This window comes from Manacus candei, unplaced genomic scaffold (assembly GCF_025592945.1).
Source record: "Manacus candei isolate 608988 ecotype Guabito, Panama unplaced genomic scaffold, ASM2559294v1 h1tg000007l, whole genome shotgun sequence".
NCBI classification, from domain to species: domain Eukaryota; kingdom Metazoa; phylum Chordata; class Aves; order Passeriformes; family Pipridae; genus Manacus; species Manacus candei.
In genome coordinates this window covers 7,153,180-7,214,127 of record NW_026138055.1, presented here as the reverse complement: position 1 = coordinate 7,214,127, position 60,948 = coordinate 7,153,180, and the positions used below count along the sequence as shown (strand labels likewise).

The window sequence follows — 60,948 nt, the reverse complement described above, 5'->3', positions numbered from 1 at the left end:
CACTTTCTCATGATGCCTTGGGTGTATGATCACTTCCAAGGTCTCACCTTGGAGCAGGTTGAACTTGTGGCACATGGAAATCCTTTTCCTGCTCCAAAATACTGCCTTTCTTCTACACCTGCGTGGATAAAACCCCAGTCCAGGTCCTTATAATTTTCCATCCTGATTATTGTAACGTGTGATGTAACCCTGCCCAAAACACAGAAGGAAGTGGTGGAGGCACACCTGACATGGTGTTCCTTCAGAATCATTCCAGGTCTGAGACTTCTTCACTGTAGAAGAGCCTGTTGGGAATGTACTGATGGCTGAACTGTGCTCAGAGGAGGCCACAGAGATGCTCCGAGGGTTGGAGCCCCTCTGCTCTGGAGACAGGCTGTTCACCTGGAGAAGAGAAGGCTCCAGGGAGACCTGAGAGCCCCTTCCAGTGCCTAAAGGGGCTCCAGGAGAGCTGGAGAGGGACTTTGGACAAGGGCCTGGGTGCTCCTTTAGGTACTGGAAGGTGCTAAGGTCTCCCCAGAGCCTTCTCTTCTCTTCTCTAGGTTGAATAACTGTTGAGCTCAAAGGACAGTTCTAGGCACCTGGAGCAGAGCTGCCAGCTGCCTGCTTTGTGGTCAACTCACAGACACATCAGGGTACCACCCCTACAGAGCAAGTTTTCCCCATTTTGATGACCTGCAAGCTCTGAAGACAGAGAGAATCAAAGAGATGGTCAAGGAGCACCTGATCAAGGAAACAACTGGAGATGTCTCTGACCTCTGCCAGGCTGCCACCCTGCAGTCCAGGTGAACTGCTGGATGGTCAGGTTTGGAAGACCTTCTGAGGTTCTAGAGAAAACTCTTCACCTCTTCAGTTGCCTGGATGGTGAAAGAGCAATCTGGCAAAAAGTCTTCTGTTCTCAGAGCAGCACAACATTGACACGGATGCATTGTGCTTATGTACAGGTAAGGGAGGATTTCCTCAAAAATCCGAGGCACCTTCTCCTTCCTCAAGCTACCAGAGGATATTTCATAGAACCATAGACTGGTTTGTGCTAGAAGGGACATTTAAAGTTCATTTAGTCCATTCTCCCTACAATGGCTGGTGACACCTTCCACTATCCCAGGTTGCTCCAAGCCCTGTCCAACCTGGCCTTGAACACTTCCAGGGATGGGGCAGCCACAGCTTCTCTGGGCAACCTGTGCCAGGGCCTCACCACCCTCATTGCAAAAACTTCTTCTCGTATATAATTTAAATTGACTCTCCTTTAGTTTAAAAGCATCACCCCTTGTCCTATCACAACAGGCCCTGCTAAAAGGCCCCATATTTCTTGGCCTTACAGCACCACCCTCCTCCACAAACCTCATTTCTTGGCCTGAGGCTGACCACTGCTCTGATGAGAGAGTTACTGCTGCAGGCTAATCTGTGAGAAACCCATTTGTCTTTGTCCCATGCCCAAGTTACAGAAAGTCTCCATGTTTTTATCTCAGGATGATCCAGCTTGGAGACTGGCAGTGTCTGGTGGGATGATTCTGCCAGTCTCCGAAGGCATTTTTGAAGGCTTTCACCACGTGACTGGTGAGTGACAGGGCTGTTGTGGGGGTTGATAACTGGATTAGCTCGAGCCAAAATTGCTTCTGCCTACACTCAGCAGGACCTCGGTTCATCCCCCACTGTGTCAGTTCACAAAATCCAAGAGACCCTTTTCCAGCCTGTGCTTAACCCACCGCAGTCTGTCACCCCCCAGGGGACTCTGCTAACGAACTGTGCTTGAGGAACATCATCTACCAGCAGATAGCAGCTCCCAGAGGAACAGGCAGCCTGGGAGGGATGATGCTGATGGTGAAACCTCCCATTAATCACAGAAGCGCAGCTGCCACCTCCCCACCCCGGCTACCAGAACTAATCACACCACGGAGCAGACAAAACATCCACATTTTTCCCCTGCCTTGTGCTCCCATGTGTTTTCTCTCCATGTGCTCTCTGTCAGGAGATGTCTGGTGCTCAGATAGGGCTGCCCCTGGACTGTGGATCATATGCTGAAGGATTGTGTTGTCTTCCAGCCCCTTCCTTGGAAACATCAGCCTGGAGAGTCCATAATGCAAATCCTCAACTGTCCATGATGCAAAGAGTCCATCAGGCAAATCAATAACTGTCCTCCTTGGGGAGATAAACGTGTTCCCATGCCCTGCAAGGAGGCCCTCAGCTTCACCTTTGCTTTCAGAGATGTCTCCTTTGGGCAATCACCTCCCTGTGGTGATAACCTAAGACAGCATTGCCAAATTTCTTGCCTTGAAGTAAAACCAGGACAACATTGTCTTGGGCTTTCCTTGCAAGCAGCAGCTTGGAGGGAGAAGTTATTTAATCTCTTTTTTTTTTTTTAATCCCAGGAACTGTATTTTATTGAGGTGGCTGCTTCCAAGGGCTGCTGTGGGCCAAGCAGAACCTCAGAGCTTGGGAGAAAAGGGGCTAATTGCAAACATGGGATATGCCTGAATTTGGAATAAACATAGTGATTTCCAGAGCAAATGTACAGACTCAATGAAATTAGGAAGAAATTCTTTAAAGGCAATGAGGCCCTGGCACAGGTTGCCCAGAGAAACTGTGGACTTCCCATCCCTGGAAGAGTTCAAGGCCAGACTGGACTGGGCTTTGAGCAACTTGGTCTAGTGGAAGGTTCCCTGCTCATGGCAGGGGAATTGGAATTAGCTGATCTTTAAGATCCCTTCCAGCCCAAACCATTCCATGGTTCTATGAAATCACACCTGTATCCTCAGCTCCTTGTCCTGCATTCCTCACAGGGATGTGTTGCCCTTGCAAGTGGTGCCAGCTCCAGACCTCTATCTGAATTCTCACCAAGTCTGGTAGTTCCCTAAAGCCTTCCCATCACCCAGCTGCCAGTTTGGGTTTGTCACTACAGCTCCTGTAGCACAGACTTTGCTGTTTCTTGGTGCTCCAGGACCATGGCATCAGGTCCCCCAGGCTGGGCAGGGACTTCCAGGCTTGAAGAACCATCCCTTATTTCTTCTCCTTCTGTCTTCTCCAGATGAGAACTGAGAAAGCCAGGTTTCAGGTTCTATTCTACAAAACAGGATAGTGGCCCAGGACTCCTCCTTCCCAGACCTTTTGGAGTTTTTGGAGTGACCACTGAAAAACCCCAGCGAGATGCAATCACTGTGATGGGATCTCAGTTGCTCTGTCGTGGTCTGATACAGCCAAGATTTTTGCTTTATTATTATTATTCCTGCTGGCTGGAGCTTCCCCCAGCCCTGGGAAGGATCTGTCTGACACCAAGGAGGGGTCATACCCCTTGGGGTCTCACTAGCCCAGCCAACATCCTTGCAGAAGGTCTCTCCACTTGTATATACACCCCTATGAATTAAGAGATGTGTGTTCAGGAAGAGAGTTTTAGGATCTTACCCAAGAAATTTAGGACTGGCTCTACTGGGCCAGGAGGCTTTAGGTCTGACACAACAGGTTGGACAACACATTCCTCCAAAAAACTGGTTTTTCCTCTCCTTCTTTCATAGATTTGGGGATCATGGGGTGGGTGGAGGATGGGGTGGGTAGGCATTCATGCCCATGAACCTCCCCTCCTTCCCTCATCCTCCCCATCACCCTCTCCAGTCCCTTCTCCTTTTCTCAGCAATGATAAGCTCCCTGATGGAAAAAATGTTGTCACACATATCTCACTTCCAGTGTGTGGGAGTTGCTGATAACGCCATGAAGATCTGGACAATAAGGCCTCCTGACAGCTTTTCTGTCCATCCCAAGCACAGGGAGATGATCCTGAAGGAAGAGCAGAGTGTTCACAGGGTTTAGAGAAGGGTCCTGAAAGTTGTGGCACTGGGGAGGAGAATGGAGAGGGGTAAAGAGTTCATTTACCCTCTCTCATCTGGGATGCAAAGCCATTCCCCTGCACATTCCTCCAAATTCCCCACTGCCCTGGGGCATCTCCAAACTGAGAGCCATGAGATTTTGGCTTCAGGTGGCTTTGCTGTCATGCTGGGGAGCAGCCTGGCAGCTGCTCACCACAGTGTTTGTTTTGGAGCATCCAGTGCTCCATCCCTGGGGAGAGGGGTCTGTGCTGCTCCAGCACTGCTGTCCTTCCACGTGGGGCTGCCAAAAGAGCCCAGAGCACCTTGCCAGAAGGGTGAAGTCATTTATTTATGCTTAGAAAAGAAATGCACTTTATTGCACAGCCTCTGAGCAGTCAGGGCTGACCCACTGCCAGGCTTTGGCTGGGATGTGAACAGCCAAGGTCAGCACGGGGCAGTGCCAGGGGCTGCATTGCTTCTTAGTCCCCTTGTCAGGGTCTACAAACAGGGCATCAATTTATTCGTGTATAAAAAAGTGCCAAGGTTTTGCTGGCAGAGGTTCATTTGACCAGCAGAATCACAGAATCATCCAGAATCACAGAATCATTTAGTCTGGGAAAGACCTCCAGGATCATCGAGTCCAACCTGCGCCCGATCCCCACCTTGTCCCCCAGCCCAGAGCACTGAGTGCCATGGCCAGTCATTCCTTGGACACCTCCAGGGATGGAGACTCCACCACCTCCCTGGGCAGCCCCTTCCAAAGACTGACAACCCTTTCCATGAAGAAATTCTTCCTAATGTCCAACCTGAAGCTCCCCTGCTGCAGTTTGAGGCTGTTTCCTCTTGTCCCACCCCTTGTTCCCTGGGAGCAGAGCCCAACCCTCCCCTGGCTCCCCCCTCCTGTCAGGGAGTTGCAGAGCCAGAAGGTCCCCCCTGAACCTCCTTTTCTCCAGGCTGAGCCCCCCCAGCTCCCTCAGCCTCTCCTGGTGCTCCAGCCCCTTCCCCAGCTCCGTTCCCTTCCCTGGACATGCTCCAGCCTCTCAGTGTCCTTCTTGTTGTGGAGGCCCCAAAACTGCCCCCAGGACTGGAGTTGCCTCACCAGTACCTGCACAGGGGAAGAATCACTGTCCTGGCTCTGCCGCCACACCAGTGCTGGTACAGTCCACATGCCATTGGCCTTTTTGGCCACCTGGGCACACCTGGCTCATGTTCAGCTGCTGTCAACCAGCACCCCCAGGGCCTTTTCCATCTTTCCAGCCACTCCTCCCCCAGCCTGGAGCTGCAGGGGGTTTTTGTCACCCAAGTGAAGGACATGGCACTTGGCCTTTTACAACCCTTTACAATTGTCCTCAGCCCATGGATCCAACCTGTCCAGACTCCTCTGCAGATCCTTCCTGCCCTCCAGCAGATCAACACTCCCACCCAGCCTGGTGTTGTCTGCCAGCTGACTGAGGATAAGAGTCTCCACGGTTGTGGCTTGCCCTGGACTCCCTTTACCATCCACAGAGATAAGAAAACCCTTGTAAGACACAATTCCTTGTTGCACAGAGCCTGTTCCTCTGGTTCCAAGGGAGCTGTAGAGGCCATGGGGATGGAAAACTGTGCTTTGTAGATATTCAGATTGCTTACCACACACAAGGGCTCAGCTCAGCCTGAGATGAAGGGGCTCTTCTGAAACAGGGCTGAGAGTCCCTGCAAGTGACCCTGATTTTATAGCACTCCTAGTTTTTCAGTATCTGTTTTCTCACTGCAATTGCAATACCTGAGAATGACTTTTGCAGAAAATCTTATTTATTCCAAGCAAAAGAAAATGAATTTTATAAATTTTCCAGACAGAGAACCACTCATTGTTTAGATTTCTGTCCTGTGCCCCAGGAGCTGTAGATCCTTTCCTCAAATTCTTCATTTTCCTCTAAATCGCCAGTCTCCAAACAGGATGATCCATCAGAATGGGGAAAATAAATATTCTTTCTAGTATTAATGCATAATACAAAATTAAATATATTAAAACACCATTGGTGTAGGGAAATCTCTCTCTCTCTCCTTGGGCTACAGCTCCTGTGTCCCACAAGGCTTTTCCCTCCTGTTGCAGGAGATAGGAAGCATAGTTTGCTCTGGATTTAGCCAAAAATATTTCATACTTTTCTGATCAAACCACATTTCTGGGGGAGAGAAGAAAAAAGGTGGGGGTGCTAGGGTTGTTGCTGTTTTAAGGGGAATGAAGGTTGGCCATTTGAAGTGTGAAAAAAAAAAAATGCCAAAATCTTCCAGAGAGGGACACAGTGCTCCATCTCAAAACTATTTCCATGGTAAACCTGTATCCAGCTCTGCTTGAGATCCTTCCTGAACCCAAGTTTTGGGTGTGGGACAGATGGATTCACCTCCCTCCCTCTGCCCCGACCTCCTCTTTTGATGGCAAGAAGGATCTTCTAACCCTTTTCAGATGGTGGCCCAGGATTTTCCAGGTTGTCTGCCTGGGATATGAAAGGTTAAACTTTCCCAGGCCTCAACAGGAGCGGAGCTGGGTGACAGCATCGCCCTTGACTCGGCTGGGCTCTGGCACAGAGTCGTTTTCTTCTTTGCTTCCCCGGCGGCTGATAGCCGGCTCCATCCTGCTGGGAGCGACTTCCCTGCTTCCAGTGAGCTCACACACTCACACACACACAGCCCTGTGCACACCCAGGCGTCCACGCCTCTCACAAGGCTCACATTCAGGGGCTCCCCGCCTCCTTTCCCTTTGCAGCCCCGGCATCCCGTCCCCGAGGTGTCATCCTGCCCCTGATAAGGCGCAGGGGCGGCTGCCAAGGGAAGGCTCCCAGTTGCTCCCGGCGCCAGGCTGGGTAGAGGCAGACGTGTCTAACCCCTGCCTCCTCCTGCGGCAGCGCCTGCTCCTCTGAAGGGCCAAAAACAGATGACATCACCCCCTCGTCGTGTCCACCCCCTCCAGCATCTCTATCAGCCCCATGGAGAGGGGTGTGCACGGAGGAGCGAGGAGGAAGAGGGAAGGCAGGGGGAGGAGGTCGGGGGAAAGGAGGGAAGGCAAAGGCTGGAGCTGGAAGTTGGTTACTTTGGCAAAGAGACAAGGTTCTGCAAAACTTCACCGGCTAGACTTCAAAAAGGTGGAAAAACTGGAGGCTCGTTTCTGGCAGGTCTTGTTATCAAGGGGAGCCTTATCTCCCGATGGGAATGATGGCTCCTGTGAGCCGGAGTGGCTGCTAACCTCTGGCTGAGCTCTCCTAGGGCCCCGTGGAGCAGGACCGTCCCTCAACGGAGAGGAGGAGCATCCAGGAGAGGGGACTGCAGGAAGGAATTGCCGCCGTATTTGCAACCTGCAGGTCTGGGAGCAAGGATGGGCTATTCCAGCACGGAGCCCACAGGAGCCCAGTCCCTCGCTGGTTCAGGAGGAGGAATCTTTCCTTGCTCACAGTCCAGGCAGAGATAGGATAGATCTCCACTGGCTGACAACTGTCAACTGGTTTTACTGGTTTCCCTGTTTCCTCCAGGACAAGACTGGTCCCCCTGGGTTAGATAGCAGAGTGGGTTTAGGCTGAAGCCACGTGTGCAGCTGGGCTGGGTGGGAATTAAGTCCACTTCATTGCTTGCATGTCCTAGATACCATATACTGGGTGTTTTCCAGAGAGGAATCTTCCAGCTTTTCTCTCTGGGAGACTTTCATATCCTGTCAAGCCATCTCTCTCCTCACACCTTCAAGACATCTCTATTGTTGCTCACCCAACACCACCTCATTGCCACCTCACCACCTCCAAGGTAAAGACTTGCTTCTGGGGTCCTGCTCCAGACCACATCACAACAGGTAATTCCTCTTCCTTCTTAGCTCCACAGCCAACAACATTTACTCCCTGGTGAGGAGCTGCTGTAAGTGAACTTGGCCTTGGCCCACTCCCACTCATAATTCCACTCAATAGATCAGCATATGCAGGAAAAGAGGCAGTGATGTCCCTCATGTGATGTGAGTGGCATCTATTTGGGTCAGAAGAGACCTTTAAAAGTCATTTAGTCCAAACCCCCTGCAACGAGCAGGAACATCTTCTGCTAGATCAGGTTGGATTATGTGAGTTATATACCCTGGTTCACCTTGTTGTTTCTGTGGGAGAGGAAGAGGCACTTCTGGAGAACAAATCATACCTCTGTCTTGGATTCATCTCCTTGAAAGTATGGATCCTGCCATGGCCTTTCCTGAAGAGAGCAAGAAACTGAGTTTGAGAAAGGCTGGGCCTGAGACAGGGGTAGAGGAATGGGCTAGAAGAGAGACTTGGACAAGCCCAGCAGACCCCTCTCTTGCTGCCACTCTGGAAAGACACCCCCTGGTCCTATATCACACCTGTCAGCCTTGTGCAGATGTTTTGGACACCCCAGTGCACCTCAAGCAGCATCAAACCCCAAGTGTAGGTCAGGATGGTCCATCCCAGAGGGAAACACGGCTGCACTCAGGACCCAGGAGGACATAAGAAACCAACAGGTTTATTGGTGATGGACAAACCAAGCGTGGAGGTGTCTGAGAGCAGGTCCTGTGTACAGTTGTGGTTGCAGGGTCAGCGGGCTGGTTCTCCTGGGGTGCTGGGCTCTGTCCTGGTGGGACCACCCTCACCGGCAGCAGCGCTGGCGGCCGTTCGCGCAGCTCCCTTCCCAGCGCTCCATGTGGAAGCAAAGCCTCCGGCAGCGGCCACGGTTGTTCCTGCACTGCTGGCTGTCTGAAAGGCCTCTGGCTGCTGGGGAAAGGGGGCAGGAGACCTGATTAGGAGACGTGAAACCCAGCCAGAGCCCCACTGTGTTGGTGGATGAGCAATGAGAGGCTTTCAGCTGGCAACAGGGAAATTCGGCTGGATCCACGGTGAAAGTCAGATGTGCTTGGGAGGAGCAACTCCCTCCTGCAAGCACTGGGAGTCTCCTAGCAGCTGGCCTAGGTGAGACACTCAGGTTTGCGTTGGCTAAGTCAGGTTAGATGAGTTAGGTGAGGTGCATCCTTTGGACAGCATCAAAAGATAGAGAAATGTCTTTTGGAACTGGTGTTTTATCTGTTGGTTTGTTTGATTTTTTTGTTTGTTTGTTTTTTGATGTTTTGGGTTATTGTTTGCTTGGACTTTCTAAATCTTCCTGTTTTGATAAGCAGGGTATGTGCTGCTTCTCTTTACACACAGCAGAAACACCAAGTTTGGGGGTTCTGAAGGGATGCAATGATACCTTTCCATCACCAGTGGAATGGGCAAACCCTTCTCTCTCCCCTCTTTATCCCTATGACTTAAATAAATGAGAGCATAAACAGCCTAAACAAGTAAATCTGCTCTTCCTTGTTATCAGGTTTGATGTCTGTTAAAGTGATACCACCATAGTCCTGGTAACATCATAGTGACCTTACACCTGAATGTAACCTGAATTCCTAACATATATATGCAAGCAACCAGTGAAAATACCAAGCTAAGGAATGTTTTTCTATTAAAACAAAATCTCAAAAGAAAGCAGACAGACAAAAAAGTAAACTAGCAGTCTTTCTCCCTGCTTTTTCCCCTGAAAGATGGCTTTGACTTCATAGAATCAAAGAAACACAGAATGGTTTGGGTTGGAAGGGACCTTAAAGATCATCTACTTCCAACATCCTGCCGTGGGTAGGGACACCTTCCACTAGACCAGGTTGCTTCAAGCTCTGTCCAGGGATGGAGAATCCACAATCTCTCTGGGCAACCTGTACCAGGGCCTCACCACCCTCACAGGGAAGAATTTTTTCTTAATATCTAATTTATACCTTCCCTCCTTCAGCTTAAGACCATTCCCCTTGTCCTGTCCCTCCAGGCCTTTGTCCAAAGTCCCTCTCCAGCTCTCTTGGAGCCCCTTTAGGCACTGGAAGGGGCTCCAAGGTCTCCCTGGATCCTTCTCTTCTCCAGATGAACACCCCCAGCTCTCCCAGCCTGGCTCCAGAGCAGAGGGGTTCCAGCCCTTGGACCATCTCTGTGGCCTCCTCTGGACTCACTCCAGCAGCTCCACATCTTTCTTGTGTTGGTGCCCCAGAGCTGGAGGTAGCTCTGCAGGTGGGGTCTCACCTGAGTGGGGCAGAGGAGGAAAATCATCTCCCTCAACCTGCTGGTCATGCTTTCATTTTCATGCATTTGCCACCTCTGTATTCTACTCAAGGAGAATTTCATGGGATTCTCCTTGTTTTGTGGAGAATGAGGTTTGCATCCTCTGTTCAGGAGCAGAGCTCAGGCCCCTGGCTTAGGCTCAGCATTTCTGGGTGAGTTTTGAGGCAGTGGGGAGGAGGGAATGTACAACCTGTGAACCTGGGACAGCTGCATCCAGGAACTTCACGGGGACCATCACGGAAGAAACTTGTTCCTTGGAAGCAAGAGTTAGGTCAGCCTTGACTTGAGGGCCCTGTCTTGTCCTTTTCTCCCTCAGGGTAGGAACCTGTCTTTGCTCTCTCCAATTCCTGCAGAAACCCCTGTGAGCATTTTGTCCTTACCCGGAATGTCCTGGAGGAGGAGAATGACAATGACTGCAAAGAGCAGCTGGAGGATCCGCATGGCTGGTGGGTGGAGGTCCCACCACGGGGAGGAGCGAAGGGAAATCCTGGATTTATAGTGCCCTGAGGGGTTGTGTAACGCTCCCAGAGTGGAGGGAACTTTGTCAGTCTCAGGTGCATTTCAACACAACAGCAAACAATTGCACGGGGCGTGCCCGCTCTTGGTCACACCACGTTACAGGCAAAAAAATTAAGAAAAAATAAACGAAAACGAGAAGAAAAAAAAACAAAAAGGGAAAAAATTAAAAAAGACAGGGTTCTGTCAACAAATAGCGCTGAGCACTGGGGAGTCTGCTACTGCTTGCTGCTGGAGACAGGATGTTGAGGCTGACCCAGTCTGGCTCTGTGTTTGTAGGCTCCAGCATGTGATGTTAAAATCCAATCCAAGTGTTTGCAGTATCAAAGTGTTGGGTTTTGGTTTTTTTTTTATTTCATGCTCCCAGTCTCTGTGTTTAGCACTGACAGAGTCAAGTGTGAAAAAATCCAGAGTCTCCTTCTCAGCACTCCCCAACACACAAAGTTGGCTTGAAAATAATGGGATCCTTAAAAAAAAAAAATCAAAGGTCTGCCTCTCCTTCCCAGCTTCCAGCTGAAAAGAGGATGATTTCCAAGGTTTTGTTTACAGCTGTCAAGAAAAATGGTAATTTAGTATTTTATTAATTTCTGCATTTATTAAATGGGAAAGCTGGGATTCCTGCAATACTCAGAAGCATTACGAAAGCTCGTGTATTCCAGCTGTCCCAAGAAAGCTGGCAGGCTCTCAGGTTTGTACTAGTTCTCCAGGTCAGTTCTAGGAAATCAGTAGAGGTGTGACCTGTGTTTCAACTTTAGAAAACAACACAAAGCAAACAACAAGCAGAAATCTCCCCCAACCAACAACAAACAGAGGAAGAGGAAATAAAAACTTTATGAAGGTTTCTTTTTACAGCAACGACAGAGCCCAGGCCATCACCAAGTCTTCTGTTTTCCCTTAATTAGTCACCTTGGTAGCTTTTAATTTGCAGACTGGATGCCAGGTGGTGCTGGAAAATGTAAAGCCCACGTCCTTCAGGCTGCTTGAACAGAACAAGGATCACCTTCATCAAACAGAGCAGATAAGGGACCTTCACCAGCTGGACTTTGGCTCACAGGACACCGAGCACTGAAACAGGGCGTCGTGTAAACTGGCCGTGCACGATCTGGGGATGGAAAATGGTTCTGGAAAACCATCTGTGGGAGGGTTGGCTGCAAGGATGTGTGTAGAACCTCTCTACAAGTGTTGGTGTTCTGCCTATTTGGTGGTACTGCTGGGTGCAGTGCCTGGAAGACCATAACCCACGTCTGAGGATCAGCATCTCCAATGTGAGAGATGGTGCAGTGGGATTTCTTAGAATCACAGAATCATAGAATGGTTTGGCTTGAAGGAGACCTTAAAGACCATCCAGTTCCAACCCCCTGCCATGGGTAGGGACACCTCCCACTAGACCAGGTTGCTCCAAGCCCAGCCCAGCCTGGTCCTGAACACCTCCAGGCATGGGGAGTCCACAACCTCGCTGGGCAACCTGTGCCAGGACCTCACCACCCTCACAGCAAAGAACTTCCCAAGGAAAGAATTTAGGCAGAGTTTATCTAACAGAAAAGAGATTGCAACTCTTGAGCTGCAGCCCAGGCAGGGAGGAGTGTGTGGATGCTCATCTGAGTGTCCTGCTCTGAGTGTGTGACCTGAACATGTGTGTGCAGGCGGCTTGATGTGCTCCAGGGATGATGTTTAGAGCAGAGCCAGAGGGCCACGTGGCCGTGATGTTCCCAGTGATGGATGGCAAAATGCCATGTTTTATCTCCAACTCAGCTGCTCTCGTGTGGTGGGAGCAGCACCATCGCAGAGGGTGAGCTGTGCCTGGAGATGTTTGGATGCTGCAGGCTCCACAGGACCAGGATGTGTCCTCCCCACCACCAGAAGCCCCTGCTCTGCAGCTCTGGTACATGGTTGAGTTGCAGAATGTGCCTTGGGAAAAAAAGCCAGAACTAGACAGTACCAACAAAAACCAGATTTCCTTCAGAAATCAGGGGCAGGAAATTTCTGTCCCCTGGGCAACTGCTTGAACAACAGCTGGTCTTGCTCCCTCTGGCATGGTCCCGATGCTGTGTTGGCCTCAGCCTCTGCTGAGCCTACTGGGGCTGGCCCAGCAGCCTCCTGCCTTTTCCTGCTTCCCAACCTGCCACCAGATGTCTTGTTTCAGAGCCCACCATGCACAAAGGCTCATCTGTGCTCAGAGACACGTGGCACAGAAATCGTCTCCTGGGCACTTGAGAGGTTCAGAGGCTGGGGAGGAGTCAAATCAATCTGCATCCACCCTTAGCCCCAAGCTGGAAGGATGTCTCCACTGACTTCATCTGCCTTTGGGTCAGGATCTCAGCAGCATTATTTTAAATGAATCCTGGTATAAATTGATGCCAGCGGTAGCAAATCCTTTGGTGAATGAACCCTTGCCAGCTTGTGACGCCACCTCCACCTCCACATCCCACCTGTGGCTTTTTACCAAACCCCAAGCCAAGCAGGCACTGATAGAGCCTTGCAATTTAGCCAGTGAAAAAATGACCATGGGCTCAGCCCTGGACTCAGCCCTGGCCCAGAAATCCCCCATGGCCTTGGGCAGGCTCTCGTTACAGACCACTCTTCTTGGCTTCCTCAGAACTCGCTCCAACAGGTCCGTGTCTGTCTCACGTTGAGGAGTCCAGAGCCAGACACAGAAAATGTTGTTCTTTGCCCCAGAGTACATGGACAGAGCATACCTTGTGTTCTCACAGCTGAATTCTCCCCACCAGCTGCATGACCACATTCAGATGCCAGTTGTCTATTACAGATGATTCCTGGAATGTGCCCACCTCCAAACTGTGCCAAGGAACAGCTTGGCCAAGGGCTCCTTTTGCTGACAGCACATGAGAGTATGCGCTGATGTCTGAGCCTGAGCCTCATGTGATTCCATTTACTCGTGCAGATACAGTCTCTGAATGCCAGAGTATTTTATCTCCCTAGCACACCCCTGGAGCTGGCTGTGAGATCTTTCACTCCACAGGAGTTGGAGGAGCAGCCACGTGAGCAGGTGGAATGTGACCCCCTTTCTCCTGCATGGGGATGAAAGAAAAGCTGGGCATGTAGGTGGTTGCATTGGTTTGTGTGGGATTGCCAGGGATGTAAGAGACAACCTGGGTCTAAGGGGTTGCCCACAGCTATGGAACCTCAGCTCCTCCAAGCAGGAGCTCATCCAACCACCGTCCTGCTCCTGATTCCAGAGCTCCAGCCACAATGATGTTCTTAGGGCAGAAGTGGAGGATTTCACCTCTGTCTCACTCCCTCTGCCAAACAAACCCTGGCCTGTTGCCTGGGAACAGCAAACAAATTCCAGAGAGGGAATTCATGCCATGCCTTGATGAACTAACACCCCCAGCTATCCATGAGGCTTGTGCTGGTCGACAGACCAGGCAGGAGGGTGGGGATCTATCCTGGCTGCCTGTATGGCTGCAGAGACCCCAAATATATGCCTCAAGATGCCTGGATGGGTTTTGCATCTCCCTTAGGAGCTGGTGTAGGTCTGATAGGGTAGTACTAAAGAATCCCTATTTTGTAGCCTTCTGAGTTCTATCAGGTACAGACAGCTGGAATTGAAAGCTCAGCAAAGCCATTCCCACAGAAATCCTCCCCTCCATTTGGCTTTCTCCCATGAGGACAAATCCTCAATGTGTTTTCAGAGCTGACTTCTAGCCTTGTTTAAATTCTCACCAGCCTGCATCTCTCAAGGGATCATAGACTTCACCTTCTCATTATTTCTGCCACCCTGTCTTGCCCCTTAGCTTGTCTGACTGTGCCATCTACTCCTATGTGCAATCCTGCAGGTGAAGGGTTGGATTCAGCTGAATCCACTGACTACATGTGAGTCTACACTCTGGGAAATGGTCCCTGTTGACCAGGACTGGTGGTCCTGCATGGAAATCCTCTGGCAAAGGTTCACACTAGGGATGCATTTTATTGAGTGCTTCAATAATGAATATTTTTTGGCTTTTGGGTTTAAAGGATTGGAAAACAGCGTTTGAGTAGGAGTGTGGTGTCATGAACAGCTCTGTGCTGAGGGGATGAAAATCGTCACTCAGAGGAGTTTAGTAATGCCCTGCCCCTTCTGACCCAAATCATTCTATGAAAATTCTGTGATTTTTTGGGGGGGTTATTTCCAGCCAGATCAGCAAGGAATGGAACACGCAGACTCGGAAGAGTGGGACCATGCTAAAGAGATTATGCCTTTTGTCAGCAGCCTACATTTTCATTGTTGCTAGAGGGATAATTTTGCCTATAAACTGAGCATTTCTACCTTTCCTGATTGAAAACTGACTGGCCAGCAGGTCCAAAACATATCAGAGGCAGAAGGCCCAGTGACCATCAGGGAGATGTGCAAGGTGAGCTGCATGAGCCCACATTTCACTTCCTTAGGAAACCAGGCTGAACCATGATGGGTGAACATTCCCAGACAAGGGGCACAAATAATGAACTCTGTGGATGAATGTGAGAAATAAACAGTTTAATTTGGAAGAGTGCCTTGATTTAAAACCCTCCCTGTGCTGTCCTCGTACATCAGTGTGCGTCAGAGACAAGGGTTGGATCTGGGGAGGAATTTGGATCTGGGCTCAGCCCAACACTGTTTCCAGCACTGGCTCCCAAGCCAATAGCCAGGTCTGGGTAATCTGGCTCTCCTGAGGGTTCATCCAACTGCAGGGGATCTCCAGGGGAGTGCTGGAGAACAGTTGGGCTGCTCATGGGTGAATGGAGACACTGGAATGAATGAATTGTTGGATCTCTGGCGATGGGTCCTGACCCTGCTGAGGGCAATGGGAATTTTCCTGTTTGATTCATCAGAGCAAGAATTTCATCTCCCAAGGAGGACTTTTCCCTGGCTCTGACCAGTGCCTCAGCAAACTGGCATAGCTCTCTCATTACATCATTGTTTTCTTACTTTCACAGAAATGATTGACCCAGAGAGAAATATTTTACCTAGAAAGGGAGACCAGGAGCTGACAAAGGAAGGGGAGTGTCAAAATTTCATGCTGAAAAGACACAGAAGGGCTGAGAGTGGATTTGGACAGCTAATGGATTTAGGCTGATGGAGCTCATAGGAAGAAAGCTGCTAGGGATAAAGAGGCTAATTTCTTTGGGACTGTTGCTGGGTGACCACAGAGGAAAGAAGGAGCACCAGAAATGCAGTCCACTGCTGGATAGGGCAGCCTGTCAGGGGCAGTGGGACACAGCTTTCAGATCCCCTCCCCTCCATGTTTAAAACAAGTAAATCTGTGCTCTCGGGAAAAATATCATTCCCTATGAGGGTGGTGAGGCCCTGGCACAGGTTGCCCAGAGAAGCTGTGGCTGCCCCATCCCTGGAAGTGTCCAAGGCCAGGTTGGATGGGGCTTGGAGCAGCCTGGGCTAGTGGAAGGTGTCCCTGCCCATGGCAGGGGTTTGGAATGAGATGATCTTTAAAGTCCTTTCCAATCCAAACCATTCTCTGGTTCTATGATTGCCTGTAAGATCCTGGCACAGCCCAGAAAGGAAAAGTGGATATGGGGGGTCTTGCCCAAGAAACACAGACCACACTTGATTTTATGTCAAACCAGGTTGCTTTTGCACCAAAAGTGATGACAAAATCGCTGTCCCAATTACAACTGTTTTGTCTGGGAAGGGAAATACAGAGTCACCCTGCTCTGCTGGGAAGGTGAGGGCTGCTGTGTTCACTCTTGGTCAGTGGGAGAGGGAGGGGGTCTTACCTCCAGCAACTTTGCCAGGTCACAGACAGGCACTTGCTGCTCTCTTAAACTTCAAGTTTATTATTTTCAGGTAAGGAGAAAGGCAATTTCTCATCTGACTGTGACAGGTAACAACCGCAGTCCCAAAGGGGTGATAAACAGTTTGGGTGGCCCCAATTTCTTCTTGTCACAGTGTTTCCTTGGAAGCCACAGCAAAAGCGAAGTGTTCAGGAGTTCACGAGCGAATCCACAGCCACGTTCTCCCAGGGGAGCAACAGTCACAGCAACCACAAGATCTCCTTCCCAACAGCTGCTCCTGCCTTGTCAGTGGAGCCTGCAGCTCTCTGGCTCCTTCGGAAACCTTCAGCTCTTGGTGGTGGGGGGTGGCAAAGTTTTGCAGCAGAGAATGATGGGCTCAAAGCAGAACTGAGCCAGGTATTCACCAGAAATGCAGTTTCCAACTCTGCACAAACCCCCTGCGTGGTTACAGTCCTCTGGTCCATGAGCATCTCCTGTACAAAGAAGCAGCAAGTAAAATCAGTGAGTAAAACTCATGGGGCTCCCTGTGGCACTTTGTGCCCAGCCAGCAAAGCCAGCACATGGAGCCTGGGCATCCCCATCCCACAGGACAGCTTCAGACATCCATGTTAAAAATCCCAAGTTGCAGAACCCTCAAGGAACATTTTATCATGAATTTTTTTTCAGGATGCTGGCAAAGACTGTGCATAGGAGGTCGGGGTGGTTGTCCTCACCCTGCCAAGGAGGCAGCTGCAGCCTGAGGAAAGGTAGGAATATTCTCCCAGAGCACAGAGCATCTCCTCTAGGGCTTCTCCTGCAAAGGCAGTGAGCTGCCCCATTTTCACAGCTTCTTTCTTAGGGGGGATGGAATTAGATGACCTTTAAGGTCTCTTCCAACACCAATCATTCTGTGATTCTATGAATCCCTGCTCATTTTTGCGCTACCCCAAGAGATTAAATCATGCATTTTGCCACCCAGAAAACTGAGGACACCTTTCCTCAGTACCTATAATATTATACAGTGAGGAAAGATTATTCCTGTTCCAGATCCCTCTGTTTACCACCCTTGGCCTTCCTGGTCTTACCGTGCTGGGTCAGGGAGATGAAGATGAAAATGAACATAAGAATCCTCATCACTTTGGCTCTGCTGGAAGACTGCAGGGCTGAGTGTGAGATTGTGCAGAAGCCTCTGTGTGCTGCTGGCATGCTGGGTGGCATCCGTGGAGAGGGAAAGAACAGGCAGCAGTTAATTATATTCCAGTCTCAGAAGTAACATTTGCTGCTGAGCAACCCTTTGTGTCGTTCTGACCCAGTGCTGTGGCTCCAAACAATGTTGACTTCCTTCACATTCACTGGTTATCGGCTTCCCTGATTCCCCTCTCCCTGGAAGCTGGCATTTTGGACTGGTAGGTTGCCAGCTGGGAAAAGAGGCTCAGAGGGATCCTCTGCCCTTCACCTGCAGCCAGCAAAGTCCTGGGAAGTGATGAGTGGGAGGGAGGCAACCTGCAAGGGAAGACTCTTGAGGAGCTGCAAAGAGAACGGTGCGGGCTGGGAGTGATTTGTTTTTCATCTGAGCTCGTGTGAATATTTTGTCCAGCTGAAACCTGGGTGTGATTTTTTTTCCAGCTTTGGCTTCTGAGGAATTTGGGAGGCTTCATTCCTGAGTGTGATGGTGGAGGAGGTGGCTCAGCAATGCACCCTGCGGTGGTAAATCTGTGATAGATGTGCAGCTCTTGCTGTGAAATGTGATATTCCTGCTGCCCTGCCTGGCCCTGCTGTTTGCTGTCCCTTCATCTGTGGTAATGTCACTGCTGTGTGAACACATCCTAAACTGGATGGCTGAAAGAGCAAGGTTAAGATTTCCCTTCTCTCTATAAAAAAAAACCAAATTAAACAACATACCTGGAATCATAGAATCATTTAAATTGGAAAAGACCTCTAGGATAATCAAGACCAATCATTCCCCAGCACTGCCAAGCCCACCACTAAACTATATCCCCAGGTGCCCACTTACACATCTTTTAAATCCCTCCAGGGATGGTGACTCCACCACTGCTCTGGACAGCCCATTCCAACACTTAACCACTCTTTCCATGAAGAAATTCCTCTTAATGTCCAACCTGAACCTCTCCTGGTACAGCTTGAGACCATTTCCTCTTGTTCCTGGCTGCCTGGGAGAAGAGGCCAACTCCCACCTGGCTACAGTCTCCTGTCAGGTAGTTTTAGAGAGCAATAAGGTCTCTCCTGAGCCTCCTTTTCTCCAGGCCAAACAGCCCCAGTTCCCTCAGCCACTCCCTGGAAGTGTTCAGTGTTCAAGAAACATCTGGACGTGGTACTCAGTGCTCTGGTCTGGTTGACAAGGTGGGGATTCGTCAAAGGTTGAACTCAATGATCTTGGAGGTGTTTTCCAGCCTAAATGGTTCTGTGATTCCCTGACTAATTGTCCCCAATCCTGTAAAACATGCAAGCATAACATCAGCCTGGTAAGTAAGATTAGGCTGGTAAATAGGCTTAGTGGATGTGGTTTCCAAGGATGCAGCAGCAAAGCTGTGTGGATTTCTGTGTGTGGGTGTAATGGAGAGACATTCTGCCTCTTTTCGTAGGTACACAACCTGTTTATTTAGCATTTATTGCCTTTGTTATATAAAGAAACATATCACCTCTAGTTAATTACACATTTTGCATGTTGAGAACACCAGACATGTCTAAAACACTAGAAAAAAGCCTCAGTTGTTTTCCTGGCCATGCATTTCTGTGGTTTTCTACAATTCCATGAGATCCTTGTCACACTTCTGTGCAGCACTTCCATCCCCTGCGAGGGCAGAGTCCCACTTGCTCTTGCAGACATCTGATTTCTGGGGGTACACAATGACCCCCCTCCTCTTGACAAATGTGGAAGTTTGATGTTGTGTCTGCAATTTAGAGGATATAAGTCAGAGTAAAAAATATGACACTGTCATCTGAACCAGCTCATACATCAGAAATTGTTGGGAAGTGGTGGTTACTGTGTCTCCAAAAGCAAAGGCACAAAGATGGACTTTGGGGCTTATCAGAGCACTTCTATAAAAGAGGGAATTTAAGACCTACTTGGAAAAGAATTAACTGAAGGAGGGATATTATAAAGGTGTGAAGAAAATGCAGAATGTTTACATTTCAAGTAGGTGGCACTGAGTAAAATTGTGAGGGACGAGGCTTTAAAAGAAACAGAAGGAGTTCCTGATGTAAGGTGGGAGGGGAAATCCAGTAAGGACTCTTAAACACAAAGATTCCTAAATATAAAAATCCTGAGCTGCAAATTCCTGAAATGAGATGAGTGTTAAGGCCCTTCCAACCCAAACCATTCCATGGTGCTATGATTTGGAGGCAAAGAGGACAAGTTTTGCTGGCTTGGGCAGGGTCCCCACACACACACACACACACACCTATGCAGCAGGTTTTCCGGCGCCGGTAGCAAGTTCCAAACGCAGCAAAAGGCTTCGGGCAGGATTTCAAATGGAAGCAGTAGCCATGGTATTCCAGACAATGCTGGGTGTCCTTGGGCAAGCCGAGACCTACAGGAGGAATGGGATTCCCAGTTGTGCTGCAGGATCAGTCCATTCTCATGGGTCTTCCTCCTCCTGAAACCCTGCAGCTCCCATTTAGGGATCTGATACAAATACCCCCAAAACTCAGGGCAGCTTTTCCAAAAGTCCTGAGAAACTCATGGGGCCTCACAGGACTCCAAGGAGAGCTTTTGTACAACTAGAGTGAAAAGCAGATGTTGATGGCAAGTTTCTGAACCAAGCATTCATGCTGTAGTAGGGAGTGACAACCCAGCCTTTGGATGCTTCTAAGTTCTGGGCCTGCAATGCTGCAGGCTGGTCATGCAAGGGACAGCATGGTGAAAACCTGCCCTGGGAGGCAACTGTGACTTTAAAAAGCCCCAAAAAGTGAGATATGGCCCAATTAACAGGGACAAGCAGTTTGCCTGGTTCCTTCCTTCTCCAAAAGCCTGACTCCAGAACGAGGGGTTTCATTGAGCGTGATGAACATGTAGAAGAAATATGAAGAACAGAATCAGAAAATTAGTGCAGCTGAGGGGCAGAGGAAGGGGAAGCAGAATATTCAGAGAGCTGAAGTCAGCTTTGCTGGTGTAGCTCAATTTGAGTAATAAAATGGAATATCTCTGCTCTCTTCTGCCCTACACAAGGGAGAAAATTTCTAACCCTGGAGTAGAAGAGGCAGATGATTTCCATGGTATCATGTTCCAATAGTGACACAAAAAGACATCAAAGAGTCATAAGAAGCCAACATCTGGTGGGGAGGTTCTAGTTTGACACCTGGTCACCACAGGTTCATTTTTCACTTCTACTTCTAGAGTGAGAAATAGGGAACTGCTCTAACGAAAGGAGCTGAAGAGCATGTTCTGCACCACCACACAAGCGAGTTGTGCCTCCTACACAGGCAGAAACCAGCGTGGGTCTTGCCCCTTACCTGGAACAGCCTGGAGGAGGAACAGGAGAAGAGCCATGAGGCAGGAGAAGAGCTTCATGGTGGAAGGTCTCAGCTGCAGCGTGGAGACAGGGCCACAACACCAGAACCTTTGAGCAGGGGAGGAGGTAGCGCTGTGGCATTTATAGGGCTGTGGGAGCAGGGCTGGCTGTCTGGGGGACCTTGGCAGGGGTGAGTGTGGAAGGCAGCGAGTTCAGTCTGACCTCTGCACGCGGCTAAGCCTGAACAATGGCACAGGGTCATGAAAGCAAGTGGAGAAATGATTACACCTCCCTGCCTGATCACTGGGAGGGCTGGTTCTCAACACTGACCCACCTGAGAGTGTCGGTACTTGTTGACTTCAAAGATCAAGGTGTTGGTAATGGACAACCCGGAGGAAATTAGCAATTGTTTCGTGGGAGAGAAGGCAGCTGGAATATCAGAGGATCACCATAGAATTGTTTAGGTTGGAAGGGACTTTAAAGCTCATCTCATTCCAACCCTCTGCCATGGGCAGGGATACCTGCCACTATCCCAGGTTGCTCCAAGTCTTGTCCATCCGGCCTTGGACACTTCCAGGGTTGGGGCAGCCACAACTTCTCTGGGCAGCCTGTGCCAGGGCCTCACCTCCCTTCTAGCCAAGAATTTCTCCTTAATATCTCATCTATCCCTGCCCTCTGGCAGTGGGAAGCCATTCCCCCTTGTCCTGTCTCTCCAGGCCCTTGTCCCACGTCCCTCTCCAGCTCTCCTGGAGCCCCTTTAGGCACTGGAAGGGGCTCTCAGGTCTACCTGGAGCCTTCTCTTCTTCAGGCTGAACATCTCCAGCTCTCTCATCCTGTTTCCATAGCCCAGGTGCTCCAGTCTCTCCTCACTCCATGCTATTATAAAAAGTCCCTCTCCAGGTTTTCATAGGCCCCTTCAGGTACTGGAAGGTGCTACACTGGCAGTGGTCAGTGCTACACTCAGATAGATGTAGACATCTAATATGGATGTGGCTGCACTGGAATGAGATGTTCAATCACTGATTCTAGGACAGAAATCACTTGTTTAGTTGTAGTGGGACCTTAGGATCCAACACACGTGAAGAAACCTTTGCTGTAGATACTTGCACTTAGCTGGCCAAGCCCAGAGCTCACAGGGTTTCAGTTTGAATGGATTGTTGTTTTATGGAAAACACGTGTCAGTCAGAATGCACCAACCTGCACTTCTGCAAAAATGCTCACTTGGTTTCATAATGTATTCAAATAAAAGCATGTGGAAATTGCCAGAAAGTCTCCCCAAGGCTGAGTATGTCAGCTCTCACATTTCAAATCCTCAAATCTGAGCTTCGAGCTCAAAGCTCTGAGCAACTTGGTCTAGTGAAAGGTGTCCCTGCCCATGGCAGGGGGTTGGAACTGGATGATCTTTAAGGACCCTTCCAACCCAAACCATTCTCTGGTTCTATGAACAATCCTGCCATGCTCCAGGAACAAGATGTTACAGGAATCTAGAATTAACAGCTTGGTTTGTGCTTGGGCTGCCAGGACTTCACTCCCATGGAACATACTGTATTATTATTAAAAATGCCATTTTTCTACTAAGAAAAAGTAAGATGTTTCCATCTTAGTAGCAGTCAGCACTGTGGGTTCCTGCACCTACTGCCTGAAGCCACTGTTCAGCCCCCAAGTGCCTATAAACAAGAAATGAGTATTTGACTCTTCTTTGTTTCAGGAAATGCTTTGTCACTTTTCTGGCTTTTCAAGGATAATTTGACAAAGAAAAAACATTTTCTTTTTCTTCACAGCACCTTTCACAGAACGAAATACAATTATTTGATATGTTTATGGGTGAAATGGCCATTATCCTTCATTTCTTTCTCTTGGGAACCACTGTTACATCACAGGACGTACAGCAGGGTCATACTTTCTCAGTTGCCCAGAGAAGCTGTGGCTACCCCATCCCTGCAAGTGTTCAAAGCCAAGTTGGATGGGCTTGGAGCAACCTGGGATAGCAGAAGGTGTCCCTGCCCATGGCAGTGTGTGGAACTGGATAGTCTTTAAGGTTTCTTCCAACACAACCCATTCTGTCATTCCATGACTCTATGATACATGAGGTGAAGATTATGAGTTTGCAGATGTTATGAGCAGCACCTTTACAGGTGTACAAAGAGCAGAGTACAGGTGAGATTCATGACACAGTCTTGAATCTGTCCACACATAGTTTGAATGGTGTTACCTAGAGTCATGTGGAGGTGGCAGCTGACAGCACAGGTTCTCCCTCAGAGCAGAAGAAACCAGCTCACTTACTCGAGCCTGTTTCTCTACTTGATATTTATTGATGTTGTTCTGACCCAGCAGCCCTGATACCAACAATATAAACTTCCCCCTCAGCTGCTGTGCATTGTTCTCTGCCTCCCTGGTTTCTTTGTTAGCTTTCCATTTCAAATTTGCAGGTGCCATTGAGTCTCCTGAGCAGCAGAGTGGCAGGAGAGATGTTTATGTCCATTTTCAAGTACTCCAGAAAAAGGGGTGAAGCAAAGACCCTGTCAATAAACCTTCAGCTGGCTCAGGTTCCCACTGAAGCCAGGGATATCCTACCTGAGATATTCATCTCAGCTCTCAGACAGCATCTGGCATTGTACTTTGTCAGACTGGAGCAGAAGTCCAGCTTTCCAACTCATCAATTGTCTTTAAAAAATGGTCCTGTTCTGTTCAATGATGGACTGAAAATGCTGGTTTTAAAAAAAAAAATCATGAGAAATTAAGGACAAATTCAAAACCTCAGCTGTGTTAATAATCTGGTGGAGGAGGAGTGCTTGTCCAGTAATCTTACATTCAGAATCGTTCCTTCTGATTTCCAGCCATTGCACATGGATGTCCTCTCTATGAGGCTCTGAGTGTTTATACAATCACACCCCCCCTTCAAATTATAATCAGAAATTCTATTCTAGGTAAAAAAATCTTCAGATTTCAAGTGACATCTCATTCTGCCTTACCTGTACTTCATTTGCTCTTATTTGTTCTCCTCCTTTCCCAGGTTATTCCAGAGAAGAGATATGGTTCTATATGGATCACAAAAGAAATGCTTACATACAGGTGAAGTTTGTCCCTTTGCCTAATGATATCTTACAAGGAGCTGCTGAGGGAGCTGGAGAGGCTCAGCCTGGAAAAAAGGAGACTCAGGGGTGGACTTCTTGCAGGTGACAAGTGATAGGACAAGAGGAAATGGCCTCGAGCTGTGCCAGAGAACGTTTAGATTGGATATTAGAAAAAAATTTCTTCATGGAAAGCTCTGTCAAGCATTGGAACAGGCTGCCCAGGGCAGTGGTGGAGCCATCAGCCCTGGAGGGGTTTAAAAGCCTCATAGAGGTGGCACTTGGGGACATGGGTTAGTGGTGGCCTTGGCAGTGCTGGAGGAATGGTTGGACTCAAGGACCCCAGAGGTCTTTTCCATTCTCTGTGACTCCATGATTCTGTGACCTACAGCTCAGGGTGTAGAAAGTCAAGAACCCTCCAAGTAGTCAATGCTTCCTCGTGCTCAGTGTTGCAATAATCACGGAAAGGCCTGTTCTCAGTTCCTGTTCCCAGTTCACCAATGGACAGGAATACTGGAGGTATTTTTTCCTGCATTTCCATGCAGAGTGTGAAAAGGCAAACAACTGCAAAATTCTGAGCCGGGTTTGAATCACTATTTTGGTCATTATTAGTATGAATCACCTATAATTGGAGATCTTCGGCTTTGAGGCTTTTGGGGGTGAATGTTTTACATTAAATACAAGGAAATTATATGGGAGCTTCCCCTCACACCACTTGAGATGTCTACACTTTGGAACCACTCATGTACTCAGTGTCCTTTCTATTCCATTCAACTCATCCAGTGCTTGCTTCTCTCCACTGTCTATGAAGGGAATGCAGAAGACTGGTTCAGGTGGAGGGATCTGTCAGCCTCCAAAAGATGTGGGAGGAAACCTATCCCAGCTATCTGATGTAGTGTAATCTTCTAGCTTTCCCTGAGAGTCAATGGAGATACAGGGACTTCCAGAGGAGACTTCCATCCCATTTGAGGGGTCTGTCTGAGGGATAGACAGACATAGAGTCATAGAAACATGTAATGGTTTGAGTTGGAAGGGACCTTAAAGATCATCTCATTCCAATCCCCTGCCGTGGGTAGGGACACCTTCCACTATCTCAGGTTGCTCCAAGTTTTGTCCAACCTGGCCTTGGACACTGCCAGGGATGGGGCAGCCACAGCTTCTCTGGGCAACCTGTGCCAGGGCCTCCCCACTCTCAAAGAAAAGAATTTCTTCCTATTATCTAATCTAAACCTTACCTCCTTCAGTTTAAGACCATTCTCCCTTGTCCTGTCCCTCCAGCCCTTTGTCCCAAGTCCCTCTCCATCTCTCTTGGAGCCCCTTTAGGCACTGGAAGGGGCTCTAAGGTCTCTCCAAAGCCTTCTGTTCTCCAGGTGAACACCCCCAGCTCTCCCAGCCTGTCTCCAGAGCAGAGGGGCTCTGGCCCAGTGATGAATTTAGTGGCCTCCTCTGCATTTGTTCCAACAGCTCCACGTCTTTCTTGTGTTGGGGGCCCCAGAGCTGGAGACAGCACTGCAAGTGGGGGCTCAGCAGAGCAGAGTAGAGAGGGAAGAACAGAGTAGAAGGACTTGATGGCTTTGGATAATGAGGACTAAAGGTAAATCCTTTAGTGATCTTTCTTTTGTGGAGGAAATCTTGTTAATCTGGTCTGGGACTCACATCCCTTTGAGGGGAAGGAAGGAAGGACTTCTCTTTCATTTTGAAGTTTTCAGTCAATGGGACTGGGGTATCCCTGAATTAACCTGGGACACTAAAATTATGGGAAACATCTGCTTTCCCCAAGAACTTATCCAGATTTGCATTATGGCAATGTAAATCAGGAGGATTTGATTGCAGTTGAGGTGCTGTGCTCCTCAAACTAGCTGGAAACCTAACCTTACTTATAACATTTTAAAGAGTTGGAAAGGGACACTGGGGGGAATGGGGTGTTCTGCTGGGAAATCTGGAAATTTCAGTTTTCTGTCAAACTGATATAAAACAACACTATATTCTACTTAAAAATACAAATGATCACAGCAAAGCCAAGTGTCCAAAAAAGGTCTTCTGCACCTCTTCAAAGCATTTTATGGCCCAACAGTCTAACACAGCAATACACTCCTGTGGGGAGACACCTACTTTAAATGTCCACATCTTTGGGCTGACTTCCACCCTCAGGCAGGATTCAGTTGCCTGAACATAATAGCATAACAAATATCCAGCTGCATCCAAGATATTGCATGGAACAGAGTCTGTGGGATACTCAATATTTCTGAAGGGACAAATAGAGACCAGGCAGCACATCCCATAACACAACATTAGGTACTTGAATTTAGGCAGCTGAATCTCAGCTATTGTGTCATGCAGTTGGAAATTAAGCAAGTACCAGAGTGGGATGGATGAGGAGAGGTGCCACTGGGGGTGGTCATCAGGGAAAACTGGGGGGGGGGAAGTCTAATAGTGACCATTGGGACTAATAGCCAAAAAAAAATATGGGCTCTGGGGAAAAAAATTCTGTATCTCTAGGAAGGAAACAAGCTGATTGTCCAGTCTGGCCTAGGAATGGAGGGTCCTTCACTAAGCAAAACCTATCTCCAGCCTGACTTGCAGCTTGTGGAGCCCATGAGCTGGTTCCTGGCTCCCTCTTGTGGGAAGAGCTACTGGAGGAGGCAGGGACCTTGTTGGGCAGGATTTGCTCAGCTGGAAAGGTAAAAGCAAGAGGAGATGCCTCTTTGCTCCATCTTCAGCATTGATAATCCACAGAGTAAATATGTGACCATTATTGATATGTTTGGAGAGCGGGGGTGGGTTTTTGGTTTCAGACATCGAATTTTAGGCACTGGAGGGAGTCACATTCAGGGTAAGTGTATAATTATGAAGTTAACTTTTTTCTAACTTCATATAATTTTATAACATTTCTATAACTTTAAAAAACTCTGTAAGTGTAGTTATATTGGGACTTCTTCTCTGGCCTGGCTGTGGGCAGGATTAGGTTGAGTCAGGCAGGAATCTGCAGTTTCTTTCTCCATTGAACAGCTTTTCCCAGCCCCTGCCTGTATTGTGCACCCACCATGTCCCTCCCCAGCCACCCTGGTACCCAGCAGACTGTCTCCAGCTTGCTGGGGTGGGAGTGGAGCTGGAGAGGAGGGAGGGAGGTTTCACCTCCCTTGTCCATGACAATCTTCCTTCCTGAGGCAAGGACTCCAGCTGGCCAGAGCTGGTGGTCAGCTTTGCCTACACTGGTGGGGCATCTTTCCTTCCTTGCAGACAGTCCAGCTGCCATTCCAGCTAACACAGGGTTGTGGCTGGGGCAGGACATCAGGAGCTGTAACTGGACCAAGCCCGGGGATGTTTTGCTCTAAACACTGTCCACGACTATTTCTGGGTACATACCCAAAGCCCACCTCAGGCTGTCCTGTGGTCCCCCCCGGGCCACCATCCTCCTTTGCAGCATCCCTGAGCCTGGTTCCTGCCTGCAACTGATCCTATAGATCCCCTCATCCCACCCTGCATGCTCGTCCTGCAGCCTGGACTGATCTCTGCAGCCAGACCTTGACCAACATCCCCTCAGGCTGCCCCTTCCCCTCCATAGCTACAGCCCTGCTCCTGGGGTGTCTGACCCTCCTGGGGTGGTCCCCATGGAAAGGACATTCCCAGCACCCAGCCTGGGGTCCTTGGATCCCTCCACCCCGACCTCGTGGCGCAAGGGCAGCGCGTCTGACTCCAGATCAGAAGGTTGTGTGTTCAAATCACACCGGGGTCACACCTGGGGCACCACCAACACCCTTCTGTTTTTCTGGGGGGCTTCTCTGTGGGAGGGGCACTAGGCAGCTCTAGTGGGACACCTCTGGCATGGGCTGTGTGAGAACACAATACCCAGAGCTTGTCTTTGAGCCAGGAGCTGTGACAGAGTGAAGAGTTGTGGTGGGTGTCTGCCACAACTTGTCTCATGAAGGAGGTGAAGTCTTCCTCAAGAAAATGCTGGGAGCTTTTTTTACTGCAAGCTCAGTCACTTCTGGAGGATCTGGACAGCAATACTTGCCTGGCAGGGTAACATGGAATGCTAGTCAGTCCAGGGGATTTCTTGAGGTGAGTCAAGAGTATTTAATCAGTGTAGGATTATGGAAAATGGGACAAGTTTCTGATGAACAACATGAGAAGTTTTTTTTTTTTTCCAAGAAGATTAAGAAAGACCAACTGGAGAGCTCTAGTTTGGGCAACCTCAGCTCAGGGCCAACATGAAGACTACAGAAGCAATACTACTGAAATCCAAGCCCAAATGAAAGGATGTGAAAATAACTGGAAAGAGTGACCATGGATTTACCAAGGCCAGAACACTCCTGACTAGAGTAGTAGGTTTCAGTGAGGAGGTGATTTCCATGATGGTCAAGAGAACACCAAGGAATATAATTTAACTTGGCTTTGGTTTGACCTCTGATGGGGTCTCACAGACATGTCACTGCAGCAGGACACAGACACAGAGCAGCTGAGCTGAACCCAAAGGCAAAGTGAAGTGGCACGACCAGGGGACAAAGGTGCTGGGGTCAGTAGTTGGCAGCCCAGCTGATCTCCTTCCCTGCCTGATGCTGCCCTGGGTGTTGGTTGGTGTCTGTGGTGGGCACAGAGGAGGTTCTGCAGAAGGAAGGACACGGGCAGGCTGATGGGGACATGGGAATGACGAGGGGAAGGGGCCAGTGGCACAATGGACAACGCGCCTGACTACGGATCAGGAGATTGCAGGTTCGACTCCTGCCTGGCTCGACACTTTTAGCCCAGGGAACTTCCTCCTGCCCCCTCCATCAGGACCTTCCTTCTCCTGCCCATCATCCCTCCTCCCAGGCCTTCTGCAGGGCAAAGTGCTGGGCTGTCCTCTTGCCCTGCAGGAAGGAAAGAGTCCCTCCAGACCTCATGGCCTCCAAAAGGAGCAGAGCTGGGACCCACACCACAGCCAGGGGCACCACAGCAGGTCCCTCAGCAGAACACAGACGTCTCCTGAACTGCTGCCCTGCAGGTTGGGCAGACCCAGCACATCCAGACTGTCCTGGCACCTCATGTACTCTGGTCCTCAGCCCCCTTTGAGGTTCACATTGGTCTTGCTGCTGTTTGTCAGTGCCTTGAAAAGTTCTGCTCTGGAAGGAGTGCACTGCTTACAGCTTTGATGTCACAAAATTATGTTCCTGGGATGCTGATACCAGAGAGATGAAAAAAAGCCTGGAAGAGTAAGGAACACAAGAAGGCAGCCGTCCTTTGTCACCTCCACAACAACCAGGCAGTTTCAGGGTGAGCCAGGCAGGAGTTGAACCAGCAGTGTCCTGATCAATAGTCAGGCATGCTCATAGTGCATTGTGGCACTGTCCCCAGCCTCTGGTCCCACCTGCTGAGCCCATTGTGCCCCTTTTGGAGGCCATGAGGTCTGGAGGGACTCTTTCCTTCCTGCAGGGCAAGAGGACAGCCCAGCACTTTGCCCTGCAGAAGGCCTGGGAGGAGGGATGATGGGCAGGAGAAGGAAGGTCCTGATGGAGGGGGCAGGAGGAAGTTCCCTGGGCTAAAAGTGTCGAGCCAGGCAGGAGTCGAACCTGCAATCTCCTGATCCGTAGTCAGGCGTGTTGTCCATTGCGCCACTGGCCCCTTCCCCTCGTCATTCCCATGTCCCCATCAGCCTGCCCGTGTCCTTCCTTCTGCAGAACCTCCTCTGTGCCCACCACAGACACCAACCAACACCAACCAGCATCAGGCAGGGAAGGAGATCAGCTGGGCTGCCGACTACTGACCCCAGCACCTTTGTCCCCTGGTCGTGCCACTTCACTTTGCCTTTGGGTTCAGCTCAGCTGCTCTGTGTCTGTGTCCTGCTGCAGTGACATGTCTGTGAGACCCCATCAGAGGTCAAACCAAAGCCAAGAAAAATTATGACCAAGGAAGAAATTTCTTTAAAGAAATCTGTTATATCGTCTGGGAGTGTTCTGCCCTTGGTAAATTCATGTTCCCTGTTTCCAGTCATCATCACATATTTCAGGAACATTCCTTTCATAGTCTTTATTTGGGCTCTTTGGTGACTGAGCCTGCAGTTACAAGATTCTTCACTTTTCAGAGGAAGCCTTCACTTCCTTCAGCTTCTTCATGAGGCAAACCATGGCAGACACCCACCACAACATCAGTGACCTGGCTGAAGGGTGAGAGCCCAGGGAGGGATGGGACAGAGGGGCAGAGTGATCTGCATGGATCCAGGAGATGTAGGGGCAGATGACCTCACAGCAGATTCCATCCATCACCTGGGAAGGTGACCCCAGTCAGGTTGTGTGAAAGGCATGAGGGTCCCTCCTGCCACAGGGCTTAACGTGGATCCATCTTCCAGGTGAATGGGGCCTGTTTCCCCAGGGAGATGCTGGCATGCCATCCCTCCTGTCCCTCTGGAGACAGCATGCCCAGGTGCCTGTTCCTCCAGGAGAGGCTCTGCAGGGCTACTCTGGGCAGTGGTCATTTTTGGCCTTCTTCCTCTGAAGTATCTCATTTAGAGCCCTCTTTATTCAGCAAGGCAACAGGCAAAGACGGTCCGACTCCTACGTCAGGTGAATCAAAATTCCCCTTCCCTCAAAGAACGGCCCCAAGTCTGGGATGACATTTGGGGGCACAGTGTCCCATCCCCGACCTCGTGGCGCAATGGCAGCGCGTCTGACTCCAGATCAGAAGGCTGTGTGTTCAAATCACACCGGGGTCAGCGTGTCCCACCTGTGGAATGCGAGATGGGCACCTCAGGAACAGTTGTTTTTGCCCTCCTGCTCTGTTCCCCACAGCCCTGGTGAAGGCAGTGTTTGAAGTATCTGAATAACTCCAGCCTTCCCTTATCCTGCGTTTGCAAAGGTGACAGGATTAGTGGATATCTCAGATGTGGCTTCTTGTCTTGGTATCACTTCTGGTTCCAAACCCCACATGGAAGGTAAGGGCGTCTGACTCCAGACAAAGACTTCAACAAAAAGCCCAGCCTGCAGTCTCCTGATCCATATCAGGGCACGTTATCCATAGCAACACTGGCTCTTGTGAGCCTGGCACGTCATAGCAACACATTCTCTTGATGCCATTTGTGTTTTCTGCCACTCTGAGAAAACTCCAGGTCCATCTGCTCTGCACCCTGCTGTTAGGTGGGATAAGATCCCTTTGCTGATGAACCAAGGCAGGCAAGGCCTCAGGATGCTTCCAGTGCCAAAAAACTCTTACGTGTATGTTCTCCCATGACTCCCATTCCCACTTACGGGATGAACGCAGATCTGAGAGCCCTTATCCCGTGTCCCTGAGTGCTGATGTGTCACCGACGGGTGGAGTGAGCGCAGGTTCCCTCGGTGTTTGACCTCAAGATGTCGCCACTTTGCTGTTTCCAACGCCACAGAATCACGGAACCATCGGGGTCGAAAAAGACCTCCAGGTTCATTAAGTCCGACGTCCCCAGCTCTCCCGAACACAAAGAAGCGAGGGGAGCACTCAAGGGCTGGTGAGACGTCTCCTGGCTGTGGATCGAACACACACATCTGTAACGTGGGGAAAACATTGCAGCTGGAATGTGTACCTGCTGAACCCTGTGTGTGCAAGTCCATTCTCTCAGCTGCTTATTGCTAGGCAGGATTTGTACCACCACTCTGTCTCCATAATGTGATTTTTTTGTATCTTTGGCTTCTCAGAATGGAAAGAAACTCAGGTGTTTCCTTTTGCAGACCTTCCACAGCTGAAAAAAAAAAACAATATAGTATCATTTTCTAGATGCTGTTCCTGGGAGTACTGGCACACTCTTGAAAGAATGATATTTGGTAAGAAGTATCATTCTGGTATACTTCTCATTAGAAGTATTATTTTCACTTCCAACCACTGGGAACAGTTTTTTACATTTCACAAAAAATGCTCAATTTACAATTATTCTTACTTTTCAATGGTTTGAACTCTTCTGACTTTTTAAAACCTTTTTTTATAAAGCAGGAGCTACTTGAGTCACAATTTAGGGAGAAGGTGTCCCTGCCTCTGGCAGGGGGTTGGAACTAAATGATCTTCAAGGTTGCTTTCCAATCCAAACCATTCTATGATTCTATGAAGAGCTGGCTGGTGATGAGGTTTAATCAAAGGGACAGTTTAACAAAGAGTAGAACTTGATGTCTCCCATGTAAGTTGTCATAGGTTACTTAATAACCAAGTTATTTCATAATTTAGAGACTCTCTGAATGCTTCTAGTTAAAATATTCTGTCTTGAATAACCAAGGAAATCTTTGAGGCCTTATCAAATGGGGAAATGTGAGGTAGAAAGGCTTAAAATATTCCAAAAAGCTGTAAATCTCAACAACAAGTGCTCTTTTATATAAAACTTTATTTCCAGTTCTTAGGAAATTGTGATTAGTCCTATTGAGGTCTGTTGTACAAAGTAGTTTACTTTAAATATTGACATACAAGTATCTTGACCAGAGGAGGATGGGAACCCTGTGAGCACAAGCCCCGCTCTCCTGAGCTGGGACCCCTGCACACAGAGCCAGATTGGGTCCAACTCTGGGCTTTTTGTGTCTGGTGAAAATGATTACAGAAAGTTGACCTATCTTTTGTCAGGCAGCAAGGATTTTTTCTGGCTGTGTAAGCAACCGTGCCACCCTTGTGTCACCAGGCTGTGCTCCGTTCCAGCACAATCCCATGACTGTGCTGGAAGCTGAAGTTTCATTTTCATTTGAGAGGACCAGGTCACATCTCCCTGTGAGTGACCAAGGAAAGGTCACTTTTGGTCTGCTGGACCTTCTTAGGGATAAAGATTATAGAAACACAGAATGGTGAGGTTGGAAGGGACCACAGTGGGTCATCTGGTCCAACCTCCCTGCTCCAGCTGGGTCACCCCAGAGCACATGGCACGGGATGGTGTCCAGATGGTTCTTGAATGTCTCTGGTGAGGGAGACTCCACAACATCTCTGGGCAACCTGTAGGTCCTCCTGTTTGCAGAGTGAGACTCATTCCCAGGTGCTGGTGCCAATTAAAGGTCTTCAGCCTCTTTTTCCCTCAGTACCTGAATCACTGATGAAGTGGCTGCTGGAGAAGTGATTGAGGAGTCCATTAATATTTGGACATCAGGAAGAATTTCTTCACTAGAAGGGTTGTCACGCATTGGCACAGACTGCTAGGTGGTGGAGTCCCCATCCCTGGAGGTGTTCAAGGAACGACTGGACGTGCCACTCAGTGCTCTGGGCTGGTTGACAAGATGGTGATGAGCATTTTATCTGGTCAAGCCTGTCCTTGGTGGTCTCATCCCTTTCCCTATTTACATCTATGTCCCACTCCTGCCTTAGTGTGGAGCAGGATGGGGGTGCCAGGGCTGTGATTTGCCAGTCATCCATGGGGTGCCCCAGTCTTCAATATGGGGAATTTTTGTAAATATCTTCAGCAACTGGATAGGAAAAAAACCCTAAAGAATGAAACATTCAGGTTTGCAATTTTATTTCAGGTATTTAAAAGCTATGTCAACAGCAGGAAACTTAATAAAATGGAGTGACTGGGCAAATAGATGATGGATGTACACTGAGATAATGAATCTAGGGAAAAATAACCCAGACTGTGACAATGGACTCACAGTTGCAACTCAAGAAAGATATCTTGACATTTGCAAACAGCAAACTTGTCAACCTTGCTGCCATGGGAGGACGTGAAGGAAGACAATACCAGTGAGATCAGAGATGGTCCAACAGGACATTGCTCTGTTATGTTACAACATGAGGTCAAGAATGCCCCAACAGAGAGCTGGGGGTTGTTTCTTTCCCAATGTAGATTTTGGTGACAGCATGTGGCTGATATTTATCTTTCCCTGCAATCAGGAGGCAGAAGGATGTCAGTACTCTGATATCTTTAAAATCAGGCCGTAAACCAGTATGAGATGAACAGTATGAGCCAAGAATCCTCAAGAGAGAAATACTTCTATGGATTTTTTTCAGGGCAAAACATCAATAAAAAGGTCTCAAAGCAATCTCTTATATCTATCTCTGTTGCAGTCCCCAAACCTGAAAATCTTCAAACCTCCTTGTGTTGGCAGGTTTCAGACCTTAATTCGTAACGATTTTCCTGTAAATTCTCTGCTCTTTTTCACTTGTTTTTTACCAGCTGCAGACCCAGGATATACTCCTGAGTGATTTTCATGTTGTCTCTTTAGGAACTGGGTGAATTTCAGAACAAACTCCAAGACCTACACAAAGCACGAGGACCAGCTTTGTGAGCAGACACCAATGCTGAGATGTAATCAAGAGTAGATTTTTTTCAATGAATAAATGTCTAAATGAATGCAAGTCAGAGCTCATCAGTTTGTTGGTACCTGCCCTTCTAGTACTATTCCCTGTTCTATCACAGTTCATTGGGTTTTCAAAGCCCCAGAAGCATTCTAGACACTTGTTATGCCTTATGTTTGTAGTGGAAAAGTCATGATGGGAATTTCTCCCGAGAAAGAGAGTGGGAAGATGAAGCTGGAGGATATGACCCTGCTCAGCACATCATTCCCCATCTCCCAAGGTTGATAGAGGAATAATACTGCTCTTAGTCTTTAGAGCATGGAAAATCAACCGAATTTTCTTTCCTTTGCCTGAACTTTTCCCTGGGATTCTGTCCCTCATGTAAGAACAGGAGCTGCCTGCAAATGGGATTTGCTCCTGCAGCTCGCCTGCTTCCTTCCTTCCTTTATGTTTCCAAGATTTTAAATCATATTCCTGTACTCAAAACTGCTCTTGCAACTAAATGACTGCACAAGACCTACTTCCTTAATGCAGGGGAAATGGCTGATCAGGTATAGAACTGCTGTAATCTAAAGGGCCAATTAGTTTGCAGGAGAAAAGCCAGAGATTTCACTAACTTTTGGTGTGAGTGCAACACCTTTAGGTCCAAATAATGTACCACCATAACTGCTGAGTGTTCTGGGGCAGGGAGAGTGAGTGGAGGGGAAGGAGAGGAGGATCCTGCAATAACATCCATAGCAAAATTCCATGAGGCAGCATCACGTCCATGTTGGCAAGTGAAAAAGTGTAGGGGCAGGTACAGGAAATGGCTCTATAATATCAGCTCACCTGGGCACAGTTTGGGCACAGGCCAACAGGCACCAACCCAAACTATCCCTGGGTACAGGTGGGGGGTGGCATGAACTAGGGATGATTCCCTGTAGATACTTTTAATGCAGCCACCTCATCCTGGAGGGTGAAAGACTTTAATAGTATGGATATGACCAGTCATCTGAGTTGCCTTAGAGTCACAGAATGGTTTGGGTTGGAAAGGATCTTAAAGATCATGTCATTTCAACCCCCTGCCATGGGCAGGGACACCTTCCACTAGCCCAGGTTGCTCCAAGCTCTGTCCAGCCTGGCCTTGAACACTTCCAGGGATCCAGGGACAGCCACAGCTTCTCTGGATAATCTGTGCCAGGGCCTCACCACCCTCCCAAGGAAGAATTCCTTCCCAATATCCCATCTAACCCTGCCTTTTGTCAGTTTGAAGCCATTTCTCCTTGTCCTGTCCCTCCAATCCCTTGTCCAAAGTCCCTCTCCAGCTCTCTTGGAGCCCCTTTAGCTACTGGAAGGGGCTCTAAGGTCTCCCTGGAGCCTTCTCTTCTCCAGGCTGAACATCCCCAGCTCTCCCATAGGAAGGTGTGCCAATAAAACTGGCGTGCCACAGATTTCCCTCTTCATTGTCTTTCCTTCTGCCTCAGTCTAGCAGAAGGGGTTAGAAAAGATTTTAAGGATAATTGTGTACCTATTCTCAATCAGCTTCAGTTGATGTGACTGGCCAGGCCAGAGAACTCTACCTTGTAGTTCCTGCCTAAGGAGCAGCAATCCATGGAGCTTGTTGTGAAGAGGTGACACATTTTTGCTTTGATAAGGAGTTTGTCTCTTTGTTGTATTTTTATAATCGCTTATCAAGGCCAAACTTTTACTTACACCCTTTGCATCAACACCCGCAACAGCATCCTCACTGTCCCTCTGAAGGGCTGGAGATGGGATAGAGGGTGGGTTAAACTGAATTTTAACTCCCAGCAAAGACATGGACACGAAAAGTGTAGAGAGGACTCCTGAGAAACGCAATCCTTAATGCTGCCAGCAAGTCTTGGCCTTTCCAAGGGTCGATTTCCTAGAAGTGTCTGGCTCATTACCCAGGAGGAATCCCATCCTTGGAGGGGGGATTGAGGTTCTGCCATTAAAGACATGGTTTCCCAGGGAAGTCATGCACAGGGGAGCAGGAACTATGAGGCGTGGGTGGTTCTGTGGAGACCTTTATGCAGAGGCCTGGAAGTGACCCTCTTGGCTGCTGTGGGGGTGGATCACAGAAAATCATCTTGAACATTTTGTCAACTTCAACAGATGAAGGTCAGGTTGGTTTATGCCCTGTTGATGTGCCTGTGAAGAAGGGAGATCAAAAATTAACAACTCTGTGACTTTCCTGTCCTTTTGAGGGATTCTTCCATACTGGACTCTGCATGTGCTGCAATGTCATTCCTGCTGCCAGCTAAGGCTGGAGAAAGTCTCATCCCGCAGCACGGGGACAAACACAGTGAGGAAACAACATCCATGGATGGAGAGATGACATAAGGACAGAGGCAGGAGAACAGATTTACATGGTGCTCCCAGAGGCATCTCTGACAGATCATAAAATCACAGATGGGTTTGTGTTGGAAGGGACCCTAAAGATCAACTAGTTCCAACCCCAATTCCATGGGCAGGGACACCTTCCACTAGCCCAGGTTGATTCAAGCCCCGTCCAACCTGGCCTTGAACACTTCCAGGGATGGGGCAGCCACAACTCTGGGCAACCTGTGCCAGGGCCTCATCACCCTTACACTTATCTCAAGGAGATATTTAATGGACACCAGATACCAAAGAGATGTTTACTGTCCTGTATCTGACCCCTAAGAAATGGTACAGTCACATATGGAGGAGTTTTCAACACACAAAGGGTGCAACTCTGGCAAGAAAATTAACTGAAACCTGTCTTAAGCTAGAACCTGGGAAGCAAACATTTAGGTGATGTAGGCACAAGGGAAAAGCTCTTAGTCCCCAGGCAGGCGCTGCCCCTTCTCTTCCCATCCCCAGCACTTGGAGCCCACTGGGTGGGAGAAAGCAAAGTCCACCCACTCCTCCAGCCCCTGCATTACACAATGCACTGATGATGTGCTTGACTACGTCATGGCTTGCATCACTGGGGTTTGCCTGTGATATTGACCTGCTTTCCAAGGGGCAAGTTGGCCAGGAGTCAGCAGTGCCCTGGCAGCCAGGAGGGCCAACCCTGTCCTGGGGAGCATCAGGCCCAGCATCGCCGGTTGGGCCAGGGAGGGGATTGTCCTGCTCTGCTCTGACCTGGGGCAGCCCCACCTGGGATATTGGGGCAGTTTTGGGCACCTCAATGTAAGAAAGTTATTAAGCCACTAGAGAGTGTCCAAAGAAGGGCAATGGAGATTGTAAAGGGTCTTGAGGGGAAACCATGTGAGGACACTGAGGGCACTTGGTGTGTTCAGCTGGAGAAGAGGAGACTGAGGGGAGACCTCACTGCAGTTACAACTTCCTTGGGAGGGGAAGAGGAGGGGCAGGCACTGATCTCTGCTCTGTGGGGACCAGCAACAGAATGCCAGGAAACGGCCTGAAGTTGTGTCAGGACAGGTTTAGGTTGGATCTCAGGAAAAGGTTCTTCCCCTAGAGGGTGGTTGGGCACTGAACAGGCTCCCCAGGGCAGTGGTCACAGCCCCAAGGCTGCCAGAGCTCAAGGAGCGTTTGGATGATACTCTCAGGCACATGGTGTGACTCTTGGGGATGGTCCTGTGCAGGGCCAGGAGTTGGACTCGATGATCTTTGTGGGTCCCTTCCAACCAGCACGTTCTGTGATTCTGTGAAATGAAGTAACTAAGTAAATTAAGTACTAAGTAACTAAGTAAATTAAAGTATTTTAATGGAGTCCTCCAGATGGTTTGTTTTCTTTGTTCCTTAAAGGATTTTAAGTTCAGGTTGAATAGGGCTTTGAGGGTCTAGTGGGTGGTGTCTACCCATGGCAGAGGGTTGGAAAGACATGGTCTTTAAGGTCCCTTCCAAACCAAACCAAACCATCCTATGATTTTATGATATGATATATTTCAAGTAATCTTTTATAACTCAACATATTTTGTTTATTAAATTAGTTATTTACACTTTCTTTTAATATTATCCCTCACTGTGTATCATCTGTGCAAGTAGAGATCTGTAATGCTTAACTTCCAACGTGGGATTTAGATGTCGCTCACAAGTTTTTAATCACGGTGATTTTCTTAGGTGACAGTGGCACCCAAGCAGAGACTGTGAGGAAACCTCATGCAACTTTAATCAGGACACTGATTTGTGCAGAAAATAGATATTTGGACCCCAAATGACTTATGGCACAGGAAAAACTACTAGCAGTAGGATAGAGAGGATGTACATACATGGGAAGGTCAATGCCACACTGACCTGACTGATTTTAAATATATATTATATATATATATATATATATATATGCTTTCCCAAATAACCATGTGCCTATGCAGCTTTAAATGCATACTTTTAGTCAAAATGGCAAAACCAAGTCCTACCAGTGATGAATCCAATTCTTGTGGCTGCAGCACTAGCAACTGCCTACCTAACACGAGCCAGTGGAGCTCCATTGATTGTATTTTTTATGATGGTTGTGCCAAAATCAACAGAAACCTACCCAATACACCGTAGTAGACATTTAGCTGATGCACAGAGGGAAGCATTTAGATACTGCTCACTGTCTATGAAAACACTTCTGGTGTTTTGGTTTGTCATCAACTGCACCATATTTCTTAAATTTAAGGCTCCTGTTCTATTCCATAGGATACCACCCCCCACAGAAACCTCAGCCCCTTCCAGGAAAAGCATCTCTCCAGCAGGATTAGGGCTGTGTGACAGATCAGGAAACTCATCATGCAGGACCAGAGAAGTACTAGTCTTTTCTTCACTACATATAGAACATCCTGCATCCCACCTATGTCTTAAACTCTGCTTATTAGTCCTTCTCACCCCCACAGAGGAATTCTCCCACAGCTTAGGGGTGCAGAGGGCAGTACATTTCTCCATGCTGATTTCCAGTGCTGTCATTTAAATGTCTGTTTAATGTTGACTCACTGTCTGTATTTCAGTGTGAGGGCACATGAAATGGAGATCAAAGCAACCAAGGGTAGGTAATAATTGACCAGGCCTCCAGACCTCAGCACTGCAGCATCCCTGAACCTGACATGGGCAGGGGCCTCCTCTTGTGCCTCTTCAGTGACACCAGGAAATGTCTCACACGCCAGGATTCATTAACTGATCTGCTGTACTTCTCTTCCTCTAAAAGGTTTAAGATCTTTCTTTAATAGGGGGCCAGTGTAGCTATTCCAGTTAGGACTGATGGAAAAACAGAGGTTAAAATGTGGCTTGTGCACTTAACCCATTTAAAATGGCATAAACTACCTTACTGACAAGTCACATCTCGGAACATCTTGCACAAGAGTAAAATGTATCTATTAGAGGATTTACACTAATAAAGCCCCATGGATGAAGCAGCATCATAGAATCACAGACGGGTTTAAGTTGGAAGGGACCTTAAAGATCATGTCATTCCAACCCCCTGCCACAGGCAGGGACACTTTCCACTAGCCCAAGTTGCTCCAAGCCCTGTCCAGCCCTGGCCTGGAACACTTCCAGGGATGGGGCAGCCACAGCTTCTCTGGATAATCTGTGCCAGGGCCTCACCACCCTCACAGCCAAGAATTTCTTCCTAATATCTAATCTATTTCTGTTTCAAGCCATTCCCCCTTGTCTTATCACTCCAGGCTCTTTTTTGAAGTCCCTCTCCATCTCTCTTGGAACCCCTTTAGGCACTGGAAGGGGCTCCAAGGTCTCCCTGGAGCCTTCTCTTCTCCAGGTTGAACAACCTCAGCTCTCAAATATCCCTCATGGGATGGCAGGTTAATAAATAGGCATGGCAGTGGTCCAGACAACACACAGATGTGCAGACTGATTGGCCTGAACTGCTCCTTCCCTGCACTATGTGGGATATGCCTATGTTCCAAGTGGTGTAAAATGCTATGGAGAAGCAGGCTGGATACCAGCTTCACCTGTAGCTATCCAGGCAGAGGTGCAATGAGTGCACATCTCTTACCACGAAGTATCTGCAATCACCTGTGGTAGAAAAACATTCCATTCCCTACACTGCAAAGATAAGAGCTGTAAATGAGATTGACACTGATTTCCCACAGAGAAAACTGTAAAGGGACACTAGGCAGCAACAAAAATCAGAAAACCCAAGTGAATTTGTTAAAATTGCCTTGGTGATGATGACAAATTGAATGCAAGATTTCAGTCTGTTCTTTTATTTTGCTTGCTTAGTCTTGGAAGCGTCAGACAAAAGGCACAATTGAAGAACATGGTGTTATCCCAGTTCATTAACTTATTGATGATTATTCAGAATGAAGTACTGAAGCCTATAGTACCTGAAGGGAGGTTGTTATGAACTATTATGGGGAGTAGTTTGTCAATCAAGAAGGGAAAAAGAGGATAAAAACACCTGCCTTGCAGAAGACTGAGAAATCTGGTACAGTGCTGCTTGTAAGGGCTGGCCCCACTCAATATTTTGGATTTTCCTTGACATGTCACCTTTGAAAAGCTGTGCTTCTGAGTGAGAAGCAAAATTCAATTGCAGTCTCCCCAGATCCCCTTTGCTTAGACAGCTTGATATCACTGGGTAGGTACCTGCAGCTCCTGGAGTTCCCAATTCATGTCTGGGAGTTAATGCTCAGCAGAGATTTCCAGGGCTCCATCCCAGCCCTGACTACCGTGGGACACAGCTCCACGCACACCCTGCTGTGTTCCAGCCCCAGGTCACTGCTGTGCTGCATGAATTGCTCTGTTCCTGGGGGGTTTTGTGCAAGTTTCACCTGGTTTTTGAGCAATCAGTTTGCACCTGTCTTTGTTCTTGCTAGAAGTCAAAGTCATGGAATTTTCCTTTTGCTCTGAATGATTTCTGGTTACCTGTGCTAGCAGGGCTTGAAATGTTGGTCACATTCATAGAATCATGGAATCATAGAATCCTGGAATGGTTTGGGTTAGAAGGCACCTTAAAGATCATCTCATTCCAACCCCTGCCATGGGCAGGGACACCTTCCACTAGCCCAGGTTGCTCCAAGCCCCTTCCAACTTGGTCTTGGACACTTCCAGGGATGGGGAAGCCATAAATTCTCTGGGCAACCTGTGCCAGTGTTTCACCACCCTCACTGTAAAAAAATTCTTCCTTATTTTCTAGAGGGATGTTTTCCTTCTGCAAGAAAGGAGGCTGTTCAGTAAAATCTGAATGCTATGGCAATTTGCATCAGTGAAATTAAAACAATTTGTCTCTGATAATGGATTTGTTCCATTCCACAGTACAGCCATGAAAGCATCACTGCACGTGATAACAAAGAGTGGTCACCACCTTCCCCAGTGCCACACCCTGATTTTATTTGGGAAAAACAACTAACATGGGCTTCTTCAAGGAGCGACAAATGCTCAAAAAACACATTTCCATTTGCAAAACATCACAACAGTTTTCTGTCTGTGAGAAAGACGGGTTGGGGAAATTCACATTTCAGTGGGTCTTGATTAAAACAAAAGGGTTTTGTTTCCTGCTGTTGCTGATCAAGTATCTGTCTCTCCTTCAGATGGTCCCACTGACATGTCACTGAAAGAGGAAAGAGAGAAGTGACAAATCAACTGTCCTCTCCACTAGAAATGGGGAAAGCTGGAGAGTTGCTGGCAAAGAAAAAAGACAATTTCCAAGCAAGGGTACAAAAAAAAAAGGAACAAAAAACCCAACACTTGACATTTCTTGGTTAATTAGATTTTATGGGTGGAAGAGGGAAATCAGTGTTTATATTGCTGTTGTTTGCTGCATAAATACTTAAGTAACTCACCTTGTTGCTGCTCTCTCAGCTGCTCAAGCCTGCCCGAGAGCACGGAGGTTAAACATAAACATGGGTAATGTTTTCATCCTTGGAATAATTCTTATAACAAAAATACCATTAACTCCCAGTTCAACATAATAAATGAGGCAATAAGGAAGCAAACCACCGAACCAGAATGTCAGAGGCAGGAACTGCAGAGGCATCTGGGCTGTGACAGAGTTTAACCTGTTGTTGGGGGTGACGGTGTTTGGGCAAAGGGAAGATTCCCATAGGTGTAAAGATGTTGTGGTCATTTGGCATCTACAAGCCCAGGATTCCATGAAGAGGAACCTTCTTTGCATGGATTCCCTTCTTAGAAAATTTACAGCCACGAGGATGGTGCTCTGACTTGAAGCCCCAGAAGATGCTGCACTTGGGGGAGTTATGTCAGCCAAGATTCTTATGGAATCAGCCCATCCTCCCAACCTTTTGGGGCAATATGAGAGGAAACATTCGGCATTGCATCACAAACTTGTACATATATAAGAAATAGTTTACTTTCTTTAAAAGGAAGGAGACATATTAGTGTCAGAACTCTAACTCTTGAGGTTTTTAATTTGGGCAAACAGGAACTGAGTGCAAGGAGGTCAGAATTTGTGACGCAAGGCTGAATGTAGGGCAGTGGGGAATGATGTGGGATGGAATGCCAGGCTGGATGGGGCTCTGAGCAACCTGGTCTACTGGAAGGTGTCTCTGCCCATGGCAGGGGGTTGGAACTGGATGGTCTTTAAGGTCCCTTCCAATTCGGGCTATTCTATGATTCTATGATTCTGTGATATAAGTGAGGATTGAGGGAAGGAGAGATCATTGTGTCACCCTTCTGCAGTGGGTGAGACTGTTTAAAAAGTGACAAAGAACAGTTGCATCAAATCAAGTCTTTCCCAATGCTTTCTTCTGCCTTTGATATCATCCACCTGGTGATAGGGATGGGGAGACAGAGTCAAAATGTTACATGAATTGTCAGTGGGTGACGAATCCAGGGTCAAAGCCAGGTCCCCACTCCAATGGTGCCTGACTTCCAAGCTCCCTGCCTAACCCATCCCTGTGCCTGTGTTGGAAAGACACCTGCAAAAGCTACAAAAACTGGTGCAGCTCAGTGGGGCTTGGCTGATGGTCACATTATATAACTGATGCATTAAGTGGAAATTCACCCTTGGGGGATTGCAACATGTTCACTGCCACCTGTGATAAGGGGGATAACCAGCCCCTTTCCATAAAGTTCATTGCAGTTACTCATTGACAAAGCACTCAGTGGTCACACTTGCACAATCCCACAGGCCCTATAAATACAGGGTGTCTTTCCCAGCCTTTCCTCAAGCCAACTCCATCCACCATTGGCACTTTGCAGGATCTCACAGACCACAAGTGACCCGCAGCCATGAAGATCCTCTACCTGCTCTTCGCTGTTTTCCTCCTCATCTTCCAGGTGACTTCAGGTGAGAAGCAAAATAAATCCTATAAACAACAGAAGGGTTTGTAAGCAAAGGTGTGTTCATCGGAGGGAGAAAGCAGCCATCACCTGACAGGCTAAATCTGATGCCATCAGGATGGTGCAGTGGGTTGGCTCAAGAGCATCTGTTTTAATGAGCATTTAATGATTTAATGAACATTTATCCTTCATCCTTTTAGACTGAAAACTGAGGTTTTTAACACTTTTCTCTTCTCACAGGTTCTGCAGATCCCCTTTTTCCTGACACTGCAGAGTGCAGGGGCCAGGGAAAATTCTGCCGTGCCGGGCAGTGCCCACCCACCTTCACTGCCTCAGGGACCTGCCACAACGGGGTGCTGAACTGCTGCTCCAAGTAAGTGCCTCGGGGTCTGAAGGGCACCACAGGGAATTGTTTGGTCCTGCTCTTTTATCCACTGTTTCTCTGAATAATCTGCACAACTCCCTGGGGCTTGCAGGGCAGCCCTTTTGTGAGAAAGCCCAGAGGGAGTGTGAACATGTGTATATCGACGTGTGTTTAAGGAGACAACTCATTTGGATGGAAGTTATGTACAATAAAAAGGGTTCAGGAGGGGTCAAAATTTTCCCAGAATTCACTTTATTTTAATTTTGATGGGGGAAAAAAAAAGTAAGTTTTTTCAAGAAATTATTAGAAAAATATTTCACAGTATTTTCACCCAAAAGAGGAAACATTTTCTCCTCCTTATGTTCTTTTAATTTCCAAAATTGCCTAGAAAATTTATATTTAAAGGGGAAAATATGTTCACAGAACTCTGCTTCTCATTCTTTTCCCATCTCTCCTTCTTTCCACCACTGCTCAGTTCTTAGAAAGGTAAAGAGTGAATTTGTGAGTAGAGACTTGGGTGTGCATTTCACTTTTGATTTTGGAGGCCAATTTTTTGTAATGTCTAGAGTTTCCCTGATAGCCAGTTTTTAATTTTCTTAAGGCTTTGAACATGTTTTTGGGGAATATTCTTTAGCTTAGAATAAAACATATTCCTCAGGCATTAATTCTTGCAATAGCTTTGTTCCATTAATGGCCACAAGATGACCATTGCCAGTTGCAGTGACTGTCACACACAACAAATTCAGTGCCAAAATGGGAGAGGTTCCTGTATCTTCTGATGAAGAAGACAAATGTGACAACATAATTTATCCCAGCAATGATGTTCAGGCAGATCCTCAACCATTGATGTGACTGGACAGACCTTGGTTTAAAATAAAGGCAGAGTTCAGATCCATATTTTCTGAATTTTACAGAATTCCCAATCCTGTTATTTATAGAATTGCCAGGGCTTTAAGATTCCCAGAAACTGAAGAAAGTGTGATAAGGTGGCTCTAGGAAAGAGGTTTTATAACATTTATTCAGCACATGGGGATCCTCTGTCAGCTGGTTGTTTCAGGAAACCCAAGTCATTCCAATAATGGGAGATTTCTTATCATGAGATCAAGATGCTAAGGAACTTAGGATATCAGGAAAATAAATGTAACAGAAGTAACCTGTAATTAGATGATTTTACAAAGGAATGATGTGAACCCACAGCCTCTGTGACTGCTCATCCTCCTGAGGTAGCAATTTCTACTGATAGCAAATAGACTGGTAGGAGCAGACAGCAGATCTCCAACATCATATTTCTCTATAAGCATCTGTTAGGCCTAATCAAAGGAAAATTGGGGCTGGGGAAGGAATAAGAGTTTGGCTCAGGTGTAATTTTTTCTACAGGTTATTCTGAAGTACAATAGAATATTTTTTTCCAGCTCAGGATTCAACTCACTGGGTTGCTTGAAAAGAAATCTTTGAATTTAGACACAAAGGGCTTGATTCAACAGTATAAATTGAGATGTTTAGAGGCATTTGGGATGCCTTGGAGTATTTAAACCATATCCACGTGTGTGGCCGAGGTAACTCATGACCTATGGGGAAAATATTCATTTTCAGAAATGGTGTCTGGAGGCCAATCAGATACCCCACAACTCTTCAAATGGCACTAGACTTGTGTGTTCAATAACCACATCAAATCCCCAATCTTTATTTTGGAGTGAGTTGAATAAAAATGTTCTTACTAGTGACAGTACAATTAGTTTGCCAGTGACCACAGTTCTTGTGGACTGGATGTGCACAGACCCTGACACCCAGCACACATGGGGACCTTCCATGGAGGCATCTAAATGTAGGTTTTTAAAGCTGCAGGCTGTACATTTACTTTGAAAGGTAATTAGCAGGTATTGAGGCTTTAGAGATTAACTTTAGGCTACACTTCAGCAAAATAACAAGACTCTTTTTATTCTTGCAGGATTTTGCCAGAGTAAGAAGAGGAGGCTTGCCTGGATCAGTGCCCTCGTACCAGCAACATTTCCACTGCCTTGAGGAGGTGATTTTGATGGATTCCTCCTCTATCTAAACCCTTCTGCAAATGAGCATTAAAAGCAGCTTCCAGAGGGCATGTCCTGTTAGCACACCGCTTCTGGAGATCCAGGTTTTTCCTTGCTGAAGTCACTCCCTTTTTTGCTTTTAATACACAAGCCACTTTGCCACCTTGGCCACCTATTCCAGCCTACCTCACAGGGATGTTTGGATGTTCAATCACTTCAGGTTCATGCAGCTCTTGGAGGATGTGAAGCAATATATATATTATTATTTTATTCTCTCACAAAAATAAAATGTCTTCTTAAACCAATACCTGTGATCTTTGTTGTTATTAACAGTAATTTGCTCTGTGGTTTTGGCTCAAGGCTCAGAGAGTGATGAAATGTGTTCCAACAAGTGAGCACGTGCAGTCTCACATACTCCCAACTGATTTGGAAAAGGGAATGGCTAAAACAGCAATCAGTTTTGATGATGATAATAAAGCATCCAGGATGACAAGACTGAAAGTTGAGTGTGAAAAACTGTAGAGGCAACTCTTGATAGTGAGTGATTGGATGACAAAATGGCAACAAATAAACACCTCCAGTATTGCAAACTTTATATATATATATATATATAATATACATATATATAATGTATACATTTATATATATATATAAAAATATGTATACATTAAAAATACATACATACACTCATGACTTCACAAACACAGTAATGGGGGCTGAATTATCCCATCCCAGAAATAAGATTTAGAGTGATATGTAGATTGCTTTTAAAAATATCAGACCTGTTTTCCATACTGATCTCTACTCTCTGGTGACCAGTGGCAGGACCTGAAGGAATGGCCTGAGTTGTGTCAGAGCAGGTTTAGGTTCAATATTAGAAAAAGGTTCTTCCCCCAGAGGGTGGTTGGGCACTGAACAGGCTCCCCAGGGCAGTGGGCACAGCACCGAGGCTGACAGAGCTCAAGGAGCATTTGGATGATCCTCTCAGGCACAGGGTGTGACTCTTGGGGATGGTTCTGTGCAGGGCTGGGAGTTGGACTCGATGATCCTTGTGGGTCCCTTCCAACTCAGCATATTCTGTGGTCCTGTGACTATAACTGGTCTTGTTCAACTTACTACTACACACATGGATGATCTGTTCTACATCCCTCAAGTTTACCCCAGATTCTGGTTTTGGCTGGGCTGGATACTTTTCATCAGAGTAGCTGGTATGGAACTGTGGTTTGTATTTGTGCTGGAAACAGTGTTGATAATTCAGGGGTGTTTTTGTTATTGTCAAACATGTTCTTACACAGACTAGAGGCCTTTTTTGCTCCTCACCCCACCCCACCAGCAAGTGGTCTGGGTGTGCACAGGATAGCTGATCCCAACTGACACAAGGGATATTCCAGATCATCTGGTGTCATATTCTGCAATAAAACCTTGGAGAAGAAGAAGGAAGGAAGGAAAACTCAAAGTGATGGCATTTTGTCTTCCCAAGTCACTGCCACATGTGACGGAGCCCTGCCTGCCCATGGGAAGTGGTATGGCGAATGATTCCTTGCTTTGCTTTGCTTGCACAGCTTTTTTTTCAGGCCTATTAATCTGTGTTTATCTAAACCCACAAGTTTTTTCACTTTTATTTTTCTGATTCTCTCCCCATTCCACCAGGGGAGATGTGAACAAGCGTGGGATTGATCCCACAGTCTGGGGTTAAGCCACAACATCCTAAATAAAACTCTGGTATTAAATCTGGATGAATTCAGAACAGGCTGAGCCCCAGATTTCCCTCCTGTCCCAATGAAACCCATCTCTAGTGTGTAACTCCAAACAGGGTTGTCTCCACTTCTGTCTCTAGGTGCTTCACTTCGTGCCATAAGGGTCTTGCATTTCACTCCACTAGCCACCCTCACTTTAGGCTCATTCTTTCATTTTTACCCAATTTCTAGGGAGCCCCTTGAGTGTTCATCTCCCCTGTGCACTCTCCACGACCCCTGAGTGGAGCCTGGGGTTGGCCTTGTGTGGGATGACTCTCACAACTCTCCTGTGCTGATGGCCCTACAGGGAGCTGCTTCTCCCAGATGAGTTTCCTGACCCATCTCTGTCCTGCAGTCACCCCTGAGAGTTCTTCCCAAAAAGTTCCTAATTAGTTCCATGTCTATTGAGAATTTCTCTCCCAGGACACCACTGGGTTTTTTCTCTTGGAAGGCTGGTGGGATGGCAGCTGGAATCAAACCCTTTGATAGTGTTCAAGCTACGGGAGAAGAGAGACCTTTTGGTTGACGTTCACCTTACAAAGCCAATGCAGGACCTCAGAAAACCTCCTCCCTGATCACCTGAAGAATAGATCAGTTTTCAAAATGCTGATTGGAATATGGACTTTCCAAAGATTTGCTGGTTGGTGACTTCTTCCCCTCACAGTTCTCTTCCATGGCAAGGACACACACACTGGAGGTGGTCCCATGACTGGTCTTGGACTACAACTTCAGTTAATAATACTGGAGTTCCCCCCCTGAAACCTGGTTTCATGCATGGGGAGCTTCTATTGAGTGTTCTGTGAAGGGGAACGAACCCTGTGTACCTTCCACCCACTGTCACCTTCACTGTGTCTTCAAATGCCTGTGCCTCTCACCATCATTTTTTCCATGAACTTAATTTTGGGACAGGGGAACTCAACACCACTTCTTGCTGCCATCTGTTTATTTACTCCTAGACCAGAGGAGATTGCCACTAGTTCAATTCTCTCCTTCTTCTCCAGCAGGTTAGTTATCCATCAGTTGTAATCAAAGGCAGGGAATCTCCTTCAAATCCAAAGACATTTGAATTCCTTTCCCCACAACTCAGGAAATAGACCACAAGTGCCAATTTCCCGAGGTGAAAAGGCAAATTTTCCAAGTCCCCTGAAGGATCCATGAGCCAAAGAGACAAATTTATTTTTTCTGGGTGATGAAATGCCATTTATTCACAAGGGCAGGTCCCATACAAAACTCCCCACCCCCACTCCTTTACTACCAGGTCAAATATTAACTCTTACAGACACATCAAGATCAACAGCTTCCCATCAGTCACAGTTTTGATGCATCTCTGCACCCTGGAGACTGTTTGCCAGCATCTTCTCCTGGTGCTCCAGGAGAAGGAAGAAGTGGAGCACCTTGTCCAGGCTCCCATTCCCCAGTGCCAAGCAGGAGGCTGTTATCAACCCAGACACATTTACCTTTCCATGGAGGGAGCCTCGACCCAGGACAAGCATTGCTTCCATTCTCCAGCTGGAGCTGGGGGAGGGAGGTGAGGAGGACAGAGCTGTTCCCTCTTTCCTTCCCTCTCCCTGATGCTGTTTGGTTCCAAAGAGCACTGAACGATGTGTGGCGGTGCGGGCCGACCCCAGCAGGGTTTGCTCAGCAGCCTCACCCCCCAAAACAAACACCCCTGCCCCTCATGGGACAGGCAGGAGGGGAATTATGCAAGGAGTAGAAAAGCATGTTTTCCTTCTTCATTAAACACTGGATTTTTACAAGCAACCTCCACTCTTGACTGTTTCCTTACAGCTGCCCGTGTTTTATGATCATGGACTACACCTTTTTTCCCCTCTTTTTGTCCATGATGTTTCTGGAAGTGGAGCTGAGGGTCCATGTGGATGGAGTGCCTGTCTGAAACCCTGAGCAGATGCTCAGAGTGGTTTGGGTTGTGGGGTTTTGTCTATGTCCTGTCTCACAGATCAGGAACCAAAGAGCTGCTCAGTGTTCCCTAAAGCTTGGCTTAAAATTAGTTTTGAGTGCATACACAGAGAGTGTTTTAATAAAAAAGACTGACTCCTCAAAACTTCTTTTCTCATGTTCAGGGGGAAAACAGAGGAGAGGTGACAGAACAACAGTTCATTTAAGAGCCTGTGCCCACCTCAGCTCTCACAGCTCCCTGGCAGAGGTCTGAAGATCCACTTCCTCATCCCATTCTCCAAGAATTTCATCACAGCAACCCACCACTGGCAGTCTGGGAGGTACAAAGAGAGAACTATGGGCTTCATACCCCCAAGCATCTTCTGGGTGTTCTGCCCATCACATTAATCAGACAGATGAGGGTTCCCCTCCTTCCCTTGGACCTCAGGGGGCCCTGGCAGTGCTGCCAGTCCTGTCACTCCTGCCAGCATTACATTTGTCCAACCTGCTGAGCAGGGACAAACCTTCACGGAGCATTGGCAGGAATTTGTTTGCTTTGCCACCTGTATCCTCTTGCCCCTCCTCAAACTCCTCATCTGCCCACAACAGTAAAGAGGATTTTTTGCTTATTTTAAAATCCTAGTCCTGATACATGGACTTAACATGTTTCTATAAAAAACTGAAGCACTTCCATGCCCTACACTTGACTTGCAGCCAGTTCACCAGTCACAGACCTCTCTGCCCTCTGTGTGCAGACAGAGCTCGCCTCCCACTGTTACTCTCCCTCTCTTCAGTTTGCTGTTCTCACTGAAGCAGTAAATAATTAAGCACCTTCATGACCTGGTTTCATTAATGATTCTTGGCTTGTATGGTTTGTCCCCCAAAAAAAAAATGTGCACTTGAATTTCTCATATGCCCCAGGAGTGGCATTGCTTGGAGACAAGCACAAGTATTAAGAAGAGCCTGCACAAAGCTGGTGACACTTCCTCTGGTCCACCTTTTCTACAACTGCTCCTTCACATGCATGAAAAAAAAAATAAATCAGATTTTATTTTCAGATGCAGAAATAGGTTACAAGGTGATGAGAGATGTGCAGACATGACACGAGTGGACTTGGTATGTTGAATCTATGATATCAGAGAGATGTGAGTCTTTTCATAACCTTTTCATAGCTTCATCGGGAAGCTGAGTGACAGCAGGAGAAAAAGTCATTAAACCAAGTTCATTTGGGGCAAGAATAAATAGTTTTAGACTCTCCATGCAGGCTCAACTTTGGAAGAAAGTTCAAACCATCAGAGCAGGGTGTGGGGGATTCATTGCCTGTAGCAGCAGTGAGTAACATGACCTTATAATTTTCAGGACAGAGCTGAAGGGGAATCAGGCTGCAGTCTCCTAGGAGAGTGTGGCACAGCACACAGTGGTGTCCCTTACAGTCCTTTCTGTCTAATGACTTTTTCTTTGGGGTTTGGTGAACCCCACTGCTAAAGTCATAAATATAAAATACAGAGAGAAACTGAGTTCTGAACCATACTGGAAAACACCTGGGAGATTGGAGCTACTAACATGTCTGACAATTCCATAACCAGGAGGGGGAATATCCACAACCCTTTCAGCCCTACCCAGCCTTCTTCAGGTGCAGCCCTACAAGTCCAATCCAAGCAAGGACTAAAGCTCTGATCCTTTCCTACATTCATCACCATTTTCACAGAATGGTTTGGGTTGGAAAGGACCTTAAAGCTCATCTCGTTCCAACACTCTGCCATGGGCAGTGACACCTTTCACTAGCCCAGGGTGCTCAGAGCCCCAGTCAGCCTCACCCTGAACACTTCCAGGGATGGGGCAGCCACAACTTTTCTGGGCAACCTGTTCCATTGTCTCACTGCCCTAACAGTGAAGAAGTTTTTCCTGATGTCTAATCTAAACCTGCTCTCTTTGAAGCCATTCCCACTTGTCCTGTCACTACATGCTCTTGTCTCCAAGGAGAAGGGTCTGTTCTCTCCTTGCTTTACACTGCGCTGCCTTTGCTCACCATGCCTGGTGGTTTGGGGGAAGGACAGGCTGTCACGAGACCGTGGCCAGGAGCCACAGGGCACCATCAGTTCCGCATGGTTTACAGTCCTGTGGACCACAGGAACCCACCTCCCTCCTCCTCCAATCCCTAGTCCTCCCCGGGCGCAGCCCACCAGCCAGCACGGGGTGGTTTGGCTGCTCTGCTCAGCTGGGAGACACGGTCATTGCTCAAGTCAGGCATCTCCTAACGTGGTAGGTTGCAACACCTTCATACATCACCAGTCTCCATAGAAACAGGTCAATGAACTAATTGTTCTTCAGGCAGCCACTCCTCCACCCCCTCGGGTCTCTCCCAGAGCTTTATAAGCAGAGACACCAACCGTGCTCGGTCTCGGACAGCTTCTGTTCACACTGGTGTTGTCTCCATTCCTGCAAAGTCTATCTTCCTACAGGCTGCCAGCCATGAGAATCCTTTTCTTCCTTGTCGCTGTTCTCTTCTTCCTCTTCCAGGCTGCTCCAGGTAAGGCTGGAAACAGATGAGAAGGAGGCTAAAAGGGTGCATCTGCAGAGAAGTTCATTAGATCCCAGTGCCGAGGTTCAGATTACCTCTGTGCTCTTGGAATCCACCACTTTCATATCAGAATTCCCCCTCCTTGGTCATAGTCTTAATCTTCAAAATACTAAATTCGAGGGCCTTGATAGTCTTCCCCACGGTCTTTTTCTAGCATCTTGCATTCCAGCCATACGATGGCATGATGGGAAAAAAAGAGATGCTCTTCTGTATTGACCTTGGTGCCAGGGAATGTTCCCATCTCATTTTGAGTGCCTTCATGAGGCATATACAGAACATCCAGGGGATCAGGCTCAGCCAGCACAGGTTTAGGAAAAGCAGGTCCTGCTTCACCAACCTAATCTCCTCTATGGCCATTTAGTGAATTAGGTATCTACCTAGAATTTAGTAAAGCCTTGACACTGTTTCCCACAGCATTATACTGGAGAAACTATCCACTCATGTCTTGGACAGTGTCATTCTTCTCTGGGTTAAAAATTGTCAGGATGGCTGGGCCCAGAGAGTGGTGGTGAATGGAGCTACACCCAGTTGGGGCTGGTCACCAGTGTTGTTCCCCAGAGCTCAGTACTGGGGCTGGTCTTATTTAATATCTTTATCAATGTACCCTCAACAAATTTGCAGATAACACCAAATTGTGTGGGAGTGTTGATCTGCTGGAGGGTAGGAAGGGTCTGCAGAGAGATCTGGGCAGGATGGATCCATGGGCCAGTGGTGTAAGGGTCAACAAGGTCAATTGCCAGGTCCTGCACTTGGGTCACAACAACCCCCTGCAGTGCTCCAGGACGGGGGCAGAGTGGTTGGAAAGTTGGAAGAGGACCTGAGGGTGCTGGTTGACAAAGACTGGACATAAGTCAGGTGTGCCCAGGTGGGCGAGAAGGCCAATGGCACTTGGACTGTACCAGCAATAGTGTGGTAGCAGGGCCAGGGCAGCACCTATCCCTGTGCTGGCACTGCTGGGGCACCTCCAGTGCTGGGGGCAGCTCTGGGCCCCTCAGACAAGAGAGACATTGAGAGGCTGGAGCGTGTCCAGGGAAGGGAACGGAGCTGGGGAAGGGGCTGGAGCACCAGGAGCAGCTGAGGGAGCTGGGGGGGCTCAGCCTGGAGAAAAGGAGGCTCAGGGGGGACCTTCTCGCTCTCTGCAACTCCCTGACAGAAGAGGGAGCTGGGGGGGTTGGACTCTGTTCCCAGGAAACAAGGGACAGGATGAGAGGAAGCAGCCTCAAGTTGCACCAAGGGAGGTTTAGTTTGGATATTAGAAAATCCCTTCCCCAAAAGTGTTGTCCAGCTCTGGCACAGTTGCCCAGGGCAGTGGTGGAGTCCCCATCCCTGGAGGGACTTAAAAGCCATGTGGATGTGGCACCTGGGGACATGGGTTAGTGGTGGCCCTGTCACTGCTGTGGAAACAGCTGGACTCGAAGGTCTTAGAGGGCTTTTCCAACCTAAACAATTCCATGATGATTATATTGAGGCAATTCTTAGGCTGATACTTAAGGATCAACTCTGCAATGTGAGAGCTTTCTCTTCTCACATTCCCACCCACACCTCTGGACTGTGTATTCTAGATTAGAAGACTTCCTGTATTTTTGGGGAAAAAGTGGTTGTGGCTGTGGGTCTTTACCTGAACTCTGTATTATCCACATGAATTAAATGGGTATGGAGCCCCTGCATCATTCCAGGCTATTTGGGGGTCTTTGGAGCAGTTTAAACTATCTCAGTGACTGCTTTAGCTTGCAGTAGTCTCAAATCTTTACCTACTTTCCTAGACCGTCAAATGTCTGTCAACTCAAAAAAAGAAATATAGAGCCACTTGGGCCAAATCCAGGCACTTGTAGGAGCTTTAGACAAAGCCTGTGCTATAGGATTTGGGATTGCTTTCTTGGACATTTCCTATTTTATGCATCACAAAATGTATTCTTCATGTCAAAAAATCTGTGATCCCTGAGATGGCTTCAGGTACAATCCCAGCAGAGTCTCTGGGAAAGGGCCACAAGTTATTTAATATCTCTCCATGAAGACTTACACACAGAAAAGACCCATGACACTACGGCGCTTTTTAATTTAAGAGACAAGGGAAACTGAGGTCTAAAGATGTCTTTAAAATCACCTGAGTGACATCAAAAACACATAATCCTTGAATAATATGTGATTAAGAGAGAGGACTTGAGAACCACCAGGACAAAGTGATTGAAATAGATGGTAGATAGAACCTACTAACTTAGAATAAAGCTGTCAAACCTCTCAAGTTGGAGATGAAGTCCAATCTGATGACAGGAACCACATACCATGTCATATAAATCCGATACCTCGACTCTCCAATCCTCTGCTGTGACAAATGAACATGAATATTCTCTTGTTTACTTTCAGCTTCCAGCCAGGAAACCTCTGACACCGTCACCTGCCGGCAAAGCCGGGGCTCCTGCTCCTTTGTTCCATGTGCTGCTCCTTCGGTTGACATCGGGACCTGCCGTGGTGGGAAGCTCAAATGCTGCAGATGGTAAGAAGAATCCCTGCAAAGAAATGCTGCTGCACCAAGAGCAAATAGAATTATTGGGCTTTTCCCCCTTTTGGCATCATAGAGCCCCTTTTCCAGTGCCCTACGCCCTCCAAAAAACACCTTTAGTTGCCAGGGTGTGTGTCCGGCAGAAAAAAGGTAGAGCCTTGTGGTGTTAAAAAACTCCAGGCTGCTCTCTCTGAAAAAGAGAGACTATTTACAAGGGCCTGGAGTGACAGGACAAGAGGGAATGGATTCAATCTGAGAGAGAGTTTGTTTAGATTAGATATTAGGAAAACATTCTTTACTGCGAGGGTGGGGAGACTCTGGCACAGGTTGTCCAGAGAAGCTGGGGCTGTCCCACCTCTAGAAGCATCCAAGGCCAGGTTGGACAGGGCTTGGAGCAACCTGGGCTAGTGGAAGGTGTCCCTGCCCATGGCAGTGGTCGGAACTAGATGGTCTTTAAGGTCCTTTCCAAGCCAAACCATCCTGTGATTCTATGAAGGGCATGGAGGAAAGTGAGGGGATCAGGCACTTTCTCCAGTGTTGGTCTTTATTCCTAAACTAGTTTTAGTGTTAAACTGTATCCTGGCAGGCATTCTGGGTCATCAGCAGCCGCAGCTGAAGAGCTGTGGCTTGTGCTGAGAGGTGGCAGCCACATCCTCTGTTTTATCTGGGTTGTCTTATGACCAGAAACAGAGTTTCAGATCACAAGTATCTCCAGTTGTCTTTAATCTCATGTGTTACCTTATGCCTTCAGCAGTCTGAAGTGTCCAGGTAGAACTAGTTTGGTGGATGATCTAAGCACCTAACTTTTCTTTGTAGGGCACCCAGTTCCTAAATTTGACACCTCACTGACCACTCAGACAAGAGCTCTGGACATCTGAGACATCTCCTGTCTTTTGACATCGATGGATCCTGTCCTCGGTGCAACCCTGGGGAGCCTTTCCCATGGGGGTGAAGGCCCTCAGGAGCACAAGAAGATCTGAGGACGAGTTCTTGTATCCCAATAAAGATATTTGCAGCTTCAACTCCAATAAAAGCAAGCTCCTGTGAAACCCCATTGCTGATATCTACTCATGTATCAGAGTGGCTTTTGTTGTTTTTATTGTCTATAAAAATCAGCCTGTGAATGAATTTTATTTAACTAAATTAAGTCCTGTTAAATCATCCTGTGTTGCAGCAATTTGGGTGGCAACATATATATTAATAAGTCCAAAAGCACGAGAGCCCATTCCTGCTGCCACTCCAGCCCAGAGCCCCGGGCTGGGTTTCAGGAGACAGGCTCAGTTCTCTGCTCCCCTTACACAGTTACATCTGCCAGCCCAACCTGAAATGCTGGGAATGGCAAGGCAGGGAAACCCCTGGGTGGCAGAAGGCCAACTTCCTTAGGGCTTGAAACTGCCTCACCACATTCACATCATTCTGCTCCCTCTGTCTCTATTTAGCGTAGACCAGCCCCATGTCAGTGGAATTCTATTTCCCTGGATCCTAAACTAGTCAAAATGCTTTTCCCTGTGCTCTGCTGTCTGGAGTCTGTGTACCAATGCTCATCCCCTCCAGACTCATCCCCTCCTTCCTCTCCCCATCCCTATTATCCCACAGTGCTAATGCAAAGGCCAAAAGGATTTGAGACAAGGGATGACTCAAAGAATCCACACTGTCCATGCCAGGAGTTGCTATGGATAGTTTCAGGACTGAATATGACCAGTTTGTGCCAGCTTCCTACAAGCCTAATCACAGTGGGTTTGGAGAATCACAGAACCATGGAATAATTTGGGTTGGAAAGGACTCTAAAGATCATCTTGTTCCACCTCCTGCCGTGGGCAGGGACACCCTCCCCTATCCCAGGTTACTCCAAGCCCTGTCCAACTTGGCCTTGAAGTTATTATTGACTGTTAATGGTCAACCTAATAATGAACAGGGCCGGGTCATATTTCTATCTATGTGTGGGTTTGGTTCCTTCTTCTTTTCTTGGACAAGAAACCACAAGGCACATCTCACACTGACCCCAGGTGAGATGGGAGCCAGATCCTCCAGCACAAACACACACCAAGACATTTCCTCACAGGTATAAGGATTGAATACAACTCCTCTGGAGCAAGTTTACTAAAATTTATTGAGATATGAAGACTATGAAGTACAAACACCCCCAAATGAGAATTCAGTGTGTCCTGGAGCCTTTGTCTTCTAGTACTATTCAAATTATTGCTAACCCTAAAAGGAAATAAGGCAAAGAATAGCTGTTCTGAGGGCCAGAGGAAGAACTTGTTCTGCATCCTCTCATGGGGACAGACTTCTGAATGTGTCTGATCTCTCTGGGATAGAAGCTGATTGACACAATATAATTTCAACAGCAAAACCTTTTTAAAAATGAGAAATATTGTTGTTTTCTGGGTGGTTCAATAATTCCTTTCAAGATCCCTCAGGTCATTAAGGCTGTTTGTGGAGGAGTTTGTTCTGTTTTTGTAGTTCATGTTTTGCCGTGCTCACGTGTGTGTTAAATGCATATTTTCTGCTCAAAATTCCAGATTTTCTGATGGGATGATGCATCTCTTAAATTTCCAGAAGCTCTGCTTAGCCCATCTGAGATGTCAGTGGTCACTAATCGTACTGCAAAATAAAGGAAAGAAATTTTCACATTTTGCAATCCAGGGAAGGATTTCAATACTAAGCACAGAAGGGACATTAGAATCAGTGGAGGCAGAGTTTAAGTTTTCATGGATATTTGTTTCTGCACTTTCATATCAGAGTAAACATGTAGGCTGAAATTTAGGATTCTAGTAAGAAATTCAAGGGGAAAAAAATCCCCAAAACAAAACATAGAATCATGGAATGGTTTGGGCTGGAAAGGACCCTAAAGCTCATCTCATTCCAACCCCCTGTCATGAGCAGGGACACCTTTCAGCAGACCAGGTTGCTCAAAACAGTGAGCAAATATTTTGGTTTAATCTAAAACAGGAAAATGATGAAACTGGAGAAAATATCTTGCAGAACAATGTGACTTTCAGGCTGCTCTTCTGACTGTGAGACCTGGCAGGCTTTGCAACGTGGAACATGCAGGTTTCCTACAAACCTCACCCAAAAGTCCCAGGTCTCCAAACAGTCTGCACTTAAAAGACAGAATTAACACATCATGAGCAGTTTGAATCAGCTAATGGGAACAGTAGAAAGAAAGAATTCATCTCTAGTTAATTCATTCTCTCTGCCAAAGAGATTTCACTGTGATCTTTCCCACAAGGCACTTGAGCTGCACCATTAATGATACAGAGGGAAATAGTGAGGAAATCCTCAGGAAATCCTGTATCTGAGTGTACAGTCCCTGCTCCCTTACTGGAGGAGTTTTGCCTCTAAAGGGCAGACTGAGTGTGTGAAAATGAGTAATAAACCCATTACCCCAAGAAATCCCTGGGAAAAAAGGTCAGGTTGGACAGGGCTCGGAGCAACCTGGTCTAGTGCCTGTGGCAGGAGGGTGGAGTGAGATGAGCTTTAAGGTCCCTTCCAACCCAAACCGATCCAGTGATTCCATGGATCATCACATCCATAACTCACCACGGTCCTACAGCAAGGGACCCCTCGCTGGCAGCGCCCAAAGGACCTTGTGTTGGGTGGGGGACAGTGGTCAGTGGAACAAACACCCCCAGCCTGTTTGCACTGCACCTCGTTGTTGGGGGCACGCATGAAACCTGCACAAAACAACACAGAAACAACATAAAGCCTTGATTTTTCTTCCCAAAAGAAGCTAAAAACAATTAAGGCTGTGGCATGACAGCAGCGTTCTAGTCTGCCTGCGGGCTGGCCACATCCACACCATTAAATTCCCTTATTTTCCAAACTGGGAGCCTTCAGTGCATCCAATGGTTCCAGTTGCTGTCTGTTCACAGGTAAAGTGTGTCCAACGTGCTGGAAGCATTAGTTGGCCTTGGGTAAAAGGGACTAAAATAATTTCTATTTCTGTTTCTACTTCTGTTTCTATTTCTACTTCTATTTCTATTTCTACTTGTATTTCTATTTCTCTTTCATTTCTATTTTATTTCTATTTCACTTCTATTCCTATTTCATTTTATTTTATTTCTATTTCTACTTAAGTCTCTCCATACTCACGATTTTCCCTCTGCGTTTCCTTACATTTTATGTAACTCTTACCTGAAGTGCCTTGGAGCATTAAGAGGAGAACAGCAAAGAAAAGGGAAAAGATCTTCATGTCCAAATTCAGTGCCACCAAATACAACAGCTACCAAGGAAAAATCAGAAAGAAGTCGAGCACTTAATCTGCATTTGTCATCATCCAGTACAAACACTATTTATGGCATATAAGCTGCAGTTTGTTAATACAAAATGCCACTTATGCAATGTTTATAAATGTTCTAGAATAAATATACTGAAATACCAGTTTTAAGGGAAGATATATTTGAAAGCATGTTGCATAAGAAAAAAAAGATTATTTATGGCTATAAAATTTAAAAGAATTAGATTAATACTGTTAATTTCTTTCCATCAACTTCAGTGATAGCCTACACCAGCTTTAGTGAAGACCCTTTATTTGAATCCCATAGAAATAACTCTGGATGTTAAAACTTCAAACAATTTAAAAAAATTAATTATCTTCCTCCAAAATTAACTTCCTCCCTTCTCCCTATAACACCTTTATAACATGAGCCAGCTGAAAGCCCTGAAGTGTCTCTCCACCACCATTTCTTGATGCAGATTCCAATTACCTTTTGAAAATAATGCAAACTAATACAGTAATTAGGAATCATCATTATTGACTGTAATAATCAGCCAAATGCATTACTGAAACACCAAGCATTGTACATTTTAGAGGTTTATGAGAATTTAAGTTATAATTAAATTAAACAATATAATCATACATATTGGATGATGAATTTCTCTTTAGAGAAGCAATGAATTTTGTCAAAAAATCATGTGGTTTTCTCCTCACTGGTTGAAACTGGTGTGGAAACTACACCTTCCTCATCCAAGTCCTCATCCAAGAGGACTTCAGGAGAGGGACCAGTCTGTCCTACCTGCTTTCTCCTAAAGGGTGGCTTCCCAAAGTGATGTCTTGCCCCAAAATAACAGTCTTTATATACTCCTGTTGATGGCAGAGCTGCCACAGACCAGCTGGCCAAGGACATGGACTTCTCACAGCAATTCCCAGCAGCTGAAATGTCACTTCCCAGCAGCCCAGGAGGAATGATGACCGCTCATGAACTCCCTTCCCTTTCCCTGGCGCACGAGTTGGCTCTTCCAAAAAGCCCCTGACACCACCCTGGTTTGTGTACAACACATCGATCCATCGTGGGCAGTGAAGGAAGTGTCCAGGGACAGACACACACTGGAGTTGGATCCAGCAGGGACCTAATTCCACAGGGCTGTCCCACGGCCATGTGCTGGTGGTGACTGCAAAGAGATCGTCCCTGAGGCCTGGAAATGCCTCCACAGCCTCTGAACAGCTACATTAGGGAAGCTCAGTTTTTGGAATGACTCTCCTGTGTGTAAGCCAGGTGAGAACCCTCTGTGTTCATCAGAGAGTGGTTTGGGTTAGAAAGGACCTTAAAGATCATCTCGTTCCAGCCCTCTGCCATAGGCAGGGACACCTTCCACTATCCCAGGTTGCTCCAAACCCTGCCCAACCTGGCCTTGGACACTTCCAGGGATCCAGGGGCAGCCCCAGCTTCTCTGGGCAACCTGTGCCAGGGACTCTCCACCCTCACAGGGAAGAATTTCTTCCTAATATCTAATCTAAATCTACCCTATTTCTATTTGAAGCCATTCCCCCTTGTCCTATCCTTCCAGGCCCTTGTCCCATGTCCCTCTCCAGGTCTCCTGGAGCCCCTTTAGGCACTGGAAGGGGCTCTCAAGTCTCCCTGGATCCTTCTCTTCTCCAGGTGAACACTCCCAGCTCTCCCAGCCTGGCTCCAGAGCAGAGGGGCTCCAGCCCTTGGAGCATGTCCATGGCCTCCTCTGGACTCACTCCAGCAGCTCCATGTCTTTATTCTGGGGACTTCAAGTGGGGTCTCATATGAGTGGAGGGAGAGAATCCCCTCCCTTGACCTTCTTGTCACATTTTCATTCTCATACATTTACCACATCTGTATTCTGCTTATGCCAGAGGAGATAACTATTGTTTGAATAACTAAACTTTCATGGAAGCACCCACTCCCATGCACCCACTTTGTAGGTGGCCAAAGGAAATAAGCTCCACGAAACATGTTTTGATAAAATATGTGTCCCCAGAGGATTTGGACCAGAAAGATTGATGGCAGCACTGGTATAACCTGAACTCTGAAGGCACCCTGTGAGCCCAGAGTTGTGTTTTCATTATCACACCACTAAGAGCAGGAAAAAACCCCAACATTCCTGTACTCCAAAGAGCATCCTACTCAGGTCACCTGCCTCCCACAAGATGGCAATGAAGAGCTAGTGCTGAAATCCCCCTCCAGCAGTTTTATTCAGTCCAGAGGATGTAAATTATTCTGGCAGTGGGGTTTTATGGATTTTCTCCTTAATTATACTGATGTGTTCTGATTCCCAGTGTTGATATGTGAGAGAATGATGATTTCTGACAGGCCAACTCAAAGCCCCCTGTATTTTCCAATCTGTTGTGGACTCCTGTGATGGACAAAAAAACCTGCTGTTACTCTCAAAATCATGTTGAACCTAACAGATAACAGAGGAAGATCCAGGGAGAACGAGTCTGGGATTCCTTTTGCCTTGGAAGCAGGAGACAGACAATGATAAGAGCCTGGGGATGTGGGACACATTTAATTCCCTTAGAAACCATCAGTGTCTGTGTCACAGATGCCCCAAATCCTCTTAAGCCCAAAATGT

At 47.4% G+C, this 60,948-nt stretch overlaps 5 protein-coding genes and 4 non-coding genes across 10 annotated transcripts; 5 read left to right on the top strand and 4 right to left on the bottom strand.

Moving 5' to 3' along the window:
* Positions 1-4,284: 4,284 nt before the first annotated feature.
* Positions 4,285-10,429, bottom strand: LOC127482274 (gallinacin-13-like). Of its 2 annotated transcripts, XR_007908480.1 has the most exons (3): positions 10,270-10,428; positions 8,296-8,524; positions 4,285-7,991 (listed from the first exon to the last, which is right to left on the bottom strand). XR_007908480.1 is itself a non-coding variant. In XM_051812462.1 (2 exons), the coding sequence occupies exons 1-2, from the start codon at positions 10,328-10,330 to the stop codon at positions 8,400-8,402; spliced, it is 183 nt and encodes a 60-aa protein (XP_051668422.1). In that variant the 5' UTR covers positions 10,331-10,429; the 3' UTR covers positions 8,257-8,399. The 2 variants fall into 2 exon arrangements, 1 of the variants encoding a protein (XP_051668422.1); XM_051812462.1 differs by lacking the exon at positions 4,285-7,991 and having other exon boundaries at positions 8,257-8,521; positions 10,270-10,429.
* A 4,633-nt stretch (positions 10,430-15,062) lies between these two features.
* LOC127482251 (gallinacin-12-like) lies at positions 15,063-17,773 on the bottom strand. Its single transcript, XM_051812394.1, has 2 exons — positions 17,197-17,773; positions 15,063-16,605 (listed from the first exon to the last, which is right to left on the bottom strand). Exons 1-2 carry the CDS (start codon positions 17,327-17,329, stop codon positions 16,457-16,459), a joined length of 282 nt encoding a protein of 93 aa, XP_051668354.1. The 5' UTR covers positions 17,330-17,773; the 3' UTR covers positions 15,063-16,456.
* Positions 17,774-18,623: 850 nt separating this feature from the next.
* LOC127482241 (gallinacin-11-like) lies at positions 18,624-24,614 on the bottom strand. The gene is made up of 5 exons (XM_051812384.1): positions 24,404-24,614; positions 23,556-23,621; positions 20,585-20,691; positions 19,534-19,662; positions 18,624-19,023 (listed from the first exon to the last, which is right to left on the bottom strand). The coding sequence occupies exons 2-5, from the start codon at positions 23,564-23,566 to the stop codon at positions 18,896-18,898; spliced, it is 375 nt and encodes a 124-aa protein (XP_051668344.1). The 5' UTR covers positions 23,567-23,621; positions 24,404-24,614; the 3' UTR covers positions 18,624-18,895.
* A 2,704-nt stretch (positions 24,615-27,318) lies between these two features.
* On the top strand, positions 27,319-27,390 carry TRNAW-CCA (transfer RNA tryptophan (anticodon CCA)). The gene has a single exon. It is a non-coding gene; the product is annotated as a tRNA-Trp (tRNA).
* Positions 27,391-28,315: 925 nt separating this feature from the next.
* TRNAR-ACG (transfer RNA arginine (anticodon ACG)) lies at positions 28,316-28,388 on the top strand. Its single transcript has one exon. It is a non-coding gene; the product is annotated as a tRNA-Arg (tRNA).
* A 794-nt stretch (positions 28,389-29,182) lies between these two features.
* TRNAR-ACG (transfer RNA arginine (anticodon ACG)) lies at positions 29,183-29,255 on the bottom strand. Its single transcript has one exon. It is a non-coding gene; the product is annotated as a tRNA-Arg (tRNA).
* Positions 29,256-30,270: 1,015 nt separating this feature from the next.
* Positions 30,271-30,342, top strand: TRNAW-CCA (transfer RNA tryptophan (anticodon CCA)). Its single transcript has one exon. It is a non-coding gene; the product is annotated as a tRNA-Trp (tRNA).
* Positions 30,343-42,858: 12,516 nt separating this feature from the next.
* LOC127482263 (gallinacin-10-like) lies at positions 42,859-43,396 on the top strand. The gene is made up of 2 exons (XM_051812435.1): positions 42,859-43,026; positions 43,260-43,396. The coding sequence occupies exons 1-2, from the start codon at positions 42,969-42,971 to the stop codon at positions 43,394-43,396; spliced, it is 195 nt and encodes a 64-aa protein (XP_051668395.1). The 5' UTR covers positions 42,859-42,968.
* An 8,008-nt stretch (positions 43,397-51,404) lies between these two features.
* On the top strand, positions 51,405-55,190 carry LOC127482260 (gallinacin-9). Its single transcript, XM_051812423.1, has 3 exons — positions 51,405-51,572; positions 53,988-54,117; positions 54,940-55,190. Exons 1-3 carry the CDS (start codon positions 51,515-51,517, stop codon positions 54,953-54,955), a joined length of 204 nt encoding a protein of 67 aa, XP_051668383.1. The 5' UTR covers positions 51,405-51,514; the 3' UTR covers positions 54,956-55,190.
* Positions 55,191-60,948: the final 5,758 nt, after the last annotated feature.

Bases quoted from the DNA above. Each gene is read 5' to 3' on its own strand.
- LOC127482260 (XM_051812423.1), top strand. From the start codon at position 51,515: ATGAGAATCCTTTTCTTCCTTGTCGCTGTTCTCTTCTTCCTCTTCCAG. The intron at 51,573-53,987 runs GTAAGGCTGGAA...GTTTACTTTCAG, and splicing joins CCTCTTCCAGGCTGCTCCAG to CTTCCAGCCAGGAAACCTCT.
- LOC127482274 (XM_051812462.1), bottom strand. From the start codon at position 10,330: ATGCGGATCCTCCAGCTGCTCTTTGCAGTCATTGTCATTCTCCTCCTC. The intron at 8,522-10,269 runs GTAAGGACAAAA...TTTCCCCAGCAG, and splicing joins CCTCCTCCAGGACATTCCGG to CCAGAGGCCTTTCAGACAGC.
- LOC127482241 (XM_051812384.1), bottom strand. The intron at 19,663-20,584 runs GTAAGGGGCAAG...TTCCTCCTGTAG, and splicing joins CCTCCTCCAGGCTGTTCCAG to GTCTCGGCTTGCCCAAGGAC. The intron at 19,024-19,533 runs GTGTGTGTGTGT...TCTAAATTGCAG, and splicing joins CCGGAAAACCTGCTGCATAG to ACACAACATCAAACTTCCAC.
- LOC127482263 (XM_051812435.1), top strand. From the start codon at position 42,969: ATGAAGATCCTCTACCTGCTCTTCGCTGTTTTCCTCCTCATCTTCCAG. The intron at 43,027-43,259 runs GTGAGAAGCAAA...CTCTTCTCACAG, and splicing joins CATCTTCCAGGTGACTTCAG to GTTCTGCAGATCCCCTTTTT.
- LOC127482251 (XM_051812394.1), bottom strand. From the start codon at position 17,329: ATGCCACCCAGCATGCCAGCAGCACACAGAGGCTTCTGCACAATCTCA. The intron at 16,606-17,196 runs GTAAGACCAGGA...TTCTTTGTACAG, and splicing joins CATCTCCCTGACCCAGCACG to GAGATGCTCATGGACCAGAG.